This window comes from Oncorhynchus mykiss, chromosome 17 (assembly GCF_057628025.1).
Source record: "Oncorhynchus mykiss isolate SJ-2025 chromosome 17, ASM5762802v1, whole genome shotgun sequence".
Lineage (NCBI taxonomy): Eukaryota > Metazoa > Chordata > Actinopteri > Salmoniformes > Salmonidae > Oncorhynchus > Oncorhynchus mykiss.
Window position 1 is genome coordinate 68,585,558 of NC_143038.1, and position 66,943 is coordinate 68,652,500.

General features: G+C 43.3%; 4 protein-coding genes across 6 annotated transcripts; 3 read left to right on the forward strand and 1 right to left on the reverse strand.

Annotated features, from left to right (window-relative positions):
• The first annotated feature begins 2,782 nt into the window (after nt 1-2,782).
• Nucleotides 2,783-6,985, forward strand: LOC110494765 (tubulin beta-6 chain). The gene is made up of 4 exons (XM_021570096.3): nt 2,783-2,973; nt 4,027-4,135; nt 4,256-4,366; nt 5,263-6,985. Exons 1-4 carry the CDS (start codon nt 2,917-2,919, stop codon nt 6,414-6,416), a joined length of 1,431 nt encoding a protein of 476 aa, XP_021425771.1. The 5' UTR covers nt 2,783-2,916; the 3' UTR covers nt 6,417-6,985.
• A 1,188-nt stretch (nt 6,986-8,173) lies between these two features.
• On the forward strand, nt 8,174-18,811 carry LOC110494766 (PRELI domain containing protein 3B). 3 transcript variants are annotated; one of them, XR_016488089.1, is made up of 7 exons: nt 8,257-8,422; nt 9,241-9,409; nt 12,047-12,136; nt 15,747-15,861; nt 16,343-16,413; nt 16,611-16,713; nt 17,015-18,811. XR_016488089.1 is itself a non-coding variant. In XM_021570097.3 (6 exons), the coding sequence occupies exons 1-6, from the start codon at nt 8,391-8,393 to the stop codon at nt 17,132-17,134; spliced, it is 585 nt and encodes a 194-aa protein (XP_021425772.1). In that variant the 5' UTR covers nt 8,174-8,390; the 3' UTR covers nt 17,135-18,811. The 3 variants fall into 3 exon arrangements, 2 of the variants coding, with proteins under 2 accessions (XP_021425772.1, XP_090062556.1); XM_021570097.3 differs by lacking the exon at nt 15,747-15,861 and having other exon boundaries at nt 8,174-8,422; XM_090206430.1 differs by lacking the exons at nt 16,343-16,413; nt 16,611-16,713; nt 17,015-18,811 and having other exon boundaries at nt 15,747-16,084.
• Nucleotides 18,812-21,193: 2,382 nt separating this feature from the next.
• On the forward strand, nt 21,194-28,780 carry aurka (aurora kinase A). Its single transcript, XM_021570098.3, has 9 exons — nt 21,194-21,640; nt 21,796-21,864; nt 25,368-25,788; nt 25,872-25,911; nt 26,080-26,271; nt 26,537-26,675; nt 27,240-27,388; nt 27,596-27,770; nt 28,233-28,780. Exons 2-9 carry the CDS (start codon nt 21,799-21,801, stop codon nt 28,410-28,412), a joined length of 1,362 nt encoding a protein of 453 aa, XP_021425773.2. The 5' UTR covers nt 21,194-21,640; nt 21,796-21,798; the 3' UTR covers nt 28,413-28,780.
• A 2,824-nt stretch (nt 28,781-31,604) lies between these two features.
• Nucleotides 31,605-39,573, reverse strand: slc32a1 (solute carrier family 32 member 1). The gene is made up of 2 exons (XM_021570099.3): nt 36,030-39,573; nt 31,605-34,574 (listed from the first exon to the last, which is right to left on the reverse strand). The coding sequence occupies exons 1-2, from the start codon at nt 36,447-36,449 to the stop codon at nt 33,387-33,389; spliced, it is 1,608 nt and encodes a 535-aa protein (XP_021425774.1). The 5' UTR covers nt 36,450-39,573; the 3' UTR covers nt 31,605-33,386.
• Nucleotides 39,574-66,943: the final 27,370 nt, after the last annotated feature.

Below are 66,943 nucleotides of genomic sequence, written 5' to 3' on the forward strand. Positions count from 1 at the left end.
GGACAGATTTCCACAGATCTAATGTCCTTTGCTCGTTTCTTGGCCCAAGAAAGCCTCTTCTTATTATTGGTGTCCTTTAATGTGTTTTATATTTTATACATTTGCAAACATTTCTAAAAAACCTGTTTCTGTTTTGTCATCGGGTATTGTGTACAGATTGATGAGGGAAAAAAACGATTTAATCCATTATTAGAATAAGGCTGTAAAGTAACAAAATATGGAAAATTGAAGGGGTCTGAATACTTTCCGAAAGCCCTGTATAACACACTGTATGCATTCCTTTACTCTATCACTCAAGTGTGGTTGGGGTCCTATGCAGTGGTGGAGAAAGTCCTCAGTTGTCATACTTGAGTAAAAGTTAAGATACCTTAATAGAAAATGACTCGAGTGACATTCGTTTACTCCAATTAAGGGAAGGAGTGGTTAGGGGGGAAAAAAATTAAGAACAATGACTAAAAGTGAAAGAGAAAGTCACCCAATAAAAATCTACTTGAGTAAAAGGAGAAACGTATCTGGTTTTAAATGTACTTAAGTAGAGTGGTAGAAAAAAAATACAAAATTGTCATACTTGAGTAAAAGTAAATACTATACATCAAAGTCATTGTATTAAGCAAACCAGACAGTTCCCACATATGCTGAGCACTTGTTGGCTGCTTTTCCTTCACTCGGTGGTCCGACTCATCCCAAACCATCTCAATTCGGTTGAGGTCGGGTGATTGTGGAGGCCAGGTCATCTTGATGCAGCACTCCATCACTCTCCTTCTTGGTCAAATAGCCCTTACACAGCCTGGAGGTGTGTTGGGTCATTGTCCTATTGAAAAACAAATGATGGTCCCACTAAGCCCAAACCAGATGGGATGGCGTATTGCTGCAGAATGCTGTGGTAGCCATGCTGGTTAAGTGTTCTAACCTCCAATTTGGACTCCAGACCAAATCACAGATTTCCACCAGTCTAATGTCCATTGCTCGTATTTCTTGGCCCAAGCAAGTCTCTTCTTCTTATTGGTGTCCTTTAGTAGTGGTTTCTTTGCAGCAATTTGACCATGAAGGCATGATCATGCAGTCATGCAGTCTCCACTGATGTTGAGATGTGTCTGTTACTTGAACTCTGTGAAGCATTTATTTGGTCTGCAATTTCTGAGGCTGGTAACTCTAATGAACTTATCCTCTGCAGCAGAGGTAACTCTAAGTCTTCCTTTCCTGTGGTGGTCCTCATGAGAGAGTTTCTTCATAGCGCTTGATGCTTTTTGCGACTGCACTTGAAGAAACTTTCAAAGTTCTTGAAATGTTACGTTTTGACTGACCTTCATGTCTTAAAGTAATGATGGACTGTCGTTTCTCTTTGCTTATTTGAGCTGTTCTTGCCATAATATGGACTTGGTCTTTTAGCAAATAGGGCTATCCCCCCCCCCCACACACACACACACATCTTGTCACAACACAACTGATTAGAAAAAAATACCACAAATTACATTTTAAGGCGGCACACCTAATAATTTAAATGCTTTCCACCTCATGAAGCTGGTTGAGAGAATGCCAAGAGTGTGCAAAGCTGTCATCAAGGCAAAGGCTGGCTATTTAAAGAATCTCAAATATAACATATATTTGGATTTGTTTAACACTTTTTTGGTTACTACATGATTCCATATGTGTCATTCATAGTTCTGATGTCTTCACTATTATTCTACAATGTAGTGTGTGTGTGTGTGTATATATATATATATATATATATATATATATATATATCCCATCCCTCCTTGATCACTCAACTGTGGTTGGGGTACCATATGTATATATATCCGATTCCTCCTTCCTTTGCAAACTATTGGAGCGAAGACGCTGTGGATAATCTACAGCCAAACAATAACTTCTCTGAAAGAGGTTTAAAACTTTTATAAAGTTAAAAAAAATGATTCCAATTTATTTCTGAGATTGTACAAAACTAGTTACATCCATTTAGGGGACCGTTAAGGCTTGAGAGCATCCCCAGAGTCAAATGCACTGTATACAGTGCCTTGCGAAAGTATTCGGCCCCCTTGAACTTTGCGACCTTTTGCCACATTTCAGGCTTCAAACATAAAGATATAAAACTGTATTTTTTTGTTAAGAATCAACAACAAGTGGGACACAATCATGAAGTGGAACGACATTTATTGGATATTTCAAACTTTTTTAACAAATCAAAAACTGAAAAATTGGCCGTGCAAAATGATTCAGCCCCCTTAAGTTAATACTTTGTAGCGCCACCTTTTGCTGCGATTACAGCTGTAAGTCGCTTGGGGTATGTCTCTATCAGTTTTGCACATCAATAATTTTGCACGGCCAATTTTTCAGTTTTTGATTTGTTAAAAAAGTTTGAAATATCCAATAAATGTCGTTCCACTTCATGATTGTGTCCCACTTGTTGTTGATTCTTCTCAAAAAAATACAGTTTTATATCTTTATGTTTGAAGCCTGAAATGTGGCAAAAGTTCGCAAAGTTCAAGGGCGGCGAATACTTTCGCAAGGCACTGTATACTTGCTGAAGCATTATACTTGTTCAGCACATCAACATTCAATCGTACTTTTATTTTTTGTTAGGCAAGTCAGTTAAGAACAAATTCTTATTTTCAATGACGGCCTAGGAACAGTGGGTTAACTGCCTGTTCAGGGGCAGAACGACAGCTCGGGGGTTTGAACTTGCAACCTTGCGGTTACTAGTCCAACACTCTAACCACTAGGCTACCCTGCTGCCCCCGTACTGTGTTAAATGCAAATGAAATGAAAGTCAAAAAGATATTACATGCTGTGACCTGGTGGTTTGGGTGTCACCCTGACAGCAGTGACATCAGATGCCCTCTGCAGTATAAAACCCTGGGGAGGAGACAGTGTCATGTCAGATGCCCTTGTGTGTTAGCAGTCTCTAGCTCGCTCATCATGCGTGAAATTGTACATCTACAGATTGGACAGTGTGGAAATCAGATAGGCTCTAAGGTAAATGTACTGTTTACTATTCAAATGAGTTAAATGTATTTTTATGCACTGAAGGGTTGATACATTAACAGTTTAATATTCAAAGAAGGTGTTAAAAGTATTTTTTTTATTTACGGAAGGGTTGATAAATTAACAGTTTATATTCAATGGGGTTAAATGTATTTTTTATTCACCGAAGGGTTGATAAATTAAATGTTGTATATTCAGATGGATTAAATGTGTTTCTTAAACACTATAATGCTTTAGCTCTATGCTTATCTTGATTCCAATCACAGTATATATACTACCGCAAAAACAATATATATATATATACACTTCAAATGCAAATGCAGTATATATACTTCCACTAGAAATAAAATAGATATACTTCTACTGCAAATACAATATATATATATATTGTATTTGCAGTGGAAGTATATATATATATATATAATAAATACAGTATATATACTTCCACTGAAAATACAATATATATATTTTATTTCCATGCAATGAGACTTAGAAACTGGTACAGTAGGGTATGTTACTTGATGATAATGTTGATGCCTTTCATATACTATTCAGAGTAGTAAAGCACAACATACCTATACATGTAAACCAATTGGCATTCTCTTTAGTATAATATATATAATATATATATTTAATGTTTGAAATAGTGTATATTGAGCAAGTCATTGGGTGCTGGCACGTTGCCTGCTGTTGCGGTTGTTGAGTGTGAGTGACAGGGAGTTCCCCAAAGGGCACTCTGCTCAGAGATAAGAAGGAAGTGGAAAAAGGCTGGTACATTGAAGGGTGGGACATTTTTATCATGGCTGCTGCTGAGGACAAGCAAGAGCAACTGTATGATGTGTTAGATTTTAGCTACAGTTCACCACTATGGACGGCTCACACGTCATCATAATGTGTGTATTGGGGCATCTGTTGGGGTCTGGGGGAGTTATCATAAGGGCCTGAGGTTTTCCTGGCCTTTTGACCTGTTGAGTTGTCCCTGGTTCTGTGTTTTAGCTTTACTATGTATCAATGTCTTCACATCTATCCATCATGTCTTTACAGTTTTGGGAGGTGATCAGCGAGGAGCATGGAATCAGTGCTACAGGAATGTATGAGGGGGATGATCCTCTTCAGCTGGAGAGGCTCAACGTCTACTTCAACGAGGCAAATGGTAAGAAAAATGGATACATTATGGAAAAATGAAGAGCGTTCTTCAGTCCACAGGACTATCATGATATATTATCTTGGACCAAATGCAAATCATTTATGACATGTTTATTTGTTCTTTCAGGTGGTAAATATGTTCCCCGGGGCCTGCTCCTTGACCTAGAACCAGGGACCATGGACAGTGTCAGGGGTAGCCGCATAGGAGCTCTCTTCAGGCCAGATAACTTTATACATGGTGAGAGTAACTGTACATCTGATCAAAGTTATTGATGACAGAAACGGTACATCTGATCAAAGTTATTGATGACAGAAACGGTACATCTAATCAAAGTTATTGATGACAGAAACGGTAGATCTGATCAAAGTTATTGATGACAGAAACAGTAGATCTAATCAAAGTTATTGATGACAGAAACGGTACATCTAATCAAAGTTATTGATGACAGAAACGGTACATCTAATCAAAGTTATTGATGACAGAAACGGTACATCTAATCAAAGTTATTGATGACAGAAACGGTACATCTAATCAAAGTTATTGATGACAGAAACGGTACATCTAATCAAAGTTATTGATGACAGAAACTGTAGATCTAATCAAAGTTATTGATGACAGAAACGGGTAAATCTAATCAAAGTTATTGATGACAGAAACGGTACATCTAATCAAAGTTATTGATGACAGAAACGGGTAAATCTAATTGATGATGATGGAAACTCAAAAATGATACTCTTTTGACACTATTGTAATATGCATATTGTATCTTAAAGGGATATTTCACTTTTTTACATTTAAAGGGGCACTCCAGTCTCCTTTTCAACTCATTTAACACACGATTAACTTCACAAAAGGCACATCTCAATAGGTGGTCCGGGTCAGTATAGGTCCCTTTATTGTTCCTCAAGGGGGGAGGCCGATGACATCACAGATTCCTGTCAGACCAACTCATTGAATGCACTACACCTTGAAGGTTGCATATTTTACTGTATTTATATTTGGGATATATCGCTTTTCTTGGGATATCGCAGTAAATGTTCAGAAATCGCTGGAGAACTTCCTTATTTACAATGTAAGTTAGTTGCACTAACGTGATGGGCACAATTATCTTTCTGCCGGTTTCTTTGGAATAGGAAACTCTGGTGCTGGGAACAACTGGGCCAAGGGCCACTACACAGAGGGAGCAGAGCTTGTGGACACCGTGATTGACAGGGTGCGTCAGGAGAGCGAGGGATGCGACTGCCTTCAGGGCTTCCAGTTCGTCCACTCCCTAGGTGGCGGGACGGGGTCCGGCATGGGCACCCTCATCATCAACAAGATCCGTGAGGAGTACCCCGATCGCATCATGACCAGCTTCAGTGTCCTGCCCTCGCCCAAGGTGTCAGACGTCGTGGTGGAGCCCTACAATGCCACGCTGTCCATCCACCAGCTCCTAGAGAACACGGATGAGACCTTCTGCATCGACAACGAGGCTCTCTATGACATCTGCTTCCGTACGTTGAAGCTCACCAACCCGACCTACGGTGACCTGAACCACCTGGTGTGCATGACCATGAGCGGAGTCACGACCTCCCTGAGGTTCCCAGGCCAGCTCAACGCCGATCTGAGGAAGTTAGCTGTCAACATGGTGCCCTTTCCCCGCCTCCACTTCTTCATGTCGGGCTTTGCACCTCTCACAGCTCGCGGCAGCCAGAAGTACCGCACTCTCTCCGTGCCCGAGCTCACCCAGCAGATGTTTGATGCCCGTAATATGATGACCGCCTGCGATCCCCGAAGAGGGCGCTATCTGACCGTGGCTGGGATGTTCCGTGGCAAGATGTCCACCAAGGAAGTGGACGAGCAGATGCTGATGATGCAACAGAGGAACAGCAACTACTTTGTGGACTGGATCCCTCACAACTGTAAAGTATCCGTATGTGACATCCCACCTCGGGGGCTCACAATGGCTTCCACCTTCATTGGCAACAACACGGCCATTCAGGAGATCTTCCGTCGCGTAGGAGACCAGTTCTCGCTCATGTTCAGGCGCAAGGCCTTCCTGCACTGGTACACTGGCGAGGGCATGGACGAGATGGAGTTCACAGAGGCAGAGAACAATCTGAATGACCTGGTGTCCGAGTACCAGCAGTACCAGGATGCCAAGGCTGACGAGGAGGGTTGGGGGCCCGAGGAGGTGGCTGAGGAAGAGTCGGCTTCACCGGCTGCAACGAGAGTTCAGAGTACGGAAGTTACGACGATGGAGACTGTGACAGAGACTATTGAAACCATTGAGACTATAGCTGAGTAGATGTGGCATCATATGTTGTGTGGAATAATCATATTGTCACTGTCTTCTCGGTTCTGAGCAGCAAGGCTGGAAGTTTCTGGAAGCTTCAACAAGAGTTTTTCCTGATAGTTTATAACAAGGGCCCAGAGTTTTTCCAGGTCAGGTCATGAGGTCAGGGAAAACTTCTGGCCCTACTCTAGTATTTGAGTCATAGTGTCCAAAGGAGATATCAGGATAATTGCCTGTTTAATGAAATGTTCAGTGTGGTAATAGAGAGCGGCAATGCAGTGTCAATTGTCTGCATTTGTATACTGATGTAGGCCTATTTGATGTGTTTTATGAAACTGAATAGATCACGGAAGAATCTGTCTGACAAATATAGATAACAAATTCTGTCAATGTTGTAATGTAGACTACCAGATTTCCCAAACTTGATTGAGATCATATGCACATTTTTAAAAGCTGTATTTAAAAGGGGAGTATAATGTTCTATTTGTTAATTATTTTGTGCCTCAGCAATTTTAGCAATGTATTCAGTGTGATATTGTGAACCATTTGTATTATATTATTAAAATTCTCCATTATAACAATAGTTATCTGTGTGCTTATTTTGTGTGGTTATTCCAAGTTCAAACATTATTGTCAAGGAACAATGTCCTAGGCCTGGTTTTAAAGCCCCAAAAACGCTACAACATACAGTAGCTAGAACTCAGTCAGTGAGGACAGTTGGCACATAATTCCCTCCCACTCCTCCCATCTGACAGAGAGAGATTACTTGTGACTGTCTCTGTCCAGCTTGATAAGACCATTTGACAAGGCAGAGGAATTCCCCTTTTTGTACAGTGATAATATGCTCAGATCAGGCTGAAAGACCCATGAACTGTGCCACCTGAAGACAGAGACTAATCTATGGACTAAAGGCCATGTAGCCTCAGTGGAGGCTGCTGAGGGGAGGACAGCTCATAATAATGGCTGGAATGGAGCAAACGGAATGGCATCAAACACATGGAAACCATGGAAACCATGGTGTTGATGTATTTGCTAACATTCCAACTATTCCTCTCCAGCCATTACCACGAGCCCGTTCTCCCCAATTAAGGTGCCGCCAACCAACCTCATGTGATAGGAATGTAGCTTAGAAGGAAATGATATAATCCATACCAGAGGATAATGACCTAGCATTCAGTCATCTCTGCAGTAGCTCTATACTCAGAGGACACCACATCCAAGACCATGTTTACTCAGGATCAAGGTTGGACACACATTGAGTGATTAGTTATGTAACCTCACTGAAGGGGATAAATGTAAACATTGTCCAGTTGCTTTTACTATACTGTGATCCTATGTGGAAAGTGGAATGGTCTAGAGGACGTGTCAAACACATCCCAAGGTGGGCCAAGTGTCTGCAGCGTTTTCCCTGCTCCCTTGTACTTGATCAATGAATTAAGGTCACTAATGAGTAAATAACTCCACTCACTGGTTGTCTAGGTCTTAATTGAAAGGAAAAACCGAAAACATGCAGACACTAGGTCCTCCATGGAAGGAGTTTGCCACCGCTGAGCTAGAGGATAGAGATCCTATTTAGGAGAGAAAGTAACTCATCGTTGAAAAACATTACTATTAACATGTGTTTATTTATTCAATGAATAAAAATGGATTCAACAGTAAGTCGACCTCATAGGACGTTATTCAAATTTGCGTTTGATATAAAGAACATGCACACGCCAACATGCCAAAACTTGTGCCTGCCAGAAGAACATCATGTCTAGTAGGCGCGTGCGTTTTGTTTTCCACTTGGTCTGTGCGTTGTCGACCGCTGTCAATCAACGCAGGGGAATGCGGCGGAAGTGCGCCACACAAACACATGTCCCATGACTGCGCGTCGTAGGTGGGGGGTGGGTTTGCGCTGGGTCTTTTCTGAACGTGGGCGGTTTTCCCAACAGTGTGACTGCAATCACCGGCGGATTCACTCCTAAACTCCCCATCTCACCGACCATGAAGATCTGGACATCGGAACACATTTTCAAGTGAGTAGCCAGATTTCTATCTATTCATTGATTTGTTCCTGTTGTTTCGCTTAGTATTCGATTTTGTCTTGAATTAACTGACGTAAGAATTCAACTTCACGATTTGTAACTTGGATCCCATGTGGATTTGGGTTTTAGTCAGCAAAAGTTAACTAGCTAGTTATTTCAATGACTGAGAATCCTGACCCTGGCAGTTTGTATCAGTTAAACAGCATCTGAATGTTTTAACTCAGCAGCTTCTAGCGGTCAGTTTCAGATTGCAGCGGAATTGCGTAACCAGCTCGTCGTAGTAGCAACCTTTCCCCTAGTAGTTGATGCGTCACACCGCAAACACATGGCTTCTGCCTCCTCCGATGCAACCTAGATTCTTCATCGAGAAAGAATCCATCCGTGGATACATTTAGGCTATTTTACAAGTCAAAGCACCAGTTTTAAAAAAAGGATGACACTCAGCTGCTATGTAGACAGAGTTGAATTAAACCAGTGAGGTTTTAGACTTTCATATCTGTTATCAGAGCATGTTACCCCATGTCCTGCTCACTGCATCGATGGATATTAATCAACTCGTAGAGGCTGTGGCACATAAATAGACGAATGTTCATAGCGCTAAACGGCACCTGTTTCATCCACACAAGTGTTTAAATAAATATACATATTGTTATGAATTGCACTTGTGATTTCAACTTCAGTGTTAAAGTGTGTGTGTGTGTGTGTTTTATTATCCATGTATTTCAGTGTCTGACTGCCATGTGGATATCAGTAAAAACGTGCGTAATATAAATTGAATGCTGATAGCAAACTCTTTCTCCCCTCCACAGCCATCCTTGGGAGACAGTCACCAAGGCTGCGATGCAGAAGTACCCCAACCCCATGAACCCCAGTGTGTTTGGGGTGGATGTGTTGGACCGTAGTGTGGACACACGGGGACGCCTGCACAGCAACAGGCTGCTGAGCGCTGAGTGGGGCCTGCCCTCCATCGTCAAGTCGGTAAGTGTTTGTTGTTATTTTTATAGAAATTCAAACACGCAGAGGTATACAGGCTCTAGATAGATCAGAATGAAAGACAGAACCTAACACAGTAGATTCTACTTTAGCAACATAATAGTAAGCAGTCTGAGTGTCATACTAGACTTTTCGTTCAGCATTTTCTCTGCAATAGCCCTAGAAATAGAACATTAAATGTTTATCGCGCAAATACCGTCTTGCTGTACTTTCATTTTATGAAGCTTGACGTATCTTTTAACTTTTGACCTGCTGCTTCAAACCTTTCAACTGCTGTGTGACGGAAAAAATGTGGGGTGTCATGGTTTGAGACTCCTACCTGGTAGACTGCTCCTAGTACCCCCAGCTTCAGTGTTACTCGAGTTCATAGCCTAGCTTCACAGCCATATCTCAGTTACACATTCTCACACACTCTGCGTCAGGCCAGGCAATGCCTCTTCCATTATGCAGTAGTTGACCTTGGCCCCCAATACTCCCAGCCGTAGGGTGCTATTCCTGGAGGTAGGGGAGTAGGGGGGGTAAGAGTAGCAGGCTCGCTGCCCACCGCTAGCCGTGGCACGAGACTGCATTGCTCTATGTCTGGCACATGCTGTCCTGAACAAGCTGGTACCATTCCTGTTCCTAGTATCCTGTCCTGGCAGTACAGAGCTACCCCTATAAAACATAATCCTGTCTGCTCAGTACAGAGCTACCCCTATAAAACACAATCCTGTCTGCGCAGTACAGAGCTACCCCTATAAAACACAACCCTCTTATCAGTGATGCAACAGGCAGACCTTGACCTATGCTGCCAGGGGCCTGCTGTAACAGGTGGAAGGAGGGGCCTACTCAGAGCTGCTTTGAATGGTTTCCAGTCTAATCACCATGTTCTTGTCTGGTGTAGCTATTAAACACTGTACGTAATTAGTTTACTCTTTGCTGCATATGCAAATTGCCACAAGATTACAGTTACGACTATTATATGACTACAAAGGATTTGTAAAAGATTAGGTGATTAATTTCATCTTCATTTATTGACCAAGTAGACTAACTTCAGTTTTAAAATGACAGTTCATACACATCTTATTCTTCAGTTTTTTGGGGGGGCAAATATTCCTATTATTTTTCCTTTAAAATTAGGTCATCTCCAGAGCTCTGATCTGACCCATGGTCTAGTACTATGGAAGCATTAATCACTGTGCTCCTCCCTTGCCTGGTCCTTTAATCTTAGCCCCCAGAAACTGGTGCTGTGACGAGAGCCTTTTGGTAAGGATCCTGGGAGGGAAGGTCGACAGAGTCCTTTGACAGTCTTGCTCCTCCACCGGCCAAATCATTGACAGGACACTGTCTCCTGGGCTTTAATTCAAAAAGCCTCTCATAGTAGGAGTGCTGATCTAGGATCAGATTCCCCATGTCCATATACATCCATCAATCAATCAAATGTATTTATAAAGCTCTTCTTGCATCAGCTGATATCTCAAAGTGCTGTACAGAAACCCAGCCTAAAACCCCAAACAGCAAGCAATGCAGGTGTAGAAGCACGGTGGCTAGGAAAAACTCCCTAGAAAGGCCAGAACCTAGGAAGAAACCTAGATAGGAACCAGACTATGAGGGGTGGCCAGTCCTCTTCTGGCTGTGCTGGGTGGAGATTATAACAGAACATGGCCAAGATGTTCCAATGTTCATAAATGACCAGCAGGGTCAAATAATAATAATCACAGTGGTTGTCGAGGGTGCAGCAAGTCAGGAGTAAATGTCAGTTGGCTTTTCATAGCCGATCATTCAGAGTATCTCTACCGCACCTTCTGTCTCTAGAGAGTTGATAACAGCAGGTCTGGAACAAGGTAGCACGTTCGGTGAACGGGTCAGGGTTCCATAGCCGCAGGCAGAACAGTTGAAACTGGAGCAGCAGTACGACCAGGTGGACTGGGGACAGCAAGGAGTCATCAGGCCAGGTAGTCCTGAGGCATGGTCCTAGGGCACAGGTCCTCCGAGAGAGAGAATTAGAGAGAGCGTACTTAAATTCACACAGGGGACAGGATAAATACTCCAGATATAACAGACTGGCCCTAGCCCCCCGATTATTATGATCTGAAAGGTAAAAGTGATCCTAGATTAACTCTACTACCCAGACTTTGTGTAGATTGGGGCACGTGGTCACAAAAAGTCTGGGTAGCAGTGATATTAATAGCAATTGTGTAGATTGGGGCAGGCGGTCACAAAATTGCTGTTAATATCACTGCTAAGTCCTTTAAATAAAAAATTTAAAAAGTCTAGCACATAAACCGGTCAAAATCACTCACAGGGCATTGACATCGTCGGGGAATCTGAGACTGCCAATTTTCTGAGACAGTAAATATGACGACCTTTAGAAAATAACAATGTTATAAATGAGTGGACTGTTGAGTGGAGGCCAAGTGTACAGTAGATTACTGAGAAACCAGATTAACCAATCTGTTAGATCCAGCACTATCTGACTTGTCCACAGACATGTCCTATATACCTAGCTAGTGCACAAAGGAAACCGTCTGATACATGTTGAGATCAGTGCAGGATGGACACTCCGTCAGGACATTTGAATGACACTAAACAGGGCCGGGTCCGGTGCTTTGATCGTGTGGGTTCTGTTCTCTCTCATTCCAGATCATTGGCAGAACACAGACGTGCACATACATCCAGGAGCATTCTGTAGTGGACCCCATTGAAAAGACATTCGAGCTTCAATCTTCAAATGTGAGTTCTGAAACTTTTTCTGGTTTCAGCATAATGTTGTATATAATACTTGTTGACATTGAGGCATACACTGAGTGTAGGACACATTATGAACACCTGCTCTTTCCATGACAGACTGACCAGGTGAATCCAGGTGAAAGCTATGATCCCTTATTGATGTCACTTGTTAAATCCACTTCAATCAGTGTAGATGAAGGGGAGGAGACAGGTTAAAGAAAGATTTTTAAGCCTTGAGATAATTGAGACATGGATTGTGTGTGTGCCATTCAGAGAGTGAATGGGCAAGACAAAATATTGAAGTGCCTTTGAACAGGGTATGGCAGTAGGTGCCAGGCGCACCGGTTTGTGTCAAGAACTGCAACGCTGCTGGGTTTTTCACGCTCAACAGTTTCCCGTGTGTAACCCGAATGGTCCACCACCCAAAGGGCTGTCAGTCAACTGGACACAATTGTAGGAAGCATTGGAGTCAACATGGGCCAGCATCCCTGTGGAACGCTTTCAACACCTTGTAGAGTCCATGCCCTGATGAATTGAGGCTGTTCTGAAGGCAAAGGGTGGAGGGGGTGCGCGCAACTCAATATTAGGAAGGTGTTCTTAATGTTTTGTACACTCAGTATACATATAAAGTGGGAAACTGTATGTAAACATTATTAGAGTTACCAGTGTTCAGTGACTATGTGCACTACCGTTGGGGGTCACTGAGAAATGTCCTTGTTTTTGAAAGAAAAGCAAAACATTTTGTCCATTAAAATATCAAATTGATCAGAAATACAGTGTAGACTGTAGACATTGTTAATGTTGTAAATGACTATTGTAGCTGGAAACGGCTGATTTTTAATGGAATATCTACTTAGGCATACAGAGGCCCACTCAGCAACCAACACTCCTGTGTTCCAATGGCACATTTTGTTAGCTAATCCAAGTTTATCATTTTAAAAGGTTAATTGATCATTAGAAAACATATGTGCAATTATGTTAGTACAGCTTAAAACTGATCTGATTTAAAGAAGCAATAAAACTGGCCTTCTTTAGACTAGTTGAGTATCTGGAGCATCAGCATTTGTGGGTTCGATTACAGGCTCAAAATGGCCACAAACAAAGAACTTTCTTCTGAAACTCGTCAGTCTATTCTTGTTCTGAGAAATTAAGGCTATTCCATGCGAGAAATTGGCAAGAAACTGAAGATCTCGTACAAAGCTGTGTACTACTCCCGTCACAGAACAGCACAAAGTGTCTCTAACCAGAATAGAAAGAGGATTGGGTGCACAACTGAGCAAGAGGACAAGTACATTAGACTGTCTGTTTCTCAAACTAGATGCCTCACAAGTCGTCAACTGGTAGCTTCATTAAATAGTACCCACAAAACACCAGTCTCAACGTCAACAGTGAAGAGGAGACTCCGGGATGCTGGCCGCCTAGCCAGTCTAAGGTTCAGGGCAAGCTACGTGGTGGAGGCTGGATAGTGGTGACTGTTTATTTAGCCTCAAAAGAAGCTGTTTCTCACAATCTCATTCCCAGGTAGGGGTGCAACTCAATATTACCAAGGTGTTCTTAAAGTTTTGTACACTCAGTGTATATCTGTTTCGTAGGTGGCATGTTGTAGACTATAGCCTGGCTGTTGCATTAATTTTTTACAAGACCAGACATGTAACCATTTACAAAACATGCTGTGTTGAAGAACCTGAAACCCTGGAAGCTGTCCTGGTCTCATTTCCAATAGCAGATGAGTGTGTCTGAGAACTGAGGAACCCTGAATGTAATGAGCCAAATGGTTTGATATTTATGGAAGGTCTACCTTGTTCTGTACTGAACAAAAATATAAGCGCATCATACAACAATTTCTATGATTTTACTGAGTTACAGTTCATATAAGGAAATTAGTCAATCGAAATAAATTCATTAGGCCCTAATCTATGGATTTCACATGACTGGGCAGGGGTGGCCCACCCACTGGGGAGCCAAACCCACCCACTGGGGAGCCAAACCCACCCACTGGGGAGCCAAACCCACCCACTGGGGAGCCAAACCCACCCACTGGGGAGCCAAACCCACCCACTGGGGAGCCAGGCCCACCCACTCACTGGGGAGCCAGGCCCACCCACTCACTGGGGAGCCAGGCCCACCCACTCACTGGGGAGCCAGGCCCACCCACTCACTGGGGAGCCAGGCCCACCCACTCACTGGGAAGCCTGGCCCACCCACTGGGGAGCCAGGCCCACCCACTGGGGAGCCAAACCCACCCACTGGGGAGCCAAACCCACCCACTGGGGAGCCAGGCCCACCCACTCACTGGGGAGCCTGGCCCACCCACCCACTGGGGAGCCTGGCCCACCCACCCACTGGGGAGCCTGGCCCACCCACCCACTGGGGAGCCTGGCCCACCCACCCACTGGGGAGCCAAACCCACCCACTGGGGAGCCAAACCCACCCACTGGGGAGCCAGGCCCACCCACTGGGGAGCCAAACCCACCCACTGGGGAGCCAAACCCACCCACTGGGGAGCCAAACCCACTCACTGGGGAGCCAAACCCACCCACTGGGGAGCCAGGCCCACCCACTCACTGGGGAGCCAAACCCACCCACTGGGGAGCCAAACCCACCCACTGGGGAGCCAAACCCACCCACTGGGGAGCCAAACCCACCCACTGGGGAGCCAGGCCCACCCACTGGGGAGCCAGGCCCACCCACTGGGGAGCCAAACCCACCCACTGGGGAGCCAAACCCACCCACTGGGGAGCCAGGCCCACCCACTGGGGAGCCAGGCCCACCCACTGGGGAGCCAGGCCCACCCACTGGGGAGCCAGGTCCACCCACTGGGGAGCCAGGTCCACCCACTGGGGAGCCAGGCCCACCCACTGGGGAGCCAGGCCCACCCACTGGGGAGCCAGGCCCACCCACTGGGGAGCCAGGCCCACCCACTCACTGGGGAGCCAGGCCCACCCACTCACTGGGGAGCCAGGCCCACCCACTCACTGGGGAGCCAGGCCCACCCACTGGGGAGCCAGGCCCACCCACTCACTGGGGAACCAGGCCCACCCACTGGGGAGCCAGGCCCACCCACTGGGGAGCCAGGCAGGCCCACCCACTGGGGAGCCAGGCCCACCCACCCACTGGGGAGCCAGGCCCACCCACCCACTGGGGAGCCAGGCCCACCCACCCACTGGGGAGCCAGGCCCACCCACTGGGGAGCCAAACCCACCCACTGGGGAGCCAAACCCACCCACCCACTGGGGAGCCAGGCCCACCCACCCACTGGGGAGCCAGGCCCACCCACCCACTGGGGAGCCAGGCCCACCCACCCACTGGGGAGCCAGGCCCACCCACCCACTGGGGAGCCAGGCCCACCCACTGGGGAGCCAGGCCCACCCACTGGGGAGCCAAACCCACCCACTGGGGAGCCAAACCCACCCACCCACTGGGGAGCCAGGCCCACCCACTGGGGAGCCAAACCCACCCACTGGGGAGCCAAACCCACCCACTGGGGAGCCAAACCCACCCACTGGGGAGCCAAACCCACCCACTGGGGAGCCAGGCCCAGCTAATCAGAAAGAGTTTCTCCCCACAAAAGGGCTTTATTACAGACAGAAATGCTGTTCTGACGATCCCGCAGGTGAAGAAGACTGATTCGGAGATCCTGGACTGGCGTGGTTACACGTGGTCTGCAGTTGTGAGGCCAGTTGGACGTACTGCCAAATTCTCTAAAACAACGTTGGAGGCGGTTTATGGTAGAGAAATTAACATTCAATTCTCTGGCAACAGCTCTGGTGGACATTCCGACAGTCAGCATGACAATTGCACGCTCCCTCAAAACATCTGTGGCATAATGTTGTGACAAAACTGCACATTTTAGAGTGGCCTTTTATTGTCCCCAGCACAAGGTGCACCTGTGTAATGATCATGCTTTTTAATCAGCTTCTTGATATGGCACATCTGTCAAGTGGATGGATTATCTTGGCAAATGAGAAATACTCTCTAACAAGGAGGTAAACAAATTTGTGCACAAAAATAAGAGAAATAAGGTTTTTGTGCGTATGGAACATTTCTGGGATATTTTATTTCAGCTCATGAAACATGGGACCAACACTTTACAATTTGCGTTTATATTTTTTGTTCAGTATAGTTCACAGTAATTTAGAGTGAATGTGTATATTCCATTAAACCCCCGAACGTGTTTAATGCTGTCTGCCTCTATGATTCTCTCTGCAGATCACATTCACTAACATGGTGTCAGTGGATGAGAAGCTTACATACAGACCACATCCTGATGACGCAGAGAAGTAAGTACAGTCAAACCAAGGAAGGCTTTACTAACTCTGTTCCATGCTTACAGTGTATCAGGGGCTACTTAAAATGGGAGATTTCAATCTCCAATGTCACTTCCCTGGTTAAATAAAGGATACATGCATTACATGAATATATATATATATATATATATATATATTTTTAGACAAATTCTCCACTCTTGTCTGTGCAGGACGATATTGACTCAAGAAGCTCTCATCTCAGTCAAAGGGGTTAGTCTGAGTAGCTACCTGGAGGGAGTTATGGCTAGCACCATCTCTGCAAACGCAGGCAAGGTACGTGATCTCTGTCTTCACCTCACCTACTCAGATGGCTGGTTAGAGGAACTCTTGTATTTTCATGTAGTTTGAAAAAAACCTCATGATGTCCATGATAGCTTGGTCTTCGATCTCTTCGTGCTGTATAGCCTACACCTATGCTTGTGTTTGGCATGACAACTTCCATCGGAGCTATACAACACAACCAGATCCGGGACCAGGCTATGTCCTTTTGAAATCTGAGATCATTTATATCGTTTAAAAAATATATTTAAAAAAAGCAACTTCTAATTTGTCTCCTCTCCTCTTCCTCCATCAGGGTCGTGAGGCGATGGAGTGGGTGATCAGGAAGCTAAATGCAGAGATCGAAGAGCTGGCAGCCGCCGCCCGCGGCACCATAAGGCCTCCCATGGCTGCTGCTATGACTGCAGAGAAATGATACCTCTAAGTTCCCAACGACCAGCCTGGGGACATTGTTCTTCTCCTGCGTCAGAACAGACTCCACCTCCCTTTAGACTCCACCTCCCTTTAGACTCCACCTCCCTTTAGACTCCACCTCCCTTTAGACTTGTCTGATTCTCATCAACTGGACAGGAATCAGATCTACAAGTTTGATTACAATTTAAGTACTGTATTTATTGTTATTATTTAAGTACTAACTGAAATGAAGGGAACAACGGTAATCCTAGTATATATATATTTTTTAAACATTTTATAGGCGAGGAGCATCTCAAATGCAGTGTCTGTTGGAGTAGAATCTATTCTCAGTTGCTCTGTGCCCAAGTTTGAGACTAGAGCAGGTCATGTTATCAGCATGCAGTAGTACTATAGCCTCAGGGACCGTGTCAAATATAGAGGACGGTTCATGCAATCACCTATAACAGACAGAACAAGAACAGGTTCAACATGCTGCATTTTAATACCGTCTTCCCTGCGTAAAGCTGCACCTAAACTAAGAATGGTAAGGCGTGGTTGGGGTTTTTCATACTTGACCGTGACATATATTTATTGCGTGAAGTCACTGACAAGGGGGGGGAGTAAACTGTGACTTTGGGAAGAAGAAACGGATAAGAAACGTACGATTCCTCACGGAATATTACTAATGGATTGTTCTTCGGTGCCTCAGAAGTCTGACCCTCTGCCAGCACAAAATGTCTGTGTTCTCAGAGTGTTATGACCTCAACAATGAATGCATTTTCTAACGCACATACTGTACAGAAGAGAGGGGTCGTGCTCCGGGCCCTCCAGTAATATTCTGCATTCTCTCCCAAGAGTGAAACTAAGTATTTAAATAATAAGTGTTTTGGTTAAATGTTCTGTACTGCTATAGCCTCCAGTATGTTATGGAAATGTCTGCTATGTTTGACGTATGGAGAGAATGTATTATTTATTTGATGTGTATATAGAGAGATGAATGTGTTTTTTAATTTGGTTGTAAACAATGGTACTTGTTGTCAGTGGTACTTACAGCCTGGGATGTCCAGTATATATTCTAGATCATAACCCTTGAGGAGATCAAATGCCTCTGCTACCAACTCTAAGGGACGGTTTCCTGTACGCAGATCAAGTTTAACACTGTACTATTGATATGTTGTGTTTTTAATCCAGGACTAGGTGTAATCTGTGCAAACCTGACCAGAATGTTTTGTCTTGTTTCTATGGTGACAACTTGTGTTGTCGAGGGCGATACGTCAAGGAAAGGAAGATGCTACAGTGTGATGTATGCATTCCAAAAACCATGCCAGTTTGCATTCTCAATACAATTGTGTTATGTTGCCAGAGTCAGTTCTAATATGCTTTTACAGTGGTAATGTCAAATATTCCTGGTTTGTTAATGAATGTTCTGTTCTGACCTGATGTTAGAACAAAGGGACATGTTGATCGTTCTAACATGTAAGGAGGAATTTTGTGGGTGTTTTTAAAAAATATATTTATTTTTTTTACCCATATTTAGAATACAATAACTTAACTCTACACCTGCACAACAATAAAACTCAGTTGGTGCTGAAGTCATAATGGATTTGAATGCTTCTGTAAACTCAAGTTCCAAATGGTCAAACAGAAATGAAGACCAGGCATGTTGGTTTACATGAAAGAAATAAAGTCCTCTAAAATATGTTTGCTTTTACATTTGTTGTTTTGAACTCAGATAAGCAATTGAAATGTCTATGATTGTAGCTACATACATATTTTAATTCTCTACTTTGTCAAAGATTTGTGGAATAGGGTTTTATGGCAAAGCTGTCTGCACTTTTCCGGGACCTGTGTATTTTGAGCAGCCAATATGCCTGCATTTAAAAAAAAAAATAAAATTTTAGGGGGGAAAAGTGGTTGAGATGGCGGCAGAAGATGCCCTACCACAGCTCTAGGATCAGATTACCCAACGCCCAAATCCCATCCTTGAGATAATTGATGTACTTTTCCTATCCAAGGCTGCAAACCGCCAAGTCTAAGGGTAGAGCTCGAATAAATTCAAGCCCCTTGGGTGTTGCCATAGTTACACTAGAAGCGCCCTTCCAAGAAGGCTCAAGGTCATTGGCCACAGATACAATGACGTCAAATCACGTGATATGGACAGTAGCTTTGATTGGACTGATCATGTCAACATCATACTTTCAAAATCTTTGCTAACAGTCCTCATGAATCAAGTTGACAATCTACTGTCAAATCATTTTTAATCCTTGTCATATGAAGATAAATTATAGATAAAATGTATCGGTGCTCATCGGCCATTGGACATTAACATTACCACAAGTTGGAAATCACAAATTCAACGAGTGGTTTGGAAGGAGTCCGTGGCTAACAGCAAGCATTGCAAAACAATCATTAGCCTGCTATTCAGTGGAGTGGCTTTGTGGTCTCAAGTCTTTGATTAAGGGTCTCTTCCTAGTTTATAATGATAAACATTAAACATTGGCCATGATGTCAGTGAAGCATGATTTGTGCCGCTCTCAAAACAACTTAACTCGGAACTGCAAAATCAGACTTTAGTGAGTTCAAGACAACTGGGAACTTGGGGGGAAAATGAGCTACGACTAGGAAAATATGTTTTGAACTTTCATCCAACTTGGAATTGTAAATTGGGAACATGGGCCTCTTTCTAGAGCTATGACCTGAAGATCACTGACGTCATCATGATTCAAGCTTTTTTTTCTCTGAGTTCCCAGTTGTCTTGAAAGCACCATAAATCCAGAGAATGTCAGTCTTTGATGAAAGTTTTATGACAGAATTTGACCATTAAGGACCGCCGTGCCACCTTCCTGTTCAAGTGAGCACAGCACAACAAGGTGAGTTCAAAAATGTATTGTATGCTGCTGCATAAATCATGTAATATGCCAGGGAGATATTTATACTGTAGCTAACAAAGTAACACTAAGTGTATGTTGTGTAGTAAGCTGTTACCAGCCCATGTGCCTCACCCTAATAATTTGGTCTATTTTCACCTCTTAATTTCGCCTACTGTTCTGACTTGGTGGTGCACATGTGGCCTGTAACCTGTTTTAGAGAAATGTAAAAAAAAAAAAAAATTTGTAAGAGCTTTCAGTCTTTTTTTATGCCCCCTTCATTTATCCTAAGGTTCTGACTTGGTGTGCCACTGTAAGAACAGCCCATGTTCTGAATTATGTCGCTGTACATTTCAAAAGTGCTGAACAAATAGTTATATTGACTACATCTGTCCTAGCTCGCTCATTAATGTCTTAATTGAAATGACTGATTGCCTCTTATCCGCTTGTCATCCCCTTATGCCATAGTTAGTACATCTCAATTGTCAGTAGAAACCATATTTGTCAGCCATATCATCTTTTTAAAGGCAGTAAATTAGGCTGAATTAACTGTTTTGCTGCCAGACAAGGCTCCTCTGATAGCCAGGTGTAGCAGTGCTAAGGTGTTGGGACTGCTGTTGGGACTCTGCTGTTGGGACATCTTTATATAGGCTCTACCAGTTTGTGAAGAAAAAAAGAGTCATTTTATAGGCTGTGTTGCTTACCAGGTTGTGTTGCTACCATGCTATGTTGTTGTATTAGTTCTCTCTTTATGTAGTGTTGTGTTGTCTCTCTTGTCGTGATGTGTGTTTTGTCCGGTATTTATATGTTATTTATTTTAATCCCAGCCTCCTTCCCCACAGGGTGTCTTTTGCGTTTGGTAGGCAGTCATTGTAAATAAGAATTTGTTCTTAACTGACTTGCCTAGTTAAATACATGTAAGTAAATAAATAGGCATCAAGCTCATGTCGGTCCTCTAGAACGCAGTCGTAATCTTCCTAGTAGGACTCCACAATAATGAGGTGGTGTGTATGTGGGTGCACATCCGTTTCAGCATGTTTTGGGAGTCGAGCAAGAGTCGACTCTGTACGACTCCAACCACATGAGTCGGAGTCGACTTCAAAAATCCTGGAGTCGTGCACCGCTAGTGGTAACAAGTGGAAATCCATCTCATTATTACATTTGCCACTGAAATTCCCAGATTGCATTTCGAGTACCACGTTATGACCAAACCTGTGTTAGCCAATGGTTATTTGGAAGAGGGTCGCCCGTCAACCAATCACAGGCCTTAGAGTTTTTAAAGGCATTTAAAAGAGGGATGTTTGAAATTAAACAAGACGCAGTTAGCGAGCGATTGACTAGAGTGCAATGTGCATTTTTAGTTAAAGCGCTAGTTATCCAGATTAATTATTACTATAGCTACTAAACTCGTGGTCTGATAGCAAATATCGAAATACTATATAGAGTTAACGTTTGCTAGACGAGGTTTCTTTCGCTTGGAATCGAAATATTTGGTTTGGCTGACTTGCTAGCTAACGTTAACGAGTTGGCTAACCCGTGCATCAGTGTGCAGAACTGAGAGAGTCGGTTTGCTAGATTGGGGTTTGGTGTCCAATATTCGTCAATACACGACGTGAGAGAAGTCACTGCTGGTTTTTTGAACCGTCGTAGTTAAGATTTCGGTAAGTTTAGACCCCATAAACCAAATATGAAATATGGATGTTACTGAGGTTAACTAGCTAACGTTAGCTATCAATGTTAGCTAGCTTGCTAATTTTTCTTTTGGCTAACTTGGCTAAATGTGTTAACCACATTTTAAAAATATATATTTCTACAGAATATGGATGCTGCTAGACTCAAGATGGCAAAGGACTCGAAGCTTCAAAGGCCTGTGTCTGAACACAAGGTCAGTTCTGCATTGTAGTTAACACTGTTCCAACTCTTTTGTCATGGTAATCTACAGGATGTCACCTTAGTTATGAAGACAATCCTAACCCCGTTGTTCGTATCACATGATTCCAACTAACTAATAATGGGTAGTGTTGTGTAAACCACTCTTTGAAAATAACCAACTACAATTTACCAAGAAAGTACCAATTAACTAATTCCAGTGAAGTAAGATGCACTAAATATACAATTGAAAGAAATCGATGTTACTTAGCTAACGAAAGTTACTTTGAATGTTTAACTGACTTGCCTAGTTGACTAAAATATAAGTTGCTAGTTCACATCCAAACAAACTACAGTAACAATCTCACGAAATCTGAAATGTCAGACTACAAATTGAAGGAACAGGTCACTTTGGACTCATATTTGAAGTGTAATTTGGCTTATTAAACTAAATGTTTCAAGTGAGAATTAGGCCGGTTTGATGATGAAATATAAAGGGTATTATTGCTTACTGTACTTTTTCACATGTATTTTTACATTGAAGTAGTGTAGATCCAGTAAGCAACACTGCTATATGGCAAAGTAGTGTAGGTAAAGGGGGTTACATAGTCAATTGTATGACTGAAATGGGTCTTCTGCATTTAACCCAACCTCTCTGAATTGGAGCCAATCAAAGTTTAGACATTTCTAATTTTATACAGCCTGAATTTGAAATAATTAACTTAATCTCATGTGAAGTTACTTACAACCTTTTTATGTTTGGTAAAATGACTACTCAGGGCTGGGCTAAAAGGATACCGACTGTATTGTTGAAGCCTGTGTGTGTTCCAAATAAGCCCACGTCCATAAATCAATTTAAATGTCCAAATGTTGAAGACACATTTCTTATCTAAGCTTAACATCTACAATTATTAAATTACTACTTCGTTATGTGAAGTTACTCATAACATGGGGTGTCTAATTTCTAACCGTAGACTTGATTAGTTGAATCAGGTGTGGCACTGCTTGGTTGGTTCAAAACCCTGCACCCTCACTATCCTTCTGTGGCTAAGACACCATGCACAAATTATTTTGAAAGTGGGTTCACATTTGCAGTACTGTTAATTAGTAAAAATGTGTTTTTAAGCCTGCTGTTGTATTGCAAAGGTAGTTGGACCAAAAAAAAGGGAGTCACCTGAAGGAAGGACACTGTCCTAACCACATGAGTAGTCCAATAGTCAACTTGTCCCTCGATTCCAATTTGTCCTCTACTTGTAGGTGTTCTATCCTTGCAATCCCTCAACTGTAATCTCAAGGCCATAACTGTAGCTTGAGCATCTTACTTAAAGTAAATCTAAATAAAATGCATGACTGCTTAGGTTCATTGCATGGTAGGGATGTCAACACACGATCCCAATGTGTTTCAATGCAAACCTGGGCTTAATGGGAACATGCTGGGCAACAATTGATTTATGGAAGAAAAGTACAGAGACATTTACTCAAAATATTTGGAAACCAGTGTGCTGGGTTATAAACATGCACTACACTACGATATGTCAATTTACTATTAAGACATGTGAGCTAAACTTATGGGAAAAGGGGGGGGTACCTTGTAGCCTAGTGGTTAGAGTGTTGGCCTACTAACTGAAAGGTCAGCTCAGGAATTTGATCCAGCAACAAGGTAAAACATCTGTATGCCCCTGAGCAAGACAATTAACCCACTGTTCCCTGGGCGCTGATGTTGCGTAAGACATCCCCCTGCACCTCTGATTCAGAGGGCTTGTGTTAATGTGGAAGAACCGTCTCAGTTGTACAACTGAATACCTTCAACGGAACAGGGGCTGCCTTAACCGACATCCAAGTCTTTGGAGCCCGGGGAACAGTGGGTCAACTGCTTTGCTCAGGGACAGAACAGATTTCTGGGGATTCAATCCAGCAACCTCAGTTACTGACCCAAAGCTCTAACCACTAGGGTTACCTGCTGCCCCTCAATAGGCAATAGATGTGAATTAATACCCATGTAGTATAGCATGTGCATATCAACATTCGTCTCTTCATTTTACATTACCTATGATCACTTGTCTGAGAAGGTACAGAAAATATCTGGGAAGTGTAGCTGTTGCTATATAGATGTCTGACATTGGCCTCTGGTAGGAATATACACAACTGTAACATCTATGGATTGAACCACATGAATGATTGAAGGGGGCTGTAGGATAAGTATATTAAGTATATTATCTACTATAAACACTACCTAGAGTTGAAGTTAGTTCAAATAACACCACGCTAATGATGTTAGAGGCAGGTAGCCTAGTGGTTAGAGGCAGGTAGCCTAGTGGTTAAAGGCAGGTAGCCTAGTGGTTAGAGGCAGGTAGCCTAGTGGTTAGAGGCAGGTAGCCTAGTGGTTAGAGGCAGGGTAGCCTAGTGGTTAGAGGCAGGGTAGCCTAGTGGTTAGAGGCAGGGTAGCCTAGTGGTTAGAGGCAGGGTAGCCTAGTGGTTAGAGGCAGGGTAGCCTAGTGGTTAGAGGCAGGGTAGCCTAGTGGTTAGAGGCAGGGTAGCCTAGTGGTTAGAGGCAGGGTAGCCTAGTGGTTAGAGGCAGGGTAGCCTAGTGGTTAGAGGCAGGGTAGCCTAGTGGTTAGAGGCAGGGTAGCCTAGTGGTTAGAGGCAGGGTAGCCTAGTGGTTAGAGGCAGGGTAGCCTAGTGGTTAGAGGCAGGGTAGCCTAGTGGTTAGAGGCAGGGTAGCCTAGTGGTTAGAGGCAGGGTAGCCTAGTGGTTAGAGGCAGGGTAGCCTAGTGGTTAGAGGCAGGGTAGCCTAGTGGTTAGAGGCAGGGTAGCCTAGTGGTTAGAGGCAGGGTAGCCTAGTGGTTAGAGGCAGGGTAGCCTAGTGGTTAGAGGCAGGGTAGCCTAGTGGTTAGAGGCAGGGTAGCCTAGTGGTTAGAGGCAGGGTAGCCTAGTGGTTAGAGGCAGGGTAGCCTAGTGGTTAGAGGCAGGGTAGCCTAGTGGTTAGAGGCAGGGTAGCCTAGTGGTTAGAGGCAGGGTGTTAGAGGCAGGGGGTTAGAGGCAGGGGGTTAGAGGCAGGGTAGCCTAGTGGTTAGAGGCAGGTAGCCTAGTGGTTAGAGCGTTGGACTAGGAAAGGTTGCAAGATCGAGTCACTGAGCTGACAAGGTAAAAAAAAATCTGTAGTTCTGCCCCCTGAACAAGGCAGTTAACCCACTGTTCCTAGGCCGTCATTGTAAATAAGAATTTGTTCTTAACTGACTTGCCTAGTTAAATAAAAATGCAACATGTAGTTCACTGCTCAGTTGAACTTGCTACATGTGTTGTGGATGGCCTTGTGGGACTCATTGGCCAGGCTACATTATTACTGCCATAACCAAAGAAACAGGAAACTGTCATCCTCCTAAATAGGAGGCGCCATGGCTTGACCCAAACCATTGACTGCAATATCTAACATGCAACAAACTACTTTGTTTCATAAAGCAGTGTGATTTCCTGTTGTCCTGCCTTAATAGTACTCGACTTCCCTCCCCATATGTTTAGCTTACCAGTGATGGGCCGAAGCGTGTTCCCGTGTCCCAGTCGTCCAGTGGTCACAAACCTGTGGCCTACGCCACACCCGCCCAGCGCGTTCTAGGGCCGTCAAATGGGCCGCAGCGTATCCAGCGATCCATGACCCAGAAGCCAGAGACGACAGTCCCACACACCAAGACCACGCAACCGCAAGCTGGTTATCAGAATGTGAATCCTGTGCAACCCCAGCCTAAACCGCAGTCTCAAATACAGAGCCTCAAATCTGTTAAAGGGCCACCTCAAACCCAGACCCCCAAACCTGTCCAGACCCCCAGCCAACCAAAGGTTCAGACCCTAACCCAGAGCCAGCCAAAGAACCACGCCAACGCTTCGACTCCAAGTTCTGAGCCAGCCAGAGGCACTGAACATTCCAAGCAGGAAAAGCCACAAAGTAAGAACAAATGTTTTCTAATGGTCAGATTGGTTTGGTAGCTATTCTTTGGTCCACTCTTACAATTGTTTTGTTTTGTTCAGATAAACCTACCAAGAGTGAATCCTCAACTGCTTCTTCAAAGTAAGTGCAGGTGGTTGACTGAACGTTGAATCTGACCTCCGCAGACCAGATGCTATGACTCTGTTCCAATGTGACTGCTGTAGAATGGGGACAATACACATCTGCCTCGTTACTGTGACGGTAATGGTTTCAATGGTGTGACTGACTTGGCTCATCTTCCTATTGTAGGAAACGCTGGGCCCTGGAGAACTTTGACATCGGTCGTCCCTTAGGGAAGGGTAAGTTCGGCAACGTGTACCTGGCCAGGGAGCGCCAGACCATGTTCATCCTGGCCCTCAAGGTGCTCTTCAAGAAGCAGCTGGAGAAGGCCGGGGTGGAGCACCAGCTACGGCGGGAAGTGGAGATCCAGTCACACCTCAGGTGGGTGCTGATAATGCTGACATTCAGATGGACTGACTGCTGGTTGCCACTGCCAGGTCTGTTTAGTGCTTTAGTCAACTTTTGTTGGGGCATAAGGACATTCAAATTAATTGAGCTTTACAGTAATCATTCCTACAGACCCAAGGCACTGAGTGGTTGGCTAATAGGAACAAATATTTTCTGGCCATCAGGCTAGTCCTGTGGATGAGTAACACATCAGCTGTATTGTAAAACGTGACATTAATTCAGCTATTCTCTCTCTCAGGCACCCCAATATCCTGCGTCTTTATGGTTACTTCCACGACACGGCTCGTGTTTACCTCATCCTGGAGTTTGCTCCTAAAGGGGAACTGTACAGTGAGCTGCAACGATGCGGAAGCTTTGATGAACAAAGGAGTGCCACGGTAAGAGGAATTCGTATTTTTTTTAAACTTGGTCTGTGACTATAGTTTATGGAATTATTTTAAATGTGGCCTGTGACGGGCATAACGGCAACCACGAACATGGCACCAGTAATGCCATAACTGAACTAGGACCTTTTTATCGGTTTAGGCTAGACATGGGCAGTTTCCTGCACAATAATGATTCTGCCGTTATTAAGGTCTGCAACCACAGCTGTTCTGTTTGTCTGTAGGACAATCGGGAGGACTGAGTTGCAGCGATCTAAATATCAAGATGAACTTGAGTGTCTTTGCTTTCCTGAGCGTTCCATTACCTTGACACTTTTCAATCACTTCAAAGCCAACAATCATTTGAATTCAAATGAGTCCTTACTGGATTTGCCAGATCTTTGTAGTCCTAAATGCCCTAAAAGTAATTTCCAGATTATATTATCAAAAATGTGTTACATGTTAGCTGAGAAAATATAAAACGTCTTAAAATCACGTGCTGAGGTTGCTGTTCCTAAATCTTCGTGCGGCTCAGATGTTTGGACACCCTTCTAAATCGAAGCCGTTCTGTTTCTCCAGTACATCATGGAGCTGGCGGATGCACTGAACTACTGCCACTCTAAGAAAGTCATCCACCGGGACATCAAGCCTGAGAACCTGCTGCTGGGGGCCAACGGGGAGCTGAAGATAGCAGACTTTGGCTGGTCGGTGCATACACCCTCCTCAAGGTAACCCCCTCCATCCGTCAGTCTCCCTTGTTGGCAGTTTAGTCGCAATCTTGCGATTGTGTAAGGACGTTGACGTGAAATGAGTTTGCTTTCTGCAGCCAGAAGCATTGTCATGTGGATTAGGGATGTTAGATTTCCATCTGCTACATTCATGATGTTTCACCTCACTGAATAGACCCTGATGGGCTTCTTCCACCCTCTGTCCAGGAGGTCAACTTTGTGTGGAACTCTGGACTACCTGCCTCCAGAGATGATTGAGGGCAGAACCCATGATGAGAAGGTGGATCTGTGGAGCCTGGGGGTGCTCTGCTATGAGTTCCTGGTGGGTCGCCCTCCATTTGAGACGAAGAACAACGAGGACACCTATCGCAAGATCTCACGGGTCAGAACCGACTAAAGTTATTTCATGTAGTGCTGTTGGCGTTGCTTTACAATTAGGGAGAAAATAACATTTTTACAGCAGTTCTACACGTTGATTCAGCTTTGCTCTTATTGGTTTACGTTTAGATCAAATTGTGTTTGTCACATGCTTTGTAAACAACTGGTGTAGATGACTTCATCTGGTGCTCAGTTGGTAAGAGCTTAGCGCTGGCTGTGAATTTGTCTCTTATTTAGCTGTTTGCTATTGGTTGACAGGAGACTTCCCTTAATGCATACACTGTTGATTCCAGTTTTATCAAAATGTGAGACAGTCTTTCACCCAGTTTAAACCGTGGTACTGGGAACATCAAGGTAGTGTTTATTTCCTGCATGGATCATGTACAGACTAAATGTGTTTAGGATTAAACTGACCATGTTTATGTTATATACCTAGAACATAACTGACTCCCTCTGCTTCTTGCAGGTGGAGTTCACTTACCCAGTCCATGTTAGTGCCGGCAGCAGAGACCTAATAGACAGACTGCTGAAGCACAACCCCCTCCACAGGCTCCCTATCCAGGGTGTTTTGGCCCATCCCTGGGTGGTGGAGAAATCGACCAAGACGCCCACCGCCATGTCTCACAGCCCAGAGCAAAACAAATGAGGACCGTTGGTCATGGTGTTTTCATGAATCCTGGTTGGCTGTTTCCCAGCACCTACACAGTACTGTGGCCACGGTCGTGTTCATTTAGGTCACATAACAACAGTCATCGTTATTGGACTGCTTCAGTCGTTATTTAGTTTGCTGTCTAATGAACACGCCGTTTGCTTAATGCCTTGACTATACTGCTCACTGCTATGGATAACTTGGCTTTCTTCTCTGACTGTGTCGTCTGGCATCTTGATGCCCTTCTGTAACTTCTGCCTCTTCTATGGCATTTTATCTTTGTAAATATTTTACTGTTTTGTTAGTAAAATTATGAGAATATTATGGAATTCACTGTCACTACTTGAATAAATATTTTGGCTTGACATGTTGTAGCATTGTTCATGAGGGATAGGAAGTTACAATGCCAAACTTGCAGTGATGCATTGCTCAATTATGCTATTTTTTTTTTTCCTTTGAGGTAGCCTAATGTAATGCACAGGTTATATGGACAACTACAGTACATCAACGTTTGTTCAAATCATTCAAGTACAGTAGCCAGACCGCTTTTCACTGGTAATGGCAACGCCCTCGATTGCCACTAGATGGCGTACCACTCATTCTAATGAAGCAGCCATATAGATCCGGAGAAATAAAGAACTTGCTTCATCTTCACATTTTCATGACTATTTGGGCTGTACGTTACATTCACTATATACTATGCAACACAACCCTTGTGTTTAATCACAGGCTAATTATGCCATGGTTGGCTATACATTCCAATTATAGCTCGACGGTAAGCGAGCGGAGCAATAGCCTCAATCGTTCCCTGTGCCTCGTCTACGTTCAGGTGTCAGTGTCGTTAAAATGGTTGATAATTCAACGCTTTTAACAATCCAGTTGGTTAAGCGTTTGCGTCACGAATTTAGTGTTTGGCCTTTGTCCAATATTCTATATCCTGTTATGCCGTTAAGGATTTATTTTTGATTGTACCTAGTGACGATCAACCATACCTCCACTGATGTGAATTTGAAAAGGCAACTAAACCGAAGTCTGTTATTAAATGTAGCAAAATTGCCTTTAGTCATTTCTGTGAATCTCGATTCTCAGCTCAAATACTTTCATATATTCGTGTAACACCCCTTCAAATTAGTGGTTTCAGCTATTTTTTTTTAGCTACACCCATCGCTGACCATGTGTTTTTTTTTTATTTATTACTTTTAACTAGGTAAGTCGTTTAAGAGTTATTTTCAATGATGGCCTAGGAACAGTGGGTTAACTGCCTTGTTCAGTGGCACAACGACGTTTTTACCTTGTCAGGTCGGGGATTCAATATTGCAACCTTTCGGTTACTAGTCCAACGCTCTAACCACAAGGCTACCTGCCACACACCCATTGCAATCTCCATAGACATTGGCAGTAGAATGGCCTTGCTGAAGAGCTTAGTGACAATCAACCTTTCCAACAACTCATTTGGTCAGATTTCTGCCCTTCTAGAGCTGCCCCGGTCAGTGCTGTTAAAGTGAAGCTTCATAGAATGGGTTTCCATGGCTGAGGATTCGCGCACACGCCTAAGATCACACTGCCAAGTGTCAGCTGGTGTTGTGTAAAGCTCGCTGCCATTGGACTCTGGAGCACTGGAAACACGTTCTGAGTGATACATTACACTTCACCGTCTGGCAGTTTGGTGGACGAATCTGGGTTTGACTGATGCCAGGAGAACGCTACCTGCCCGAAAGCATAGTGCCAACTTAAGTTTGGTGGATGAGGAATACTGGTCTAGGGCTGTGGTTCAGGTCCCTTTGTTCCAGTGAAGGGAAATCTTAAGGCTACAGCATACAATGAGACACTAGACAATTTTGTGCTTCCAACTTTGTGGCAACAGTTTGGGGAAGGCCCTTTCCCTGTTTCAGCGTGCCAATGTCCCCAAGCACTAAGTGAGGTCCATACAGAAATGGTTAGTCGACATTGGTGTGGAAGAACTTGACCGGCCTGCAGAGAGCCTTGACCTGAACCCCATCTAACGCCTTTGGGATGAATTGGGACACCGACTGCGAGCCAGGCCGAATCACCCAACATCAGGGCCCGACCTCACTAATGCTCTTGTGGATGAATGGAAGAAAGTCCCTGCAGCAATGTTCCAACATCTAGTAGAAAGCTTTCCCAGAAGAATGGAGGCTGTTATAGCAGGAAAGGGGGGACCAACTCCATATTAATGCCCATGATATTAGAATGAGATGTTCGATGAGCAGGTGTCCACATACTTTTGGTTTTGTAGTGTAGTCAGACAGCAACGCCTCTTTTCCCTTTTCTAATCTCATCCTCTTTAGTAGCCTACTTTCAGCTGTAGAGTGGGCAGATTGGGTTGAGGTAATCAAGAGCTACTGTAAACCTCTGTCAATGTCCATATATGAATTTACATCAACAGATTGTTAACCTTATGGAGATGGACTGTGCACGGTGTGCAGGTCCTCCCAAATAGGCCTGCGGTCCAGATGCAAAAAAAAAATTAAACACGCAATCCACATGTTCAATGAACAGGCAGGCCTATCTGCTTGTGCCCCACAGCAAAAATCTGGCCAATAGCATACCGTCTGTTATAACTTCATTCCACTAAATTTATACAAGCATGAGGAACCAAGTGGACTAGGCCTACAAGCTGCACATAACCTTAAACTATTAACCTTTAGGCTACCATTTTCTTTATTCTATATAGCGTTTTAGATATATAGGGCTAGGCTATTCCAAGCAATAGCAAAAGCTACTGTCATTATAGACAATTACTGGCTAAAATGTACCATTCATCGAAGCAAACCGTAACAATTATGACACGTGACTTGTACATCTGCATTCACTGTTGGCAGTGCTCACTTGAACCCCTCTCTCTCGCGCGCGCGCGCGCTTAAAAACAACACATTACAACACAAAACAACACATGTTTAATTAACTGAAACATTACCTTTTTGGGCTTGAATGTAATTGCATAATTCCTGTAATTCAGAGTGGCTATTACACAGGAATAGCACTCATAAAACGTTAATCATTAAACAAAACCATGCATGTATTTTGTATTGTTAATCGTATATATGAAAAAAAATCTAAGTATTCTTCAACATTTTTTAAACATTTTATTCTATTTATAGAGAAAAAAATACATGTTTCTCACGGTTTTCGTTTTCATCACATAAAACCACACACATGTATACAATATAATTTCACTTATTTCTTTATTCTTTAATATTCATTTTCACGGTATATGATAACGATTTATGAGATATAGGCTACATTCCATCTTTTTGAAACCACAATAACACTACACATACGGTTTTATAACATTTCCACGTGACCCGTTGGATTGCACAGAATGAAAAATGTCTTTATGGACATGTTCTTCTTTGTATGATGTCTTCACATTTGTGTTATTCAGACACTTGATTCCGGACCTCGAATTATTCACATTAATATCGCATGAATAGTTTACAATTAAAATGCATAATGTGAAACAGGGGATAACTTCGAATTGAGAGTGACAGAATTCCACGTGGGTTGGGTGTTCTTACTGACGCGACAGTATTTGTCCTCTGTCTAGGGCGAATATGGGCCAAATAACTTTGGAACTTGTGGTCCTAAAACGCCGTTCTCCGAACGCTAACGATTTGGCTTTTGACTTCAAGGGGATTTGCCGTTTTTTTCCCCTCACAATTTCACGTGCGACAGGTAAGTGTAAGCCTAACGATATGTTGTAGGCTAATGGTTATTCATTCAAATATCCAAAACACGTCTTTCCTTACTCTGGTTATAACCGTTTTCTTTTCCACCTTCCAACTCCAGAATGATTTTCTTATCTGTCTCAATATCATACATTCAATGCATAGTTAAAGTAGCTGTGCATGTAATTAGACCACCATAATCATACTGTTTCCATTATAGCGCTTGGAGAGAATAATTACTTCTCAGTAAAGATATTTGAGATATTCCTAGTATTCAGTAACACGTTATATGGGCATAATCCATGATATGTATAGGTGTAGGCCGTCATTGTAGATAATAGTTTGTTCTTAACCTACTTGCTTGTTAAATAAAGGTTAAATAAATAAAACAAAAGTATTGTATTTATTCTGTCTTGGTGATATACTTTATTGCCGTTATATTAGTTGTCATCGTGATAGGTCCACATTACAATATTTGAAATATTGAAAATAACGTCGAAGAAGAAAATGGCAACATGTCAAAACGTACAGCTTCGTTTAGTCACATTATGCCGTCGAACTGTCCAAGTCCACAACCACACGCACTCCTATAATAAACGCGTCTGGAAAGAACCAACAAGGGTTTTATTGCTTGGCACCCCGAAAGGTTCTATATAGCACCCTTTTGCAGGGTTCTTTGATCAGAACCCTCAAGGGGTTCTTCTCCACGGAACCAAACGTTTTTCAATATAGAACCCTTGGGTTCCATATAGGGTTCTAGACCAACGTTGGTTCTATATAGAACCTTAAGTTGTGCCATACATGAAGCAAGCATAGGACCCTTTTTGGTTCTCTCCTAGAAGCTTTTTTTTCTAAGAATGTAAACTTGAATGTCAAATGAAATGGCTCTCCAGGTGGCACGAGACCTCCATAGAGAGATGAAATGACGCATTGCTCATTTAGCAATTTTGTTTAGGTCGATTGAACTATTGTAAACCTTCACTCCACTGAAACATATTGATATTCATTTAGTCATATTTAGGCTATACATTACAAGTTGAATTGTCCATATCGTGTGTCATGTTTTGTGACTTTTGTGTCTCTCACTCTCCGCGCGCGCACGCGTGTGTCAATGCAAGGGTGTAATGAGCACGCGAAAATGTGTGCGTGCACTGCATTCTGTGCGCGCATTTATTTCGCATGAATTGTGTAAGCATGGGCTGACAGCGCTCAGTGGTGATTTCAGTTATTCACTTTAAGATGGATGTGCAGTAACATCTATATCCAGCAGACTGTTGCTTGGCTAATCTTCTATGCCATATTTATAAGCTTCTATGAGTCCCTCCATTGAGTGGATGAAACCGGAGATAGCGCATATGCCTCCTATTACAAATATAGCGACATCAAAGAATACGTGGTGCCATAGCAGCTTTCTCCATAGCAGCTTGAGGTGGAAGAGGCTGGGGAGCAGAAAGCACAGCCCCGCGCCCGTCATACTGCCGGTTAGACCCATGAGAAGGGCAAAATGCGGTACATAAATGGCCATGAGCAACGTGAACACCACAAGGCTGCATCTGAGAGTGAGGCCCCACGCTTTCAGGCGTCCATCGCCCCCGTAGCAATTTGGGAACCACGTGCGTTCTTGTTCATTAAAAAAGGATTTCTCCAAAACCTCGACTGCAGCGAAGAATGGTAATGGGTATGACAGTAAGGCTTTGGACACTAAGAAGAGGTTTACGACAGCCCTGATGGTTGAGGGCAGGTTGTCTGTGATGACCTCCTTGGTGGCATCCGCCCAAGTCAGGTAGGCCACGAGGGCGAACAGGCCTTTGAGGACACACGCGGCGATGTGGGTCCAGTTCATCATGCAATGGAACTCGCTGGGCTTCTGCATGTTCCCCTCGAGCGACGGAAGGAAAATCTGAGAGGTGTAACTGAACACAATGATTCCAATAGAAATCGGAAACTTCTTTACATCGATGTAGAATTTGACTTTGTCCCAGGCCCAGTCACGCGCTCTGGAGAGGCAGTAGGCAATTACCAGGATGTTGATGACGAAGTGCGCGATAGTGCACAGCAAGCTGAATTTTGAGACGGACTTGAGGTTCTTGAGGAAGGCGCAGGGTAGCAGGGCGGCGGTGGCCACTATGGCCCAGGACTTCTGAGAGATAGGAAGCGTGGGAAAGCTGTTGTACATCAGGTTACCGCTCACAACAACGTACAGGATACACGTCATTACCAGCTCAATGATCTGGGCTACATTCACGATATGACCACCTAAAGATGGAAACCTCGGCTGACAACACGCGTTGGCTATGTCCACGTATGTGTCCCTCACACGCACCAGTTGACCGTCTTCGTCCTCCTCGTACAGGCAGGCGATGAGGATTTTCCCCGTGTAGCAACATACCACGGCGGCGAAAATAATGAGAAACAGTCCGAGGTAGCCCCCGTGGAGAATGGCGTATGGTAAACCCAGAACGAACATCCCCTGAAAACACAAAAATACACAACATGGAGATGGATTGGCCTATGGGAACAACGCATAACCAGTCCACAGTATAGGAAATTCAATACAATAGGCTATATAAAATGTGGGTTTTGCTTGGTAATAACTAATGCGTTTTAATAAAGCCTAAACATATGCTATATATACATGAAAGTATAGCTTAAAGCTACGGGTTTGTAGTATGGGTATGGACATAATAAACACAACATGGGTTGGCCAATTCCAGATTAGAATATATATTTATTTGTTGATCATAACGTCATGCATTATAAGCATTATAATATATCCTATGTGTAACATGATTCAATGGGGGATACAATGTATATGTTCTGGTGGGGATTCCATTTCGCTGTGAGCGTGCCCATTCCAGCTAAATGTGTTAAAGTCATTAAGGGGTTCTAAAGGAGACACGTAAAGGAGACGTAACGGTGACTGACTATGGCCTGAATAACGTATGATGGATGGGACGGAGCTTGGCTTGGGGACTTTTTTTTGCCTCATTTAAGTATTTATTAGGATCAACCGTAAGCTCTTTATGGGATCCAAACAGGAACAAAGCAACACATCATACGAAATACACTGTCGAGGAAATGTTAACATTTAAACGGTCACCATATATTACATGGTTGTAGGTGATGGACACGCGTAATGTAATGGTGAAGTGCGTTATAAAATGGCTATAACGTATCGGAAAGGCTATCGAGAAAAGCACAGAGACGCATAGATTAGGCTATATCTTAATGACCTTGATGAGATGGTTATCTAGAAGGTCACCTGTCGATCTGAAGGGGAGATCCTTTCAAAAGTAGAGCTGATACTTGAATGCGCGCCGGATCGACAGAGCCAGGGCTCGTGCGTAAAACTGCATCAATGGGTCAGTACGTCATTTTCTTTTGTCAAATGAAAGTCTATGGGTCTCCTCCATGGAATTAGACTATTTCAGTATATTTGATCATTATTCTATAGGCTATGTGTATGGCTTCATATAATGAAATACAACAAAACATTACGTTTCACGCCCAGCGGTTATCTTCTTATTCTAACAGCATGCACGCCATTCCGTTTCCCCCGCTCATTATGAACCTATCCAAATCACATAAATGATCGATGTGTTCAAATAGCCCAATTCATCTCTAAATGCTAAATCAAAACGAAATATCCTGTCAGATGGGCTCGTTCTTCTTCTTTATTTTTCACAAGGAACCATTGGTAGTCTAATTGGTTGTCTATATCGACTGCCGTAACCCATCTCCATGTGCCGTTTTCAAGTATTCATTTCGTGGTTGCAATCAGTTTGAAGGAAAAGCTATGTATATTTCTTCACTTTTGGTTGTGGCAGGTAACACGACAAAATGAATGAATGCACGAGTGAATGAGGGGAAGAGGACACAAGCAAAACCCATGAAGTTTCATCTGGTTATCTGAATGCGTGTTTACCTGGATTGCATTGGTGACGTTCCAGCCCGCTTCCCAAGCGGTGATTTTTGGTGATTTTTCTTCTTCGCCCAGACCTGAGGCTTTAGAACCGGAGGGCGGGGGTCCGGTGCCATCTCTCTGGTAGTGGCTGTCCCCAGTCGCCATTCCGTCTTCTCCTCCAGCCATGCCACCCTCTCCACTCCCTTCTCCAGCGTCTCCACCACCCATTTCATCCGATTTCATGATGTCCATCTGCAGTCCTTGCCGGTGGTCGTAATCCAAATCATCGCATGCGGCGAAGCCCAGTCCCTCCTCGTCTGTGGCCGCCTGGAAGCCCATCCTGGCCATCATCCCGCTCACCTTCGCAGTGGATTTATTCGACACGGAAGTTGCCGCATTTGACAGTTTATTTTGAAACTTGCTTCGAATTAAATGTGCCATTGTTGCTTCCTCTGTCTGGTTTACCTAGTCGGTGACGGGTTTTTTTCTCTAATTCAAATACAATAAATAGTCAACGACTTTAGTTTGCAGATATGTTTCTGTACATTAATAAAACGAGGCTATGGTACAAACAGTGGTTTGATAAAGCCCTGATGGTTGTTCAGTTGCTATCTCCACTTCTTGATCATCCCCAGGTTCATGTCACCTTCAGACGTCGGCGCTCCGTCTCTGCATCTTGTTAACGCACTCTCTTCTTTAGCTCGACGAAAACGTCCGATCTGGATACACGATTTTTCTGAAGGGAAACAATTTATTACGCAGAGGATTCCTCTAAATTGCGCGTTGCAATTTCTAATATTTAGTTGGTTTATTGATAATAACGGTTGCAGCAGCGCTTCCACAGTTGGTTTTCCTTGTTCGTTACCGATGCCAATGCGGTACGCTTGAGCCTGGGGGTGGTAAAGAGGAGGCACGTGTCATCATCAGCCTGCCAATGCAAGGACTCTGCTTCGTGAAACACGTCTCCAGCCCCCAGCGGGCGCAGCCACCCCATAGAAGAAAACGGGAGCTATTTGCTGCATTTCTAGGGGAGGTGCTTACGGTACCCCGACCCATCCCTACCCCCATATTCTACTAAACTTAATTCTAACATCCAATGGCATTCTGGGGGCTTCGACTAAATAACTTTACGTGTGGCCTATAAAAGGAGCTAGGCGGGAACTGTAGGGAGAAACCATCAACTCGTTGGACCTAGTTATGTAACTTTCAGACTAGAAAATGACCACCTTTTGTTAGGACCATTGAGTTTCATTTTGAACGACAATTTTGAACGTGTCTTCAGTGGCAAAGATAGTTGGATGTGCCTACTGGAATTAAATGGATCGAATTTAAAATGTTTTTTTTTTTTCGTTTATTCGTGAAGAAAATGCTTATTTTCTTGTTTCGTCAATCAAAATAGGCTGTCGATGGTAAGGTGAACGTTAATTCCATGTAGCCAATAGAGAAAGAAAAACGTGTATTGCTGCTGATTTAAAGGCTGCTTTATATCTAAGGCTTGCGTTTTATGAACCAGAACATCTTATTTGTTAGAAAAACACCCTTTTTTTAATAACCCGACGTTATATCTAAATAGAAAAATAATATATCCTTGGTTTTGTTTCTAAAACGCAGCCAATAATTCAATTCGAAATTAGGATAAAAATGCTGTATTTTCAGGTTAAATGCATTGGCCATACATATCACGTTTTATTGTGTCTGCAACGAACCTTATCAAGATAATATTTGGGATGAAGCTTTCACCTTAATGTGTTTTTAATTCAACCATTGATTGAGAGAACTATAGCTTTTAATAGCAAACTATTTTTGGAGATCGATATGAGTTGCGAGTTTAAAAAAAAGATTGTGACGTGTTTGCAGGCCCATATATGGGATCATCTCCAGAAAAGGTTTATTGCTATGCGTGGATATGGATTTTCCTTTTGACTATAAATATTAAATACACATATTTACTCTTGCATGCAGCACGAGTCCAAAACGTGTTTATTGTTTTACTAAAACAATTTAATTCTCAAATAGCCTAACACAACTATTTAATTATAATAGATACCAATAGGAAGGCCTAGTTTGTATTAGTCTTAATAATAATAACAACGTATAATGAGCTATCAACGTGCAATAAATAATCATTATTCGAAGATTATTATTTGTAAACTTTTAAATTATAAATTATTCTGCCCGTGCTAACCCATGCAGTGTGCAAAGGACGCAGCAGAAGCCTGGAAATAGGAGTGAGTTAGATGTTTACATTTTTTACTACAGCAAGTCAACCCAACAGCCTCTTCTTCCTCATGTCACTGATTGTTTGCGTGTGCCGCTTTCCAGTGTTTCGCCAGGCAAAAATAAAGACTTCATGTAAGAGCGCGACACTAATGCCTCGGATGAGTTCTATATTTCTAAGCCTAATGCTATTCTTCATTCAACCTATTTGGTGCTGAATTAAATGTACAATTGGATTCGAAAAATTTCTTACAATTTAGGAGAATTATATTGCTCTCTTTGGACAGCTCTTTTTGGCGTTCTGCGGTGGAAACATAGGATGAGGCTATTTGCCTGTTTTTTTTAATCACTAGACATGTTTTATTTTCAACCGAGTGACTATTGATATTTTGATGTTTCTAAACTCATATTATTCTGGGCATGGGGAATTCATGAATCAATTAGAGATTAATTGATCATCTTAATTGGTCCTTTGTTTATTTCCTGATTGAGGTTCTGCACCACGTGCAGAAGAACAGCGACAAAAACAACCTGCCGTCGCTGCTTGGCTTGTTTGAGTGCTGAAGAAAAAAAGCATGGGTTTTATCCTATTTCTGCTGTCGTTCTGTTGGACTAGGCTATATCACGTTCAATACCAACCACCGAAGGCTTCCTGCAGCAGCTTACCATCCATCATATGTTCACATTTCAAATAGGTGATTTGCATTTTAGTCTACAGTCACCACGCACGTGTATCTGCCAGGTTCCTAAAACATTAGGGGACAGTAAAACATCAAACATCACCAGGAATTAGCTGGAAAAATACCTATGAAAAACACATTTAAAAAAATCCCACCAGTGATTGGCAATGATATCTAGTCTATTAAAATGTTTAGCATATATCTCAATTCCCACAATGAAAATGTTCCCATAAAAATAACTGAGAAAAGGGGGCTTAGCCTACACATTGCACGACCAAACATAAACGGTATTTTCTGAGAGAGAAGACGGAGTCAGAAATACAATAGAAGCGGTCCCCAGAGAGAGTGAAGGGGTTAATCACAGGCGGCGTTATCAGCCTCGTCCAGACCTCCTCTGATGTGTAGGACTGTGATTGAATGTGTTGTAGAATGAAAAGAACAGCCATGACACCAGAGGAGGGGGTTACAGTGCAGAATCTAAGGTAGTTTCCCACCGCGAGACTTGCTTACAGATAATAATCGGCATTGTTTATTAGCCAATTGTTTATTAAAGGTAGGCACACTTCTTTTAATTAGACAGACACTCGTTTTAATTATTTGTTATGAAGAACATAAATTAGATGGTCAAAACAAAAAATGTTTACACACATGTTTACATCTGCACTAAAAGAAAAACACAAAAGATTGATTATACACAAAAAAAAATAGCTTATTTGACTGGCTGTCAGTCTTTTCAATCAACCCCCTCCCTTTTCCATACGTGATTCATATTTTGTCGAGTGCGCGTGATATTGTGTTCCACGAACACATTAATAACGTGCTATTGACGTTGTGTGTGATGACAGACCGTATGCAGGTGCAAAACCTTAAAAAAAAAACATTAACTGATGGAATTCTCAAATGGAGTGTCAGCGAGTCTGAGAGAGTCGTCGTTCGACTCGTTCCACTGTGCATATAATCTGTCAGATAGATTCTCCTCACTACCGTCCAGTCTTTAGATATGGCCCTGGTCAGTTATTTTGCAGCTATAACAACCTCTCAAGTACATACATTCTAGTTTCATCTTGATAAATATAATCAGCAAGTCAATGTGATTCTGTGTGTGTCTGTCCTTGTGTGTGGTTTGCTCACCATTTTATGTTTGATTCGAATACCAGAGTTGTAGCCTATAGTGAACAAATTCATGGTCTGGTCTGAATTGCATGGGGGTAATAGTGATTTTATCTAGTCAATGCTCACTTTATCACCTATCATTGAAGGCAACAAGGGGTCAAGATGTCGGGTCCCAGGAGGATTCTCAACGAATAGTTGTCACCTTGAGAATACAGATTAAGGGAAGATAGCCAATAAACGCTTGTTTTATATCGCATGTAGCCAATCCGGTTTGTGGCTCTATTGTTTTTGAGGCACCCATGTATTGGGTAGGCCTTACAGGGGCAGAGGCAACATATTAATTCACAGGCCGTGTGTTTTAATATGATGCGGAGTCAATCGAAAACTCACCCGTCTCTTCTCTCCACTCCTCTCCTCACATCAATTCACCCGTGGGCCTCTAGACCCCTCCCACCTCCGGCTCTGAAGCAGTCTGCTCTGTCATTTTCCCTATTACACACTTGGCTGAGCTGGCACATGTCCCCTCCTCCTCCCCCAACCACAAAATGATTAATTAGCACAATATGAGCCACTGAAGAGAAAATATGTTTGTCAAATATTCTGAGATGTGGTTGAAATTCTACCCAACCAGACCAAAACATGTAGACTATGATAGCAAGCAATGGCACAAATCATTTAGTAAAAATAAAATATCAATCGTATAATGCCCATAAATAAGATATTTCAAGTGTATGTGTGTGAGAAAGAGAGAGCGAGAGAGAAAGAAAGAGAGTGAGTGAAAGAGATTATACAAGAACGAGTGTGTGAAGTGAACCTCCCGTGTCTGTGCGCGCGGGTACATTAATCAGTGTAGTAGGGAGAAGTCTTAAAGAGAGAGAGAATTGAGAACACTCACTGTCACTGTAGCCGTGATGATGGTAATGGGGGGAGAGATCACTCAGAACACTGCACTGTGCTGTGCGCTTGAGGGAGGCTGAAAGTCATAGCACACAAACTCTTTGACTTTTTCGATCATGCGCAGTACAGTCTGGAACATGCGCTCGCTCATGCTTTGCCTAAAACAATTGGTTAAAGGGAACAGGGTACTTGATATTGGTGACAGATGTAAGAAATCACACGAACTTAATGACATAGGCTACTGTTACAGTAGGTCTATGGCTGTGTTTGATGTCAGCTGTGCCCATGTTACATATGTAGGTTACCCCTGTCTCATCACGTTTGTATGATCTGACATCCATAACAATAACACAATTTAGGTTTAACAGTACGATGTAGAAATATGATCCAGTTATTTAATTCAAAGCTAGGCCTATTTTCATATCCTGTAAGAAAAACGTCACACATAGTCCACTAGACCAGAGCCTGTGAAAGATAATGCATTACTTTAGCCCAATCCCCTTTCATTTAACCCTTGGCTGGCTGACTGACTGACGCGGTCACGTCATAGACTGCTCAGCGAGGCAGAAAATAACACATAACACACTTCAATTAATAAGGAAACCTGAAAAGACACTCCGTCTCTCTAGAGACCGCGCACGGCGCAGGGGGAATTAGCCTATCCAGAGAGCTTTTCTCTTTCCGGAATCCATTAACATTAGCATCACAATCACTGCATTATCGCCCTGATTAGCCAATATTTAGCCAAATTATATTGCCAACTTCAATTAAATGCATATATCTCCTCCTAGAACCATAGAATTCAGAATTAGAATACTGGAATGTACATGAACGTTCTTATGACGGGATAAAGGTCAGCTATTTTGGTCAGGGAGTTGGTCGACCATGGTCAGGCAGTACTGGGATACGATATTGTTTCAATTTAAAGATGATCTGCTTTGTGTGTTAGCTAGCTAGCCAGACAGTTTTAAAGGAATTCATTCATAAATATTTCTTAATTAACTGCCAAGATGCCAATATTCCATTCAAACAATGCAGTCAATCCACAGTCAAACACTGGATGAAATCAATTGATGATAGAACTGACAATATGTAAATTAAATGTAAGTACTGATAGTGTATCATATAATAACATTCACAGCTTTCCTAGAAAACTCAAATGTATACATGTATGGTCTGTTTACATGTTTTGAGGCTATTTGTACAGAACCCTTGAATAAAACCCGTATAAACTGTATTTATAATTATATGACAATGTTTTAGGTTGACAATAATTATGTTAGGCAAATGATGATTTATCACATGCGTTTTCTTTTTCTGCATAAGTAAAAGCAGGAATGGCATCCACTATGTCGCTACTGCCATTCATTCCAATTAGATTTGCTTGGATTTCTCCCTGAACATAATGGCTGCCATTTTCGGACCATTCTGGAACGTTTTGTGATTTCCATGCAATAATATAACATGCTAGCTATATAATCTTGACTAAATGAACACCAGACTGAAAAAAGGACAAGGCTACTTATTGAAAAATAGGCCAAATGTTTGAAAATAAGAATTTGTTCTTAACTGACTTGCCTAGTTAAATAAAGGTTAAATAAAAAACAAATAAAAAAATAAGGAACAAAAAGTGTACTTTTCTCCATGTTGCCATGTGTCTCTGTAAGGAAAACCAAGCATAGCCTCTTATTCCTCCTCCTCCCCCAGAGATGCATCCAGGTGGCGCGGTGATAATCGCTAAGAGCCTTTTCATTATGGTTTTAGTGCGCCTGTTTAATGGCTTATTATGAGGCCCCGAGAGGGCTACCGGGCGAGGTGGTTTATATTAGCCCTGCTGGGCTGGTGTGCTCTTTGCCACTCGAGGAATAACATTTCTGGTGAAATAAAATATAAAAAAATTGGGATAAATTAGCCTACTTTGGTTTTAACCAAATAACATTTTCGAAAATCCAATGTAAATAATTGTAAATGCATTTTCAGTGTCATAATTTATATTATTTTAGGCCTATTAATTTGTTCATTTTTCATCCAGTATTTTCTCATCGTCAGCGCTTGTGTGGTCGGTGGCGTCTCTTGTCTCGTGGTACCAGTTGTTTTCCCTCCCGGTTAAGTGGCTTTGTTGTTCCCGGGGTTCCGCGTGCTCCCTAGGCGCCATTTGTTGTTAAACTGGAGTGACTCCGCTCACTCCATCACCTTTGACGTTCGTCTTTTCACTCTAGCCAGGTTTTCACCTCCCCGCTGTGACACATTAACATTGTAATTGCCTTTTAGCCCTCGCTTTGAACACAATAAACTCAGCCGGTCCGTTGGGACTAGCTGCTATGGCCCGGGGCTGGCACAATGAGCTATGCCATTGATTTATCACACTAGCTGCCGAGAAAGGACCACCATCATAAGGCAACCACCTTCAGTGGTGGACTATACAAAAATGAGGGTGGAACAGGCTCCCATTAACATTGACGGGACTGATGTGGCATCGACAGGACTGAAGTGCGAGAGTTTCAAGTTCCTTGGTGTCCACATCACCAACAAACTATCATGGTCCAAACACACCAAGACAGTTGTGAAGAGGGCACGCCTATTCCCCCTCAGGAGACTGAAAAGATCTGGCATGGATACCCAGATCCTCAAAAAGTTAAACAGCTGCACCATCGAGAGCATCCTGACCGGTTGCTTCACCGCCTGGTGTGGCAACTGCTCAGCATCTGACCATAAAGCGCGACAGAGGGTAGTGCGTACGGCTCAGTACATCACTGTGGCCAAGCTTCCTGCCATCCAGGACCTATATACTAGGCATGTCAGTGGAAGGCCCAAAAAACAGTCACCCAAGTCATAGACTGGTCTTTTTTCCACCACACGGTGAGCAGTACCTGAATGCCAAGTCTAACTTGAGTCTGACTCGGTACCGCTACCCCCTGTATATAGCCTCCACATTGACTCTGTACTGGTACCCCCTGTATATAGCCTCTACATTGACTCGGTACCGTAACACCCTGTATATAGCCTCTACATTGACTCGGTACCGGTACCCCCTGTATATAGCCTCTACATTGACTCGGTACCTGTACCCCCTGTATATAGTCTCCACATTGACTCTGTACCAGTACCCCCTGTATATAGCCTCCACATAGACTCTGTACCATAACACCCTGTATATAGCCTCCACATTGACTCTGTACCAGTACCCCCTGTATATAGCCTCCACATTGACTCTGTACCATAACACCCTGTATATAGCCTCCACATTGACTCTGTACCAGTACCCCCTGTATATAGTCTCCACATTGACTCTGTACCATAACACCCTGTATATAGCCTCCACATTGACTCTGTACCAGTACCCCCTGTATATAGTCTCCACATTGACTCTGTACCAGTACCCCCTGTATATAGCCTCCACATTGACTCTGTACCATAACACCCTGTATATAGCCTCCACATTGACTCTGTACCATAACACCCTGTATATAGCCTCCACATTGACTCTGTACCGGTACCCCCTGTATATAACCTCCACATTGACTCTGTACCATAACACCCTGTATTTAACCTCCACATTGACTCTGTACCAGTACCCCCTGTATATAGCCTCCACATTGACTCTGTACCATAACACCCTGTATATAACCTCCACATTGACTCTGTACCAGTACCCCCTGTATATAGCCTCCACATTGACTCTGTACCATAACACCCTGTATATAACCTCCACATTGACTCTGTACCGGTACCCCCTGTATATAGCCTCCACATTGACTCTGTACCAGTACCCCCTGTATATAGCCTCCACATTGACTCTGTACCAGTACCCCCTGTATATAGCCTCCACATTGACTCTGTACCATAACACCCTGTATATAACCTCCACATTGACTCTGTACCGTAACACCCTGTATATAGCCTCCACATTGACTCTGTACCATAACACCCTGTATATAGCCTCCACATTGACTCTGTACCATAACACCCTGTATATAACCTCCACATTGACTCTGTACCGGTACCCCCTGTATATAGCCTCCACATTGACTCTATACCAGTACCCCCTGTATATAGCCTCCACATTGACTCTGTACCATAACACCCTGTGTATAACCTCCACATTGACTCTGTACCGGTACCCCCTGTATATAGCATCCACATTGACTCTGTACCAGTACCCCCTGTATATAGCCTCCACATTGACTCTGTACCAGTACCCCCTGTATATAGCCTCCACATTGACTCTGTACCATAACACCCTGTATATAGCCTCCACATTGACTCTGTACCAGTTCCCCCTGTATATAGCCTCCACATTGACTCTGTACCATAACACCCTGTATATAGCCTCCACATTGACTCCGTACCAGTACCCCCTGTATATAGTCTCCACATTGACTCTGTACCAGTACCCAATGTATATAGCCTCCACATTGACTCTGTACCAGTACCCCCTGTATATAGCCTCCACATTGACTCTGTACTGGTACCCCTGTATATAGCCTCCACATTGACTCTGTACCAGTACCCCCTGTATATAGTCTCCACATTGACTCTATTCCAGTACCCCCTGTATATAGTCTCCACATTGACTCTGACTCTGTGTGTGTGTCTGGTGTGTGTGTCTGGTGTGTGTCTGGTGTGTGTGTGTCTGGTGTGTGTGTGTCTGGTGTGTGTCTGGTGTGTGTGTGTCTGGTGTGTGTGTGTCTGGTGTGTGTGTCTGGTGTGTGTGTGTCTGGTGTGTGTGTGTCTGGTGTGTGTGTGTCTGGTGTGTGTCTGGTGTGTGTGTGTCTGGTGTGTGTGTGTCTGGTGTGTGTCTGGTGTGTGTCTGGTGTGTGTGTGTCTGGTGTGTGTGTCTGGTGTGTGTGTCTGGTGTGTGTGTGTCTGGTGTGTGTGTCTGGTGTGTGTGTGTCTGGTGTGTGTGTCTGGTGTGTGTGTCTGGTGTGTGTGTCTGGTGTGTGTGTGTCTGGTGTGTGTCTGGTGTGTGTGTGTCTGGTGTGTGTGTGTCTGGTGTGTGTCTGGTGTGTGTGTGTCTGGTGTGTGTGTCTGGTGTGTGTGTGTCTGGTGTGTGTGTCTGGTGTGTGTCTGGTGTGTGTCTGGTGTGTGTGTCTGGTGTGTGTGTCTGGTGTGTGTCTGGTGTGTGTCTGGTGTGTGTGTCTGGTGTGTGTGTGTCTGGTGTGTGTGTGTCTGGTGTGTGTCTGGTGTGTGTGTGTCTGGTGTGTGTCTGGTGTGTGTGTGTCTGGTGTGTGTGTCTGGTGTGTGTGTGTCTGGTGTGTGTTTGGTGTGTGTGTGTCTGGTGTGTGTCTGGTGTGTGTCTGGTGTGTGTGTGTCTGGTGTGTGTGTGTCTAGTGTGTGTCTGGTGTGTGTGTGTCTGGTGTGTGTCTGGTGTGTGTGTGTGTCTGGTGTGTGTGTGTCTGGTGTGTGTGTGTCTGGTGTGTGTGTCTGGTGTGTGTGTGTCTGGTGTGTGTGTCTGGTGTGTGTGTGTCTGGTGTGTGTGTGTCTGGTGTGTGTGTGTCTTGTGTGTGTGTGTCTGGTGTGTGTGTGTCTGGTGTGTGTGTGTCTGGTGTGTGTGTCTGGTGTGTGTCTGGTGTGTGTGTGACTGGTGTGTGTGTGTGTGTGTGACTCATGGCTAATGTCTCCTTGTAGTGAGTACAGCAGCGAGTCACAGACACAGTAGATCATGTACAACCGTTTTGTTCTCATTAAACTTGAATGTGTGTGTGAGAAGCGCCGCCATATCAGCTCTCTCTGGGCCCCAAGCACTTCTGCCTTGGGTCATATTCAGTAGAGAGAAAACGTTTTGAAACAGGGAGGTATATCCTGAAACTTGACCACTAAGAACACAGATTTATGCTATGGTAAGCCCTACTGAACACAACCCCTGCGTGTATAACTAGGAGAGGTGTAGCTGCCTGCCGTCTCACATCCAATATATTTAAATCTATTTCACTGTATATAGACTTTGTTGTTTTCTTTTTTTCTACTCTATTATTGACTGTATGTTTGTTTTACTCCATGTGTAACTCTGTGTTGTTGTATGTGTCGAATTGCTTTGCTTTATCTTGGCCAGGTCGCAGTTGTAAATGAGAACTTGTTCTCAACTAGCCTACCTGGTTAAATAAAGGTGTTCTCAACTAGCCTACCTGGTTAAATAAAGGTGTTCTCAACTTGCCTACCTGGTTAAATAAAGGTGTTCTCAACTAGCCTACCTGGTTAAATAAAGGTGTTCTCAACTGGCCTACCTGGTTAAATAAAGGTGTTCTCAACTTGCCTACCTGGTTAAATAAAGGTGTTCTCAACTAGCCTACCTGGTTAAATAAAGGTGTTCTCTACTAGCCTACCTGGTTAAATAAAGGTGGAATAAAAACATGTAAAAAATAGAAAAATGACTGTAATCATTCTGAAGAGGCAAGTCGCTCCAAGTCGTGATTCAACGTTTCTGTCAAAGTCCAAATCTGACATAGGACAGACGTGAAATAATGCAGTAAGTTGATGAGTACATGTTACATGTATTGTTTCCCATTGCAGGCTATTGCTGTCTGTAACCACTTAGCAATTATTTCACTCAAACCTTTTAGCCTAACAGTGCCCCCCCCCCCCCCCCCCATTAAATACCTTATTTTAGTCTCTAATATTAGCCGCTACATCAGCATTACATCTACCTAGCATAAGCTCTGTTTTTATTAGCATAACACTCACCTTCCTCTCATCACTGGCTGAATTCCAAATAGAACCCTATCCCCTTTATAGTGCACTACATTAGACCAGGACCCATAGGGCTCTGGTCATATGTAGTGCTGCATTATATAGGGTATAGATACCATTTAGGACACCCTCACTATGAATGATTCATTGAAATGCACCATCTTGTCTCCAAATTGACTACATTCAGAAACTCTGAAAAGGTTTTTGTTCAGTGCTCAGTCTTTGTGATGTTCTCTGGATGGATACAGGCAGGAAACCCTTCGATTTAATTGAAGCTAGCGGCGCTCTGGACTGGAGAGTGCTTGTAGCTTACCCTACCTTAGTAAAGAGTCGATCAGGTTGAATGAGTAAAAAACGCTGTTTGACTTTGAAAACGTTTGATTGTGTGTGTGTCATGTATGGTGTGTGTGTGTCATGTATGGTGTGTGTGTGTTTGCTGTGTGTGTGTGTGTTATGTATGGTGTGTGTGTGTCATGTATGGTGTGTGTGTGTTATGTATGGTGTGTGTGTGTCATGTATGGTGTGTGTGTGTTTGCTGTGTGTGTGTATGTTATGTATGGTGTGTGTGTGTCATGTATGGTGTGTGTGTGTCACGTATGGTGTGTGTGTGTTTGCTGTGTGTGTGTGTGTTATGTATGGTGTGTGTGCTATGTATGGTGTGTGTGTGTGCTGTGTGTGTGTTATGTATGGTGTGTGTGTGTGCTGTGTATGTGTTATGTATGGTGTGTGTGTCTGTGTGCTGTGTGTATGTGTGTTATGTATGGTGTGTGTGTGTGCTGTGTGTGTGTTATGTATGGTGTGTGTGTGTGCTGTGTGTGTGTTATGTATGGTGTGTTTGTGCGAGCGAGCGAGCATATATGTGTGCGAGTGCGTCTCTCTCTGTCGGTGTGCGAGTGTGTGTCTCTCTCTCTCTGTCGGTGTGCGAGTGTGTGACTCTCTCTCTCTGTCGGTGTGCCAGTGTGTCGTCCCCCATCCCCCAGCCAGCTAGCCACAGCCACTCCTGGATGTCATTAACGTCTATTGTGGGCTTCACAATCACACTCAGTAAAACTCAAGCTCTTATCATCAGACACCAGACACACTGTAATAGCCACAGTCACACATCCCCAGTAGAACAGACACAACTATTGATTCCTGGACTGATGTGTCAGACACACACACACACACACACACACACACACACACACACACATATTCAAGGATTGGTTTGTCTCTCCAGGAACAACATATTGTTTGAAGGCTACCAATCCTACTGAATGAAGCCTGCCAATCCTACTGTATGAAGCCTACCAATCCTACTGTATGAAGCCTACCAATCCTACTGTATGAAGCCTACCAATCCTACTGTAGGAAGCCTACCAATCCTACTGTATGAAGCCTACCAATCCTACTGAATGAAGCCTACCAATCCTACTGAATGAAGCCTACCAATCCTACTGTATGAAGCCTACCAATCCTACTGTATGAAGCCTACCAATCCTACTGTATGAAGCCTACCAATCCTACTGTATGAAGCCTGCCAATCCTACTGTATGAAGCCTACCAATCCTACTGTATGAAGCCTACCAATCCTACTGTATGAAGCCTGCCAATCCTACTGTATGAAGCCTGCCAATCCTACTGTATGAAGCCTACCAATCCTACTGTATGAAGCCTACCAATCCTACTGTAGGAAGCCTGCCAATCCTACTGTATGAAGCCTACCAATCCTACTGTATGAAGCCTACCAATCCTACTGTATGAAGCCTACCAATCCTACTGTAGGAAGCCTACCAATCCTACTGTATGAAGCCTACCAATCCTACTGTATGAAGCCTACCAATCCTACTGTATGAAGCCTACCAATCCTACTGTATGAAGCCTACCAATCCTACTGTATGAAGCCTACCAATCCTACTGTATGAAGCCTACCAATCCTACTGTAGGAAGCCTACCAATCCTACTGTAGGAAGCCTACCAATGTATGTCATTTACCAGACCCTTTTATCCAAAGCGCATCACGCGTCATACATTTTACTTATGGGTGGTCCCGGGAATCGAACCCACTACCCTGCCGTTGCAAGCACCATGCTCTCCTCTGAGCTACAGAGGACAACGTACAACAAAACCCTGAATTAGCTTGGTTAATTATAATTATGTATCTATTCGTATTTGACAGAAACCCTCAATGTAGGACTACTACTACCGTTTCTTCATAAATACCAGATGCCCCCCCTCCCTCCATCTCTCCCTGCTCACCCCGGGGCCTCCCTGTGTCACCGTAGCTCACCACTGATTGCTTTCTGATCTCACTCCTGTTCTGTTTAAACAGCATGGTCTCTCATGTGGCGGGGCAATGGAACACAAGTACAGCCCCAGGGTGCAATGCAGCCGCTAGCAGCCAGACGTGGGTTCAAATGCTATTTGAAATAATTTCAAATACTTTACCTGCCCTTGATTGAGTTTACCTGTTGCCAAAAGTTTGAAAAGTGCAAACCACAAACCCTGTTCATCTGGCAGCTCAAGGCATGCTAAAACAAACACTAACAAGTATATGAAACATATCAACTACTATTTTAACCCAGGTCTGGTCTGGCGAGCAGCAGCTGCCTGTGTGTCTGCGGGGCTGCAAACTAGGAAGGTAGGCACAGGGACCTGACCTACTGGTACTTTGGCCTTCTCAGCCTCCGTCTGCCACTCCCGGGTACGGAGGGGAGGCCCCATCTAATGGGAAGCCCCGGGTACAGAGGGGAGGCCCCATGTAATGGGAGGCCACAGCTAAAGGTGAGCCCTTTAACACATGTAATCTTAGTTTGGACTGGTTCCTGTAATCCAAGAGACACCAGAGTGTCAAGGTGCATTTCAGACTGGTTCAGGTAATCCAAGAGACACCAGAGGGACAAGGAGCAGCAGATACAGTTTAGCTGCTGATGTGAGGAGAGAAGGAGGGGAATGGTCGGCATGTTGCAGTGGATTCTTCTGTTTTCTATTTAGCTGTGAAGTGCAGGTAGGCATTTTATACAAATCATTGACTTTATTGCATTTACTGCAGACACATTGTTATACTTTGGCAACATTTCATTTAGGAATATTAGGACGGATTATATTTTTGGAAATCTGATTAATTATATTTATAACAAACAAAAGATGCACAGTATGTTTGTGTGCAATGATTTCTACTGAGGCTCCTGGGACATAAGTAGAAGAACTAGAGAACATAGGTAGAGGACCAAGAGGATATAGGTAGAATAACTAGAGGATATGAAAGGATATAGGTAGAGGAAACTAGGAAGATATAGGTAGAGGAACTAGAAAATATAGCTAGAGGAACTAGAGGATATAGGTAGAGGAACTAGAATATATAGGTAGAGGAACAATGGAGATATAGGTAGAGGAACTAGAATATATAGGTAGAGGAACAAGGGAGATATAGGTAGAGGAACTAGAAGATATAGCTGGAGGAACTAGAGGATATAGGTAGAGGACCAAGAGGATGTAGGTAGAGGCACTAGAGGATATAGGTAGAGGATCTAGAGGATATAGGTAGAGAAACTTTGGAGATATAGGAAGATGCTCTAGAGGATATAGGTAGAGGACCTAGAGGATATAGGTAGAGGACCAAGTGGAAATAGGTAGAGGCACTAGAGGATATAGGTAGAGGACCAAGAGGATATTTGTAGAGGCACTAGAGGATATAGGTAGAGGACCAAGAGGACATAGGTAGAGGAACTAGAGGATTTAGGTAGAGGCACTAGAGGATATAGGTAGAGGACATAGAGGTTATAGGTAGAGGACCTAGATGACATAGGTAAAGGAACAAGGGAGATATAGGTAGAGGAACTAGAGGATATAGGTAGAGGTACTAGAGGTTATAGGTAGAGGACCTAGAGGACATAGGTAAAGGAACAAGGGAGATATAGGTAGAGGAACTAGAGGATATAGGTAGAGGCACTAAAATATATAGCTTGAGGACCTAGAGGCACTAGGGAGATATAGGTCGAGGACCAAGAGGACATAGGTGTAGGCACTAGAGGAAATAGGTAGATGACCTTTGGAGATATAGGAAGAGGCTCTAAAGGATATAGGTAGAGGCTCTAAAGGATATAGGTTTAGTTATTTATTTATTTCACCTTTATTTAACCAGGTAGACTAGTTGAGAACAAGTTCTCATTTGCAACTGCGACCTGGCCAAGATAAAGCGTAGCAATTCAACACATACAACAACACAGAGTTACACATGGAATAAACAAAACATACAGTCAATAATACAGTAGAACAAAAGAAAACAAAAAGTCTATATACAGTGAGTGCAAATGAGGTAAGTTAAGGAAATAAATAGGCCATGGTGGTGAAGTAATTACAATATAGCAATTAAACACTGGAATGGTAGATCGGCAGAAGATGAATGTGCAGGTGGAGATACTGGGGTGCAAAGGAGCAAAATAAATAAATAAATACCAGTATGGGGATGAGGTAGGTAGATACAGTGCCTTGCGAAAATATTCGGCCCCTTTGAACTTTGCGACCTTTTGCCACATTTCAGGCTTCAAACATAAAGATATAAAACTGTATTTTTTTGTGAAGAATCAACAACAAGTGGGACACAATCATGAAGTGGAAGGACATTTATTGGATATTTCAAACTTTTTTAACAAATCAAAAACTGAAAAATTGGGCGTGCAAAATTATTCAGCCCCCTTAAGTTAATACTTTGTAGCGCCACCTTTTGCTGCGATTACAGCTGTAAGTCGCTTGGGGTATGTCTCTATCAGTTTTGCACATCGAGAGACTGACATTTTTTCCCATTCCTCCTTGCAAAACAGCTCGAGCTCAGTGAGGTTGGATGGAGAGCATTTGTGAACAGCAGTTTTCAGTTCTTTCCACAGATTCTCGATTGGATTCAGGTCTGGACTTTGACTTGGCCATTCTAACACCTAGATATGTTTATTTTTGAACCATTCCATTGTAGATTTTGCTTTATGTTTTGGATCATTGTCTTGTTGGAAGACAAATCTCCGTCCCAGTCTCAGGTCTTTTGCAGACTCCATCAGGTTTTCTTCCAGAATGGTCCTGTATTTGGCTCCATCAATCTTCCCATCAATTTTAACCATCTTCCCTGTCCCTGCTGAAGAAAAGCAGGTCCGAACCATGATGCTGCCACCACCATGTTTGACAGTGGGGATGGTGTGTTCAGCTGTGTTGCTTTTACGCCAAACATAACGTTTTGCATTGTTGCCAAAAAGTTCCATTTTGGTTTCATCTGACCAGAGCACCTTCTTCCACATGTTTGGTGTGTCTCCCAGGTGGCTTGTGGCAAACTTTAAACAACACTTTTTATGGATATCTTTAAGAAATGGCTTTCTTCTTGCCACTCTTCCATAAAGGCCAGATTTGTGCAATATACGACTGATTGTTGTCCTATGGACAGAGTCTCCCACCTCAGCTGTAGATCTCTGCAGTTCATCCAGAGTGATCATGGGCCTCTTGGCTGCATCTCTGATTAGTCTTCTCCTTGTATGAGCTGAAAGTTTAGAGGGACGGCCAGGTCTTGGTAGATTTGCAGTGGTCTGATACTCCTTCCATTTCAATATTATCGCTTGCACAGTGCTCCTTGGGATGTTTAAAGCTTGGGAAATATTTTTGTATCCAAATCCGGCTTTAAACTTCTTCACAACAGTATCTCGGACCTGCCTGGTGTGTTCCTTGTTCTTCATGATGCTCTCTGCGCTTTTAACGGACCTCTGAGACTATCACAGTGCAGGTGCATTTATACGGAGACTTGATTACACACAGGTGGATTGTATTTATCATCATTAGTCATTTAGGTCAACATTGGATCATTCAGAGATCCTCACTGAACTTCTGGAGAGAGTTTGCTGCACTGAAAGTAAAGGGGCTGAATAATTTTGCACGCCCAATTTTTCAGTTTTTGATTTGTTAAAAAAGTTTGAAATATCCAATAAATGTCGTTCCACTTCATGATTGTGTCCCACTTGTTGTTGATTCTTCACAAAAAAATACAGTTTTATATCTTTATGTTTGAAGCCTGAAATGTGGCAAAAGGTCGCAAAGTTCAAGGGGGCCGAATAATTTCGCAAGGCACTGTAGGTAGAGGCCCAAGTGGATATACAGTGGGGAGAACAAGTATTTGATACACTGCAGATTTTGCAGTGTTTCCTACTTACAAAGCATGTACAGGTCTGTCATTTTTATCATAGGTACACTTCAACTGTGAGAGACGGAATCTAAAACAAAATCCAGAAAATCACATTGTATGATTTTTAAGTAATTCATTTGCATTTTATTGCATGACACAAGTATTTGATACATCAGAAAAGCAGAACTTAATATTTGGTACAGAAACCTTTGTTTGCAATTACTGAGATCATACGTTTCCTGTAGGTCTTGACCAGGTTTGCACACACTGCAGCAGGGACTTTGGCCCACTCCTCCATACAGACCTTCTCCAGATCCTTCAGGTTTCGGGGCTGTCGCTGGGCAATACGGACTTTCAGCTCCCTCCAAAGATTTTCTATTGGGTTCAGGTCTGGAGACTGGCTAGGCCACTCCAGGACCTTGAGATGCTTCTTACAGAGCCACTCCTTAGTTGCCCTGGCTGTGTGTTGTGGGTCGTTGTCATGCTGGAAGACCCAGCCACGACCCATCTTCAATGGTCATACTGAGGGAAGGAGGTTGTAAAATAAATAAATAGGTCCTCTACCTATATCCTCTTGGGCCTCTACCTATATTCTCGAGTTCATCTACCTATATCCTCTAGTTCCTTGACCTATATTCTCTAGTTCCTCTACCTATATCCTCTACCTATATTATCTTGGTACTCTACCTATATCCTCTTAGTCCTCTATCTATATCCTCTAGTGCCTCTACCTATATCCTCTAGTGTCTCTACCTACAGTGGGGAGAACAAGTATTTGATACACTAACGATTTTGCAGGTTTTCCTACTTACAAAGCATGTAGAGGTCTGTAATTTTTATCATAGGTACACTTCAACTGTGAGAGATGGAATCTAAAATCCAGAAAATCACATTGTATGATTTTTAAGTAATTCATTTGCATTTTATTGCATGACATAAGTATTTTATCACCTACCAGTATGAATTCTGTCTCTCACAGACCTGTTAGTTTTTCTTTCATTAAGAAGGCTCCTGTTCACCACTCATTACCTGTATTAACTGCACCTGTTTGAACTCGTTACCTGTATAAAATACACCTGTCCACACACTCAATCAAACAGACTCCAACCTCTCCACAATGGCCAAGACCAGAGAACTGTGTAAGGACATCAGGGTAAAATTGTAGACCTGCACAAGGCTGGGATGGGCTACAGGACAATAGGCAAGCAGCTTGGTGAGAAGGCAACAACTGTTGGTGCAATTATTAGAAAATGGAAGAAGTTCAAGATGACGGTCAATCACCCTCGGTCTGTGGCTCCATGCAAGATCTCACCTCGTGGAGCATCAATGATCATGAGAAAGGTGAGGGATCAGCCCAGAACTACACAGCAGGACCTGGTCAATGACCTGAAGAGAGCTGGGACCACAGTCTCAAAGAAAACCTTTAGTAACACACTACGCCATCATGGATGAGCCATGACCAGCCTTTCAAAGCACTCCATGCCTACAGACGTGAGTGCTACAAGTCAGTAGTCATTTAGGCAGGTTACCTTAGTGTTCTTGGGTACAGGGACTATGGTGGTCAGCTTGAAACACGTTGGTATTACAGATTCAAGCAGAGAGTGGTTGAAAATGTCAATGAAGACACTTTTTTATTGACTGAGTCACTGGTGCTTCCTGCATGACTTTTTGTTTGTGAGCAGGAATCAGGAGGATAGAATTGTGGTCAGATTTGCCAAATGAAGGGCTAGGGAGAACTTTGTACGCGTCTCTGTGTGTGGAGTAAAGGTGGTATAGAGTTTTTTTCCCCTGTGGTTACACATTTATCATGCTGGTAGATATTAGGTAAAACGGATGTAAGTTTCCCTGCATTGAAGTCCCCGGCCACTAGGTGAGCCGCCTCTGGATGATCGTTTTCTTGTTTGCTTATGGCCGTGTACAACTCATTGAGTGCAGTCTTAGTGCCAGCGTCGGGTTGTGGTGGTAAATAAACAGCTACGAAGAATATAGATGAAAACTCTCTTGGTAGATAGTGTGGTCTACAGCTTATCATGAGATACTCTACCTCAGGCGAGTCAAACCTTGAGACTTCCTTAGATATTGGCACCAGCTGTTGTTTACAAATATACATAGACCGCCACCCCTTGTCTTACCAGAAGCTGCTGTTCTATCCTGCCGATACAGTGTAAAACTTGGCAACTGTATGTTATTCATGTCGACGTTCAGCCAAGACTCGATGAAACATAAGATATTACAGTTTTTAACGGTAGGATGTATGTGCTTGTAGTTCGTCCATTTTATTACCGAGTGATTGTACGTTGGCCAATAGTACCGATGGCAAGGAAGATTAGCCACTCATCGCCGGATCCTTACAAGGCACCCTGATCTCCTTCCGCGAATTTGTCTCTTTCTCCTGCGAATGACGGGATGAGGGCCTATTCGGGTGTCTGGAGTAAATCCCTCGCCCCTGGCTCGTAAAATAAAAATGATTTGTTCAGTTAAAAACCTCTTTGGACTGGGTGGGACGCTAGCACCCCATTTCGACAACATCTGGTGAAATTGCAGAGTGCGAAATTCAAAATGCAAAAATCATAATATTAAACATTCATGACAATACAAGTTTCATGCATCATTTAAAAGCTTAACTTCTTGACAAAAGCCACTTTGTCAGATTTCAAAAAGGCTTTACGGCGAAAGCCTACCATGCATCTGAGGACAGCGCCCCGCATACAAAAGCATTAAAAGCATTTTCCAAACCAGCAGAGGCGTCACAAAAGTCAGAAATAGCGATAAAATATATCGCGTACCTTTGAAGATCTTCCTCTGTTTGCAATCCCAAGGGTCCCAGCTACACAACAAATGGTCATTTTGTTCGATAATGTCCTTCTTATATCCCCAAAAAGTCGCGTTTGATTCAGTAATCCACCCACGAAGCACAAGACTACAGTCCAAAATGAGAGCCACCTTGAAAAATTACAATTACTAACTCATTTTTCAAAAAACAAGCTTGAAACCCTTTCTAAAGACTGTTGCCATCTAGTGGAAGCCATATGAACTGCAATCGGGGAAGATTTCCTTTGAATATCCCATTGCCAAGCATTTCAATGGGTGGTGACCTCAAAAAAACAATTCTGGATGGATTGTCCTTGGAGTGTCGCCTGCCATATCAGTTCTGTTATACTCACAGACATTATTTCAACACTTTTAGAAACTTCAGAGTGTGTTTTATTCAATGTTACCACTTATATGCATATCCCAGCTTCTGGGCCTGAGTAACAGGCAGTTTACTTTGGGCACGTCAGTCATCCGAACTTCCGAATACTGCCCCCTAGCCTTAAGACGTTTTAAAGGTGAGTAATCACTGTTCTGATGTCCAGAAGATCTTTTTGTTCATAAGAGACGGTAGCAGCAACATTATGTACAAGATAAGTTACAAACGATGCAAAAAAACAATCAAACCAGCACGATTGGTTAAGAGCCCATAAAAAGGCAGCCATCCCCTGTGATGCCATTTTCGGCGGGATTTCACAAAAAAAGTGTAAAACAAATAAAAATATATTGTAAATTCTTCAAAGTATCCACCCTTTGTGGCCCTCCCGGGTGGCGCAGTGGTCTAAGGCAGTGCATTGCAGTGGTCTAAGGCAGTGTATCGCAGTGGTCTAAGGCAGTGCATCGCAGTGGTCTAAGGCAGTGCATCGCAGTGGTCTAAGGCAGTGCATCGCAGTGGTCTAAGGCAGTGCATCGCAGTGGTCTAAGGCAGTGCATCGCTGTGCCACCAGAGATTCTGGGTTCGAGCCAAGGCTCGGCCGTGACTGGGAGGTCCATGGGGCAATGCACAATTGGCCCAGCGTCGCCCGGGTAAGGGAAGGTTTGGCCGGCAGGGATATCCTTGTCTCATTGTGCACTAGTGACTCCTGTGGTGGGCTGGGCACAGTGCACGCTGACTTTGTGTACGGTGTTTCCTCTGACACATTGGTGTGGCTGGCTTCCAGGTTGGATGTGTGATGTGTTGTGTCAAGAAGCAGTGAGGATGCATGGCTCTCAACCTTGGCCTCTCCCGAGTCCGTTTGTGCAGGAGTTGCAGCGATGAGACAATACTACAAATTGGATACCATGAAATTGGGATAATTTTTTTATATTTTTAAGTAGCCTTGATTTGCACACTATTGGCATTCTCTCAACCAGCTTCATGAGGTGGTCACCTGGAATTAATTTCAATTAAAAGGTGTGCCTGAAAGTTAATTTGTGGAATTTCTTTCTTTCTTAATCTTAAGGCTAGGCATCCCGCTAGCTGGACAGCTGTCAACAACATCCAGTGAAATTGGAGGGCGCGCAATTGAAATAAATAATCGTAATATTAAACATTTATGAACATACAAGTATCTTATATCGGTTAAAAGCTTAAATTATTGTTAATTGTCCGATTTACAATAGGCATTACAGCGAAAGCATACCATGCGATTGTTTGAGGTCAGCGCCCCACATCAACAGATTTTTCAACCAGCAGAGGCTTCATAAAATCACAAATAGCGATTAAATAATAATTTACTCTTTGAAAATCTTCCTCTGTTTGCAGTCCCAATTGTCCCAGCTACAACATGAATGGTTGTTTTGTTAGATAAAATCCTTCTTTATATCCCAAAACGTCAGTTTAGTTGGCGCCATCGATTTCAGTAATCCACTCGTTCACCATGCAGACAAAGGAATCCAAAAAGCTTCCACTAAACTTTGTTAAAACAAGTCAAACTATGTTTCTATTTAATCCTCAGATACCCTAAAATGTCATTAAACTATAATATTTCATACGGAAAGAAGTATGTTCAATAGAAAAGTAAAATTAGCAAGTGCTCGCGCACTCTTCCTCTTCCTCGCGAGACCAGACTGATTTCCAACTGTGACTCCAGGTGCCTAAACTAAACATTCTTCCTCATTTTGGAAGAAACAAGCCTGAAACCTTGAACAAAGACTGTTACTGGAAGTCATAGGAATTGCAATCTGGGAGCTGGAATTACATAGGACCCATAGCTTTCCATTGAAAGAGCATGGGATCTAAAAAAAACCCATTCTGGTTGGTTTTTCTTTGGATTTTCTCCTACCATATCAATTGTGTTATAGTCTCATACATTATTTTAACATTTCCACAAACTCCAAAGTATTTGCTATCCAATGATACCAATGATATGCATATCCTGGTTTCTGGGCCTGAGTAACAGGCAGTTTACTTTGGGCACATCAGTCAGGCAGAAATTCTGAAAAAAAAGGACCCTAGCCTTCATTTGAGCCAATCATTGTGTTGTGACAAGGTAGGGGTGGTATACAGAAGATAGCCCTATTTGGTAAAAGACCATGTCCATATTATGGCAAGAACAGCTCATGTAAGTGAAGAGAAACAACAGTCCATCATTACTTGAAGGTCTTGAAGACATGAAGGTCAGTCAATTCTGAAAATTTCAAGAGCTTTGAAAATTTCTTCAAGTGCAGTTGCAAAATCCATCAAGCGCTATGATGAAACTGTCTCTCATGAGGACCGCCACAGGAAAGGAAGACCCAGAGTTACCTCTGCTGCAGAGGATAAGTTCATTAGAGTTAACTGTCTCTCATGAGGACCGCCACAGGAATGGAAGACCCAGAGTAATCTCTGCTGAAGAGGATCAATTCATTAGAGTTACCAGCCTCAGAAATTGCAGCCCTAATAAACGCTTAACAGAGTTCTAGTAACAGACACATCTTAACATCAACTGTTCAGAGAAGACTGTGTGAATCAGGCCTTCATGGTTGAATTTCTGCAAAGAAACCACTACTAAAGGACACCAATAAGAAGAAGAAACTTGCTTGGGCTAAGAAACACGAGACCGGTGGAAATCTCTCCTTTGGTCTGATGAATCCAAATTTGAGAATTTTGGTTCCAACCGCCGTGTCTTTGTGAGACGCAGAGAAGGTGAACGGATGATCTCGGCATGTGTGTCACGTTCTGACCTTAGTTCCTTTTTTATGTCTTTATTTTAGTTGGTCAGGGCGTGAGTTTGGGGGGGGGGGGGGCAGTCTATGTTGTTTTTCTATGTTTTGTTCTGTTGTTATATTTCTATGTGTTTGGCCTAGTATGGTTCTCAATCAGAGTCAGGTGTCAGTCGTTGTCTCTGATTGGGAGCCATATTTAGGTAGTCTGTTTTCTATTGTGTTTTGTGGGTGTTTGTATCCTGTGTTAGTGATTTCACCATACAGGACTGTTTCGGTTGTTTGTTTGTACTTTAGTTATTTTGTTCAGTGTTCTGTTGATTTATTAAATATATCATTATGGACATTTACCACGCTGCACATTGGTCTGATCCTTGCTACTCCTCCTCTGAAGAAGAGGAATTCCGTTACAATGTGTGATTCCCACTGTGAAGCATGAAGGAGGAGGTGTGATGGTGTGGGGGTGCTTTGCTGGTGACAATGTCAGTGATTTATTTAGAATTCAAGGCACACGTAACCAGCATGTCTACCACAGCATTCTACAGTGATACACCATCACACAATCACATTCTGGTTTGCCCTTAGTGGGACTATCAATTGTTTTTCAACAGGACAATGACCCAACACACCTCCAGGCTGTGTAAGGGCTATTTGACCAAGAAGGAGAGTGATGGGGTGCTGCATCAGATGACCTGGTCTTCACAATCACCCAACCTCAATCCAATTGAGAAGGTTTGCGATGATTTGGACCGCAGGGTGAAGGAAAAGCAGCCAACAAGTGCTCAGCATATGTGGGAACTCCTTCAAGACTGTTGGAAAAGCATTCCAGGTGACTACCTAATGAAGCTGGTTGAGAGAATGCCAAGAGTGTGCAACGCTGTCATCAAGACGATTGCTACTTTGAAGAATCTCAAATCTCAAATATATTTTTTTGTTTAACACTTTTTTGGTTACAGCATGATTCCATATGTGTTATTTCATAGTTTTGATGTCATCACTATTTTTCTACAATTTAGAAAATAGTTAAACATAAAGAAAAACCCTTGAATGAGTAGGTGTGTCCACACTTTTGACTGGTACTGTAAGTAGAGGAACTAGAAGAATGGTCATGGTGTAACGATGTACGCTGAATTCAGGGAGTCAAAACATTTAATAAATAAATGAACAAAACAAGAATCACGAACAGCCTCACCGACATGAAACAGAAACAATGACGACTGGGGAAGAAACCAAAGGGCTCGACATATAACGAACGGGCAGGTAATCAAGGAGCTGATAGAGTGTCATTATGTGCATAACTCCGGTGACAGGTGTGCGCCCTAACGAGCAGCTTGGTGACCTAGAGGCCGGAGTGGGAGCAAAACATGGTAGTCTGTTTCTGTCACCCTCAGGTTTTATATTAATGTGGAGAAAATTAATTTCCTCCATCTATAGGTGTCATTTCACCATCTATACTTGATCTTCTAGCATTACAATCTGAGCTTCATGGTTTCCTCCACAATCCTTCCTTCCAGCTTCCGCCCCCGCCCCCCCCCCCCCCACCATGGGTCTGTGGAAACCCCCTGCAGGGTTTTCATTTGGGGCTGTAGGGTTGTAGCCTTACCCTTGTCTCTCTGTCTATGAAACGACTCTCCTCCTCCACATAATCACTGCCAATTCAGCTCTTTGTTTCCATTCATAAGTACACCAGGCTGGCTGGGGGATTGCTATCATCACACTTTGCTCCCTCTGTGTTTAGCAGCCCCCCCCCCCCCCCCCCCCCCCCCACCTTTCCCGTTTAGTCACTCTTTCATATCCCCCACCGCCATCCTCCGTCATGAACTGTTTATATGTCTCTCATGTCATTTCATGTAATTTACTGCCCTCCTCTCCTACCTTCATCACTCTATACCATCCAGACTCCTGCCAGTTAAGACAGTCTCTCCCCTCCTACCTTCATCACTCTGTACCTCCATCCAGACTCCTGCCAGTTAAGACAGTCTCTCCCCTCCTACCTTCATCACTCTGTACCTCCATCCAGACTCCTGCCAGTTAAGACAGACTCTCCTCTCCTACCTTCATCACTCTGTACCTCCATCCAGACTCCTGCCAGTTAAGACAGTCTCTCCCCTCCTACTAGTCATCACTCTGTACCTCTATCCAGACTCCTGCCAGTTAAGACAGTCTCTCCTCTCCTACCTTCATCACTCTATACCATCCAGACTCCTGCCAGTTAAGACAGTCTCTCCCCTCCTACTAGTCATCACTCTGTACCTCTATCCAGACTCCTGCCAGTTAAGACAGTCTCTCCTCTCCTACCTTCATCACTCTGTACCTCCATCCATTAAGACAGTCTCTCCTCTCCTACCTTCATCACTCTGTACCTCCATCCAGACTCCTGCCAGTTAAGACAGTCTCTCCTCTCCTACCTTCATCACTCTGTACCATCCAGACTCCTGCCAGTTAAGACAGTCTCTCCCCTCCTACCTTCATCACTCTGTACCTCCATCCAGACTCCTGCCAGTTAAGACAGTCTCTCCTCTCCTACCTTCATCACTCTGTACCATCCAGACTCCTGCCAGTTAAGACAGTCTCTCCCCTCCTACTATTCATCACTCTGTACCTCCATCCATTAAGACAGTCTCTCCTCTCCTCTCCTCTCCTCTCCTCTCCTCTCCTCTCCTCTCCTCTCCTCTCCTCTCCTCTCCTCTCCTCTCCTCTCCTCTCCTCTCCTATCTTTCCCCTCCCTCCTCCCTCTCTCCTCTGTAAATCTCCCTTCTTCTCCTGTCTTCTTCTCTCACAGCTGGTGCTTTTTGAAGGATGAAAAGGCCAAAATCAATGTAAATGTTTCATTTGACTGTCTGCACACCAGCTGAATGTTCTGATCCAGTTGTGTGTGGCAGAGATATCTGATAACGTCAGGAGAAGATATAGATTGATTTAGATAATCCAGATTATCAGACCAACTACCCACACAGATTAATCCTTCTGCTGGTCTTAATTGAATTTAATCAAGATTATTGATATTTTGATGCTGAAAGTCTAAATCATAGATTCGGTATTGTACGTGTTCCCTGTGTTCCCCGTGTTCCCCGTGTTCCCCATGTTTCCCGTGTTACCCTGTGTTCCTTGCGTTTCCCGTGTTCCTCGTGTTTCCCTGTGTTCCCCGTGTTCCCCGTGTTCCCCGTGTTTCCCGTGTTTCCCTGTGTTTACCTGTGTTTCCCTGTGTTCCCCATGTTTCCCGTGTTTCCCTGTGTTTCCCTGTGTTCCCTGTTTTTCCCGTGTTTCCCGTGTTTCCCGTGTTTCCTGTGTTTCCCCGTGTTTCCCGTGTTTCCCGTGTTTCCCTGTGTTCCTTGTTTTTCCCGTGTTTCCCCGTGTTTCCCGTGTTTCCCTGTGTTCCTTGTTTTTCCCGTGTTTCCCCGTGTTTCCCGTGTTTCCTGTGTTCCCTGTCTTCCCTGTGTTCCCTGTGTTCCCTGTGTTCCCTGTGTTCCCTGCGTTCCCTGCGTTCCCTGCGTTTCCCGTGTTTCCCGTGTTTCCCTGTGTTTCCCTGTGTTCCCTGTTTTTCCCGTGTTTCCCGTGTTTCCCGTGTTTCCTGTGTTTCCCCGTGTTTCCCGTGTTTCCCGTGTTTTCCTGTGTTCCTTGTTTTTCCCGTGTTTCCCGTGTTTCCCTGTGTTCCTTGTTTTTCCCGTGTTTCCCCGTGTTTCCCCGTGTTTCCCGTGTTTCCCGTGTTTCCCGTGTTCCCCGTCTTCCCTGTGTTCCCTGTGTTCCCTGCATTTCCTGTGTTTCCTGTGTTCCCTGTGTTCCCTGTGTTTCCTGTGTTCCCTGTGTTTCCTGTGCTCTAGTGAAAATATTATTTAAACCGTGTTCATGTTACCAAAATGTTAATTGTTTCCAAACATCACACAACGGTAAATCCTCACCACACTACTCCTGCAGTCTTTATTGGGTCTAAACGGCATCAGGAACCGCTGGTCCACAGAGCTTCCTGTGTAAACGGCATCAGGAACCACTGGCCAATAGAGCTTTCTGTGTAAACAGCATCAGGAGCCGCTGGCCAATAGTGCTCTCTGTGTAAACGGCATCAGGAACCACTGGCCAATAGAGCACTCTGTGTAAATAGCAGGCAGGTTGAACAAATACACTGTCCTTGCTAGGATGGAGGATATTGTCTCAAAAGAACAGAGATAATGGGCAAATTCAGAGAGGGTTTGCTGTCCGAGTATGAGTGTTGTACTGTACTGTAGTGTGGCCTAGTTGAGGGGGAGGGGTACCTCATGCATGAACAGCTCTCCTAGCTCACACACGCACATGCACAACAGATTAGCGGGTTGGTTTCTCCTTTGCAGTCATATGACTCATGGTCTAGAGCTGTGGTGTCTGTCCATGGGGATTCCCAGTCAACAGCAGTCAGCGATCACACACGCACCACAACAACAATAAACACATGAGGATCTAATGGTGGCAGGATAAGGGATAGCCTGGGTTCAAGATAGGATCCGTAGGCTGTTAAAAATGTCAAGATTTCTTTAGATTGCATTGCAATAAGGAAATATCATGTTTTATACATATTGCAGATTCTTTCCCCCAAAAAATGTTGTACTGTAATTTCAGTTCAATAAAAATATAATATAATTGTATTTGTCACGTGTTGAATACAACAACTTTATCGGGAAATGCTTATGTCCATGTGCAGGGGGACAAGGTAGTTGAGGTAATTATGTACATGTAGGCAGGGGTGAAAGTGACTAGGCAATCAGGATAGATGATAAACAGAGAGGCAGCAGAGTACGTGTGTGTGTGTGTCTTTGTGTCTGTGTGTGTGTGTCTCTGTGTGTGTGTGTGTGTGTGTGTGTGTGTGTGTGTGTGTGTGTGTGTGTGTGTGTGTGTGTGTGTGTGTGTGTGTGTGTGGCGTCAATATGCCACACACACAATATGTATGCGCGTGTGTACACAGAAAATTTGCAGGTGTTAAAATCTCGTTGTAAAGGTGAAAAGTGTCATGAGTCTTCTACATACCTGAGCGTTGATGCTAGTGGGGTTAACACCAGTGTTATATCTGAGTGTTGATTCTAGTGGGGTTAATACCAGTGTCATATCTGAGTGTTGATTCTAGTGGGGTTAATACCAGTGTCATATCTGAGTGTTGATTCTAGTGCGGTTAACACCAGTGTTATATCTGAGTGTTGATTCTAGTGGGGTTAACACCAGTGTTATATCTGAGTGTTGATTCTAGTGAGGTTAACACTAGTGTTATATCTGAGTGTTGATTCTAGTGCGGTTAACACCAGTGTTATAACTGAGTGTTGATTCTAGTGGGGTTAACACCAGTGTTATATCTGAGTGTTGATTCTAGTGGGGTTAACACCAGTGTTATATCTGAGTGTTGATTCTAGTGGGGTTAACACCAGTGTTATATCTGAGTGTTGATTCTAGTGGGGTTAACACCAGTGTTATATCTGAGTGTTGATTCTAGTGGGGTTAAAACCAGTGTTATATCTGAGTGTTGATTCTAGTGAGGTTAACACCAGTGTTATATCTGAGTGTTGATTATAGTGGGGTTAACACCAGTGTTATATCTGAGTGTTGATTCTAGTGGGGTTAACACCAGTGTTATATCTGAGTGTTGATTCTAGTGGGGTTAACACCAGTGTTATATCTGAGTGTTGATTCTAGTGGGGTTAACACCAGTGTTATATCTGGGTGTTGATTCTAGTGGGGTTAACACCAGTGTTATATCTGAGTGTTGATTCTAGTGGGGTTAACACCAGTGTTATAACTGAGTGTTGATTCTAGTGGGGTTAACACCAGTGTTATATCTGAGTGTTGATTCTAGTGGGGTTAACACCAGTGTTATATCTGAGTGTTGATTCTAGTGGGGTTAAAACCAGTGTTATATCTGAGTGTTGATTCTAGTGAGGTTAACACCAGTGTTATATCTGAGTGTTGATTCTAGTGGGGTTAACACCAGTGTTATATCTGAGTGTTGATTCTAGTGGGGTTAACACCAGTGTTATATCTGAGTGTTGATTCTAGTGGGGTTAACACCAGTGTTATATCTGAGTGTTGATTCTAGTGGGGTTAACACCAGTGTTATATCTGGGTGTTGATTCTAGTGGGGTTAACACCAGTGTTATATCTGAGTGTTGATTCTAGTGGGGTTAACACCAGTGTTATAACTGAGTGTTGATTCTAGTGGGGTTAACACCAGTGTTATATCTGAGTGTTGATTCTAGTGGGGTTAACACCAGTGTTATATCTGAGTGTTGATTCTAGTGGGGTTAACACCAGTGTTATATCTGAGTGTTGATTCTAGTGAGGTTAACACCAGTGTTATATCTGAGTGTTGATTCTAGTTGATTCTAATCTTCTGTATACCACCCCTATCTTGTCACAACACAACTGATTGGTTCAAACGCATTAAGAAAGAAAGACATTCCACAAATTTACTTTTAAGAAGGCACACCGTTTCATTGAAATGCATTCCAGGTGATTACCTCTTGAAGCTGGTTGAGAGAATGCCAAGAGTGTACAAAGCTGTTATCAATATATTTTGATTTGTTTAACACTTTTTTTGGTTACAACATGATTCCATATGTGTTACTTCATAGTTTTGATGTCTTCACTATTATTCTACAATGTAGAAAATAGTAAAAATAAACAAAAACCTGAATTTGAGGTGTTCGGAAACTTTTGACTGATAGTGTATGCAAATAAGGCTGTACAACCTGAGTGTGTAACAGTGTGTTTACTGTTGAAGCCAGGATACATAGGCAAGACAGCAAGCATAAACATTTTTAAAATATTTTTTAATTTTTAATTTTACCTTTATTTAACTAGACAAGTCAGTTAAGAACAAATTATTATTTACAATGACGGCCTAGGAACAGTGGGTTAACTGGTCTAGGAACAGTGGGTTAACTGGTCTAGGAACATTGGGTTAACTGGTCTAGGAACAGTGGGTTAACTGGTCTAGGAACAGTGGGTTAACTGGTCTAGGAACAGTGGGTTAACTGGTCTAGGAACAGTGGGTTAACTGGTCTAGGAACAGTGGGTTAACTGGTCTAGGAACAGTGGGTTAACTGGTCTAGGAACAGTGGGTTAACTGGTCTAGGAACAGTGGGTTAACTGGTCTAGGAACAGTGGGTTAACTGGTCTAGGAACAGTGGGTTAACTGGTCTAGGAACAGTGGGTTAACTGGTCTAGGAACAGTGGGTTAACTGGTCTAGGAACAGTGGGTTAACTGGTCTAGGAACAGTGGGTTAACTGCCTTGTTCAGGGGCAGAACGACAGAT

Bases quoted from the DNA above. Each gene is read 5' to 3' on its own strand.
- LOC110494765 (XM_021570096.3), top strand. From the start codon at position 2,917: ATGCGTGAAATTGTACATCTACAGATTGGACAGTGTGGAAATCAGATA. The intron at 2,974-4,026 runs GTAAATGTACTG...ATGTCTTTACAG, and splicing joins GAAATCAGATAGGCTCTAAG to TTTTGGGAGGTGATCAGCGA. The intron at 4,367-5,262 runs GTGAGAGTAACT...TCTTTGGAATAG, and splicing joins GCCAGATAACTTTATACATG to GAAACTCTGGTGCTGGGAAC.
- LOC110494766 (XM_021570097.3), top strand. From the start codon at position 8,391: ATGAAGATCTGGACATCGGAACACATTTTCAA. The intron at 9,410-12,046 runs GTAAGTGTTTGT...CTCTCATTCCAG, and splicing joins TGCCCTCCATCGTCAAGTCG to ATCATTGGCAGAACACAGAC. The intron at 16,414-16,610 runs GTAAGTACAGTC...TTGTCTGTGCAG, and splicing joins CATCCTGATGACGCAGAGAA to GACGATATTGACTCAAGAAG.
- aurka (XM_021570098.3), top strand. From the start codon at position 21,799: ATGGATGCTGCTAGACTCAAGATGGCAAAGGACTCGAAGCTTCAAAGG. The intron at 25,789-25,871 runs GTAAGAACAAAT...TGTTTTGTTCAG, and splicing joins CAAGCAGGAAAAGCCACAAA to ATAAACCTACCAAGAGTGAA. The intron at 26,272-26,536 runs GTGGGTGCTGAT...TCTCTCTCTCAG, and splicing joins GAGATCCAGTCACACCTCAG to GCACCCCAATATCCTGCGTC.
- slc32a1 (XM_021570099.3), bottom strand. From the start codon at position 36,449: ATGGCACATTTAATTCGAAGCAAGTTTCAAAATAAACTGTCAAATGCG. The intron at 34,575-36,029 runs GTAAACACGCAT...TTGTGTTTTCAG, and splicing joins ACGTCACCAATGCAATCCAG to GGGATGTTCGTTCTGGGTTT.